Here is a 60,948-nt window from a genome sequence, read left to right as displayed (position 1 = left end):
GTACAAAATGCTGAAAGAGTCTTTCACATCTATAGAATGTTCGCTGCGGCGTTGCACAAAAGTGCATTTTCACCTATGTTTTTGTTTCAGCCCTACACATTGCTTAGTTTTAATTTTCTACATATAGTCACTCTCCCGCCGATTTAAAAGTATGTTTAACGAGAATTACGTTTTACTTTTTAAATCAGCGAAAGTAAAGTACATACAGGCAACAAAAGTAAGGTTAACAGCGGACCACAAGTGTAAAATAGATCTATGCTTGTCCAATAGTTACATTGTTATATATAGTCTTTAAAATGTGTATTTTATATAGGAAGCACTTCTTTTAGGCGTATTTAATTTGTTTTGTACTACAATTCGCAAGATGATCAAGCTGATTTTAGTTGCTGTTCTTGTTGCTGGTAGGTAAATTTTTAATTTTTTTGTTAATGTTGAAACGTACCTCGATAACAAAGAATATAACTGAGATTGGCGTATTGGTCAATTTTAATTCAACATCCATGTAGTTATGTTTGTTCACTATACGCTTCCTTTGGGACGTCAAAGGTGGGTCTCAATTGTCTATATTTGGTAAAGTAAGGGTAAAATTCTTCATTTTAAAGTTTTAATTGTAAACTACGGTATTGTATCCTGTTACCGAATTGTTATTTTTAGGCGTATGCAATGGAGCTGATTGGAGTTACGAAGGTGCTCAGGGTAAGTGCTGAAGGCTTTTCACTTTTCTATATCATCCCATTTACGTAGCCCCAATTTTTCTAAATTATAAGCAATAACGCGTAATTTATAGAGAAATGCAGCTTTAATACCAACTAAATTTAATTTTAAACTTTTTTCAATATTTTAAAGTTAAACACAGCTTGCATTCATTTGCTTTGCTATTGTTTTTTCTTGACTTCTGTTGAAATAAAGCTATTTTAGGTGTGCTCTAGTGATTCTTTTCCTTCAACGAGATGATTTGTATTACAATTTAACGATCAGAAAAACAATCCGCAAACGATTTATTTCAAAATACCTTTTTTGTTGGGTTAAAACTTTTAAATACCTTCCGACTTGCAACAAAATGATTTGAAATGTTTCGATTTTTGTTATCAAAGGCGAAATATACATTTTAATGTGTCAATAAATGTAGTCTAGTCTTAGACATGGCATGAATGCAACGTTTTCGTTCAGGGCCAGAGAACTGGGGTACCAACTATGAGGATTGCAACAAAGACTCTCAGTCTCCCATTCACATCAAGCACAACGAAACAGTCCTGGATGAAACCTTGGGAGCTTTTAAGCACTCCGACTTTCGTTTCCTTCCCACCTCCATGAACATCGTCAACAACGGACACGCATGTGAGAGTTTGTTTAATTGCGGTTATAACATGCAGTGCAGTAAAATTAACTTTTCTTTAGTTTATAACTTAGGACTGCATGTAGTTGTTATTATTGACTGTTTACCAGTTTTAAAATCTGGATACTTTAAAAACAGATTCGAAAACAAGTTTGTAATTGTACCTGAGTGAGTACATTAATTGTGCTAATCGAAAAACTGCTTCGGCATGAATAACGACTTTAATTGATTTAAAAAGACGAGTTTTTTCCTGAGTAACATATCCTGGTTTGTTGGGTCTCGCCTATAGATATTCAGGAAATATGCATTGTTTACTGACTTGAACAGCGCGAGTAAAGGAGGTGTTTTTAATGGCCTTGAAACAAAGGTTAACACATCACGCAATTTCGAACAAGTTTTTGCAAAAAGGGTCGTTAATAATAATTGGAAGAATTTTTAATGTCTTATGATATAAATCATTTCATTACAGTTTGCTGATAACTGTAATTTCAGTGGATTTGTATTATATAGTAATAATACTGATTATCTTATGTTCTAGTGCAAGTCAACATAGAAGGCGGTTATACAATCAGCGATACGTCTGTGTTGCCCGCCAACTACAAGGTTCGCTTCAGTTCAATTTATTTTTTGTCTAAATTTAGGATTGTGTGCAAACGTGGAGTCCTCTAAAAGCTTGTGTACTTTTCTTGTCCATTGCAAGACAGCCGTAACAGATTTGTATCGCCAAAAATAATAAATATGTATAGGTCCGCTACCTTTTCTGTATAGTTCCACGTACTCACGACCGAATAGTCTTACTCAAATAGCTTTCTGTAGTTTGTCTGTTTTTCGCAATCGACCGGTCGATAGCCACATTTCATCAATTATGTGTCCGATCTCCAAACACAGCGTATTCCAACGGTATTCATATGAATATTACGAAAAACATTCCATAAACTTGGATAAACTTAAGCATCACAAGTAGTGTAGTTTTAGTAGGTGTTAGTCAATATATTTTATCATACCGGTTACCCCACGAATTCGTTATTATAAAAAAATACTGGTCACGTCATTATAGTAACTGTCCACACATGCGAAACATTAAAACAGGGGTCGACAACCTTTCGTATACAGTGTGCCAGTTTATAAATCATTCCAAAATATCAGCAACTCGCGTGCCAAACATTTTTTTATGTTTGGTTTTGCATTGGCAACCAGGGCTGCGGAGTCGGTTGAAACAAGACTCCGGCCAAATGTACAATTTCATCGAGTCCCGAGTCTGGCTCAGACTTTACAGCCCGTATTTTACCGATTTACGTAACTAAAATAAGATGGATATTCAGCAATTCACTCATAAGGGTCATAGAAAATATGCCACCACATACTATTCCACCTTAAAAATTTACAGTTTGCTGCCTTATCAGTTTCAAAATTTGGTATTGCGCATGCGCACACGTCGGACTCGTGGTTTTATGTGGTCTTGCCCGAGTCCGACTCCGCAGCGCTGCTATGATCTGACATATATTTTACGCATCTTGGGAAACGCGTCATTAAACCTAATTTCAGAAGTTAAATTCTATAAAGACACCCTAACCCTGCTAAAAAAATGTCACGAACACAATACTGTGCCCGCTATTTTTGAATATACTCTGACGCTCCAGGAAGTGTTAACTATCAGTTTCACTTTTCGCTTGGTTTCCCAGTCGCACAAAAACACACGTGCTTACTTTTAATGTAGAATGCTCTACTTCAGGGGTCGGGAACCTATGGCTCGCGAGCCATATATGGCCCTTTTTGTGACACCATATGGCTCTTTTGATGAAAGAATCTAGCTTCCAGAAAAATCTAAGCTATCACATTTTTAGCATGATCGCAAATTAAACTGCACGCGGGGCTTTCCTAACTTTGTTTTTCCTTTTTTACCACACAATTCTTTTGGCGCTTCGAGCGAATCCTATTTGTTTTTCGAGACTGTTATCCCGTTTTATGGAATTTCCGAAAGGCCCTATTCTTTCGAGATAAATCCGTAACTAAAGTTACGCAAACTTGGTTAATTAATTTGTTGTGTATAGTATATGTTCTGTTCTTTATAAGAGAACTAAATAAACGGCCCTGCTCAATTTACTGTTTTTTGTCAACCCATAACTAGATGTTTAACAAGTATTATATGGCTCTCATGGAAATACAACCAAGAATATTTGGCTTATATGGCTCCCTTAGCTAAAAAGGTTCCCGACCCCTACCCTATTTTAACGCAGTAACAAACATCACGCCAATTTTAGGGTACTGTGACGTAATACGAACGATTAGTCAAAAACAAGTTTAACGCCCACAAAAAATAATATTAATACAACAGTTAAGACACTAAATTGTGACACAAACACTGCAGATCAAACTGCAATTGTGTGCAACCATTTAGTTAGCCCTAGTGTTAGTGATGTAATAATATTGTTAACAATGGGATAGTGGTGTAAAGGTTGCACTTTCTTAAGGTGATATAACGTGCGCGTTTAATCATTTGGCGTGCCCTGTAAAATCATCTCGCGTGCCACTTTTGGCACGCGTGCCAGGGGTTGCCGACCCCTGCATTTAAACGACCAGACAACAGCAGTTTGTCGTTATACAAGATAATAGGTTAATGAAGGAACATTATTTTTCTGTTTTTTTAGAAGCAATTTAACCTCTGATTGAAATTGCCGCTCACGACGTTTTATAAGTGGAATTGTGACGATTGTTTATGTGACTTTATTACTGAACTGGTCGATAGTGATTTTTTTAAATAATTCAGTCAAACGCAATCAAACATAAGTTGAATACACCTAATATAAGTAATCAATAAACCATTGCTCCAATGCCCCTGCTGGCGTGTGGCTGTAAACGCTAACGTCAGCGAATTTCTAACATTGCCGATGCGCGAAGGTATGTTTGGCCTGGTTTGTACACCTCTCTTACACGGATCGTTATAGCCTTCAAGGTAATGGTCGCCTTATTTTATTTCCACTCAGACTAAGCGCGGATTCAACCTTTCATTTAAATAATTAGATTTCAGTTTGACCTGCCTTACAACAACGTTAATATTGATTTAAAGTAAATATCGTAGCAATGCTACCTTGAGGCCGCAAGTACACCCTTCACGATAGGCGTCAAGTCAGCGACCTCGTCAAAGGGAATTTCCAGTGATATGTGTCAAACAAGTTGAAGCGCAGTGTAAACGAGTGTTTAATTAGATCCATTGAGATAAAATAAAGAACATTACGTTATGTTAAAGTGTCGCAGTCATTTTTTATATCATCGCCTATAACACGAGTCTTAAGCAAACTTACATGGGTATGGTACAGCATAATATGTAATAATTATTGAGAGGTCAAAGATTGATGGGTTTATAGTATATTGAACCATAAATGAGTCATGGATTTTCGAACGTCGAAGACGGTTTTTGTTAGCGCCTCTTTTAAACATACCTTAAAACGATTTGACACCGGGATTGCGATTTGTTTTAAATATCGTTGCGATCGATTAAATGCCGCTCTTCCTGTGAAGTGCAAAAAACATATCACATGTTATGAAATTTATACTTGTGTAACGTGTGCCACATAGTGCAGCGTAAAGTTCAGGTATACATTTTACTAATTATAATTATTCCTCTGATTGTAACTGTAAAGGTTGGTTCACACAGACGCGTCTAGCGTTAACGTAAAACGGTTTAAAAAAACGCTTTCGGTTGCGTAAAGTTGTAATAATTCAACCTTGACGCTTTCGGTTAGAAGCTAGGAAATTTTTCGTTAGGTGGTAGCAGCGTAAAGTTCAGGTATACATTTTACTAATTATAATTATTCCTCTGATTGTAACTGTAAAGGTTGGTTCACACAGACGCGTCTAGCGTTAACGTAAAACGGTTTACAAAAACGCTTTCCGTTGCGTAAAGTTGTAATAATTCAACCTTGACGCTTTCGGTTAGAAGCTAGGAAATTTGCCGTTAGGTGGTAACATACGTGGCAACGCGTTATGTGTGAACTGAACGACCCTAGCGTTTTGCGCCAGAAGCGAAACGTCTAGTGTGAACGACCTGATCTATACTTTTCGCCGGGACAGCGCCAGTAGTGGAGGGGAAGTTCGAGTGATCCACAAGGTTTTTCTATATGAATTTATACTGTCCATATTGCCATTGCTAAGCAGTCGCGAAATCCACGTTGTTATAACCAATGTAAACAGGGTCCATTACTTTCGTTGTAAGTTTACTAAAGGACCGGGACAGTTTTAATTTTGGCTTTTCGTAGGTAGCTCGGAGAATAGGCCATTTACTTATATATAAATCTCCTGGGTCCATATACAGTTAATGTAATGGACTTTGTTAACTGTGAACGAAAACGTGTCAAGAAAACCATGCGCTCTAAAATAAAAGATTTCCCATTACCCTGTCTTTTTTTTTTATTTGTAGGCAGCACAGTTTCATCTTCATTGGGCTGCTCAGGGTACAAGCGGCGGCGCCGAACATTGGTTGGACAACACTCAGCCTTTTGCCGAACTGCATATCGTCCATTACGACACAAAATATGCTTCCCTTACTGATGCCCTTAACCAGGATAGAGGACTCGCCGTTCTTGGCATATTTATAACGGTACGTGGAGTCCTCAAACAAACTGAATATAGTTTGTATGCTCTTGGTAGAAGCAAGAAGACAAGCTTTCAAAAAAAAAGTTGTTAACAAGTGATGATATTTACCTTTTAAACAGTGAGACGTGTACACTCCAATGAAAAGTATTGTATAATATTCAATCAAATATTATGTAAAGTGGACTTACTCGAATCACAATTGGAACATTATTATACGTTGTCTTGAATATTCGAAATACCACAATACCGTATTTTCACTTTGTGCCACACGATAAAAAACGGTGCTCTTCAAAGCTGGGCTTGTTGCAACAACTGAGTAAGATATTAAGTGCCATAAAATCATGCCCTCGGGCTGTTGCATAAAAAATATAATCTTCAATAAGACACTAAACATTTTTGGCGCGCCCAAACAACCTTAAACGACCCTCACTGTAAAATAAAATTTACATTCCACACATATAAAACACAGCTTTGCGTTTGATGCTCAAACACTGCCAACTAATTAGTTTTACCAAACTTACAACTTGTTTTTCACCTTTTCGCTGCTTCGTTTGGGTAATGAAGATTGACAGGACAAAACAATCTACCTAAACATGGGTTTGGGCTGCCTGCTTGTGTGGTCTTACGCGATCATCTTTTCGCGAATTGTCGAACTTACGCGCAGAAATCAAAATAGTTTACTGACTCCTGTCAAAGCTTTAATTACAAACGCATTTTTTACAATGTTTTTAGGCCGACGCAGCAGAAGATAACCTCGATTTTGGCCGCCTGCTGAGTCCAAACATAACCTTGCCTGGACAGAACGAAACTTACAGCACAAAGTTTTCCTGTGAAGTTCTCTTGCCAAATGACATCTCCTCTTACTACAGATACGAGTAAGCTCAACCACCGATCGAATGGTTAAGTTTTACTAGAAAGTGTCGCAAGTGATGTGTAACGTAGTGCTTGGCAAAATTCGTGGCAAATTGTGTCTTCGTGTTCTAAACATAATTTGCACACAACCCACATAATTGCACTTTTTCTTTTTATGAGGGCTTAGGAACCTGAGTGGTGAGCGGGTTTACCATTTTGCTACGGCCCTCCTTTGATTCGGGCTTATTATACTGCCCTCATTTATAATTATCGGGCTCATCATTTGTCCCCAAAATACCACTTCTATTTTTTTAAAGTAATTTATATTTCAACAGGGGCTCTCTCACCACTCCGCCTTGTGCCGAAAGCGTAGTCTGGACAGTTTTCTCCGATCCTATTCGCATTTCAGCCAATCAGGTTTGTTTGTATGTTGATTAATTTATATTTTACTTGACTTACAAAGTGGGAAAAAATGACATTAAAAAAGCAAATAAAAATGATATAATAGGCAACTAAAGTTATGGCGCTCTTTACGATATTGCTTTGAATTACGCCTGCATAACTCAAAATGGTATAAGGGCTGCTTTGAGCTCAAATCCAGTCTAATCATACAAAGAGCAAAAATTTACAACAAAAATGTGGCTTTTTGGTGTAATTTGGCTAAACTTTCAATTAAAAGGATACGCATAGGTTAACATATCAAAAACATAGGTTAACGCATCAAAGATATTTGCAGTCCAATTTAATACAAATCCTACTTTTTTGAGATTATAAGTGACGCGATGCAATATGCCATAATATGCACCCGATCCGTTAGAAATCAGTGCATTTCTAAGCAAAAAGGTCTACGACAATCAGGGCATCCAATGGCAGAAAAGTCTTGACTTTTAGACCTTGAGGTCCTGGCAATGCACTGATTTGGACCTTTAGGTAAACTCCCGGCGTAGATAAATTAAAAACATTCATTAAAAGTTCAGAAAAGATAACAAAAAATATGAGATAGGATTAATAACACTTGACCCACCTAAACCCTAACGCTAACCCGAATCCTAACCCAAATAATGTGCGTTATTTTAATAATTCTTTAAATGCTGGGGAAAAAGGTCCAAACTCGGATGGTCATAAGATGGTTTCTCGTCCATTGTATTTAAGATTATTACGTAACAAATTGAGGTATTGGTGCCTGAAGCGTTATAAGTATTGAATTATCGCACATTATTTGGGTTAGGGCGCTGGTTAGCGTTTGGGTTTGGTTGGGTCAAATATTGTTAAACTTAAACTTCTTATGCACATTTGTTAATGCAAATTAGTGCATTGTCCAAGACCTCAAAGTCTAAAAGTCGGACTTTTTGATCCTTTGAATGCACTGATTGTCGTAGACCTTTTTGCTTAGAACTGCACTGATTTCTGACGGATGGGGTGTAATATGCATAGCGCTTTTGTGCTTAATGTTTTTCCTTTAAAAGGGACAAAGCATTATAATAACGTATAGAAGTTTACAAAAATTGCATTTACATAATAAATTTAGCAAAAAAATAGTTAATATGTGAGCATTGTCTGGTTGCATTCTCGATACGCCTTAAGTGTTTTGCGAACTCGCTATGTTATAGACCTCACAACAAACCACTCCGCGTTCCGTAGCATGGCAAAAACTCTTGACACTCTACGTGTCTATTTATTAAACTATTGAACTTGTAATTCGTCCGCAAGCAAAATTGCTTAATCCTGAATTGTTTAATAACTACACTATTATATAGTCTGTCGATTCACCTGTTCGCTTTTAAACAGCAATTATGAGTAAACGCGCAATACACAAAAAATTACGAAATTTTAAAATATAAGTGGTAAACCGAATACTGCTATCAAGTGGTGATGTGCACGCGGGCCGCAACAAAAGTAAGCGCGAGGTTTAGGTTGTGCAGGCCTGTTGATGACATTTATAGTCTAAGATTATTTTATAAAAAACCTGATGAAACATATTTGTTCGTTTTTAATTTCTATGTTTTCGCAGAAAGCGGAGCTTCAACAGAAATTGCGAGAGACCACCACTGATGGATCCATAAAGTACATCGGCAACAACTTCCGTCCACTTCAACCGATCAATACTCGCGTTATTAACAGGTCCAAGGGATGTGGTTCTGCTGCGTCTTCCCTCTTACCTTCAGCTCATCTACTCGCCATTGTCGTCATGGGCTTGTTTATTTCGGCTTTTAACGCTTGATGATTTAACTTCCACCTTATGTATGCGACCAGAGTACTTAGGTTTAACATCAAATTTTGTCACGATATTAAATCTTTGTTTATTTTTCTTATTTTGCTTTGCAAGTAAACACCATGTCTCAACGATAATTTTGTTTCCAACATTTAATAAACGATTCAAATTATGTACAAATGCATTAATGTAACTTTTTATTTCTGTTTGTTACCCATTTTTTGTTCATATGACATTTGCTTTTCGTGCACTTTTTTCGACAGACGTACTAGTGTGTTTCATCCTGATTAACGATGTAAAGTTTGAATGCACGCATACAAGTAAAAAAATCCATACACGTCACTAACTTTTCAACTTTGTTATTTGCTTTAATCTGGTTTAAATAAAACGGTGTAGAATGTAGACAATATGATCGGTAACAGGCTTACATACATTGATTTGTTTGAACCGAATTCTTGGAAGCAAACTTCTTTAACACTATTTTAAATATGATGTTTATATTACGTGTTCTTGCGACATTAAACTACACAATAAACATTCAGAGCGTGTCGATTCTGTTAAACCTTAACCAGTGCGACACACCTAATTTGATGTTTTTTTTTATTTTCTTTCCAAATACACATTCAGAGTTATTAGTTTCAGAGTTGTTTTGGCAAAAACTTTGTGGAAGTCTCTACTAGCTGTAAAAATTTGTTATCCAACTTCAATTTCTTCCTTGAGCTGCAATAAATAACTTAAAATTGTGTTAAAAACATATGAAATAAAATCTTTAACACTTTTACATTTTTAATTTTTTAAACCAAAATTAAGACCCATTATAACATCTACGTACGAGTCAGATCCACATCGCAATACTATATGCGTTATTATAATTACCAAATTTAATCAAGCGTTACATTTTTTTCTTCGGCGCGACCCGATGTTGAAAGACCCTATTTAAAATTATCGTTTGTGTATTGTTTGTGTATTGTTTCGGTTATCTCAAGATGTATTGTTTCGGTTATCTCAAGATGTATTGTTTCGGTTATCTCAAGATTTATAAAATTCTAGTCTTTAATTGTGTTAATATTATAAAATATTGCGTTAATTTTATGTAAGATATTTAAATGTTTCAGCTTAATTTAAAAAACAGAATTATTTCAAGTTATTCTTGACCCGTGGTTTACCAATTAATCTTGCACTACTATGCCATCATAGACCAGTGCTCTTCAACCGGTGTGCAAAATATGCATGGGGTACACCAGTACTAAAACGTATAGAAGGGTGCGTCACAAACTTTTAATGAACCATTAATATTTGACATTAAATGCTGTTGTATGACATGCCGTTTTCCATTAACGGTAACGAAGCGCTGATCTAGTTGAAAAGACCGCATCAAAACGTAAACAAGCCGGACGTAGAAAGAATTCGCGCAAAGCGAGGAAATTTTTCAAACTTACGTACGGTAGTTAAAATAGTCAAAAAGTATTTGAAATGGACTCGTATCTAGTTTGTCAAAGAGGCGGCGGGCCGAATAAGTTACATTAGCGTGGCGCTTCCGGCCGGGGGGCTGTAGGTTGCCGACCCATGTTTTAAACTTTAGGTCTTACAATAGCAACAAATTGGGGCTTTCTGTCGCTGACTGATATCCTCAAACGCTCACATAGATTAGCATTTGGGAGTCTCGTTCTTATGCTTGATTTTTTACAAAATTCATTAACACTGACAATTTGTATTCACATGAAAACACTGTAGAAAGTTTATTTTTTCAAGGCTACATTAGAAGATCAGCACAAAACGCTGAAAAGATCCAGAACCGGATCGCGATCCGCCATTTGAACATGACCGCTATATATGTTTCGATCAATCGCCGGAAGTTAAATCTCAAGACAGTTAGAAACAACTCATCTATAGAAGTATAAATATACACCACATATTTTAAACTTTATGCCAAAATGGAATAGGAGATTATTATCCATACCGTCGGCATTTTGTGATTTGTAAATTAAATCCCTTTAATTACACGCGCCCGCACGAATGAAAGTCACGCACACACGAATGTATGTTGCATTATTTGGCAGATATAAAACCAATCCCCTTAAAGTTAAGTGTGAATTATCTTGGCTTTACTGCTCACAAAATCGTTGTTTTTTTGATCTGGCAGAGTGACTGGAATATTGCCGACTAACTACTCAGTTCGCATCGTCCTTTGCAACCCAACTTACACGCTTACGTAAATATATATGACAAAGTAGTAATTATTGCTGAAATACACAACACCCACCCTTCTTCCAACGACTTTCCTGAAGGTTATCCGATTTGAAATTGAGTTACTAACATTAAAATGTGCGCCTCAAACTAGATTTTAAACCATATGCAAATTTGGTAAGTAGTGCCATAGAAAACATTTAATAAAACCAAAAATGGAGCACTGCAAATGAAACTGTTGCACTTGACCGAAATACTCTATAATAAGCGTGCTATGCAACATAACCTAAACATTGCCTTAATATTGGCTCAAGTGCCTTTATTCCGCGTCTACATACTGTACAAAAATAAAACAATGTGGGAATTGGTGTCGTGTTCGTCAAGGATTGCTTTCTTTAACTTAATGATAGTGCAGCGCTGCTGTTACCTTGAAAGTGCGTGATTGATTGTGATCCGGTCAAGAGTTAGTATTATTTATGTGAAAGTTAAGACGGATAATCTGCAGTAAATGAACGTTCCGACTCTTCTTAACCAGACCCGGGGTACGTATTGTCGCCTTGAATTAAGAAATTGGCAGTCTACGGTTTTCTATTGATGCATTAACAGGGGGTTTGCTGCTTTTTGTGGGAAGAAAAATCGGTGAATGGAAACGATTTACACGTGTCACACGAATAACTGGTTGGATAAATTTGCTGTTTACCCGTGTTTGCCACACCCTAAGCTTTACAAACAGGGTATTCTAAACCATGGCAGGGACATGCGGTTTGTCCGCATAACCAGACTCACTAAGACGTTTTACTCATATGTTTACATTATAACTAATGTCCACAGGATCGAAAATCGGTTTTCTTGAACAATTGAAGGCAAACACATGCCACATACCTCTAGCTTACTGCTGTAGATAACCTGTCACCCATCCCGCTTGGGTTTGCTGGCCAACGCAGCTCATGCGAGAAAAATAGCGTCAATCGGGCGCAGAATTTTTCCAAGTCGTTCGCTGTCTTTGTAAGATGAAGCGTTCTACAAAGTCTACTTTGTCTCGTTTGATTTAACTACTTTAATTAGGCGTAACAGGAATGCCTTTGCGGAAAATTTACTGTCTTTGGACCGCAATCGACGAGTCATTTATTTATTTCAGGGGTAAAATTATAGAAGCTCTAATTTTTCTAATGCTATTTCGTTAAAATCCGATGTCTGCTGCTCCGCCAACCTGCGGGAACCTAATGTTAATGGCCTTTATGGGCTAGGACTTTTCAACAATTAATTATCTGTAACACCGAAATGTTTGATAACAATTATTATAATTAATAAAGAACGCCTATTGATTACCAATTATAGCAACAGGTTGTCGAGTACTTTACACCTTGACTAACTTGAAAATGTCTTTATTTTGAGTAATTTGTTCACTAAAATCGCATCGAAGGTGAAACCCGATGTCTGGGTGCAGCTGACTCAGTTAACCTGACGGTCTTCAGCTGGACCCTGGAACAACTTTGCTAATTTATTTGCGAACTTTTGTATTGTTTCGGAGGTGTTTGCAATTCCCTAGTAGACAAATCTTTCTAAAACATCTACATCACATCTCTAGTGGGTAGGCGCATTGGTTTGATACTTTTTCATTGTTTGCAATCCAAAGGAGGGCTTAACTACTTTAAAACGTAAATTTACATGAAATTTTAGATTGCAAATCGAAGTAAGCTTTCTAACAGTAAAGTTTTTAATAACCTGAAAGACATTAATAAGTCGGTTTTAGTTTTACTAAGGGTACACTAGTTTAGGCATAGAATTGTATGGTAGTTTTTTATGCTGTAAGTATCGGGTATCAGTATTGGAATAAAACACAAAACATCTAACTTCTCGCTAAATAACCTTAAAATTCTTAGAAGCGATGCTAAAAAAACAGTCCAAATATATTTTTTTATTAATATTTTATAGAAATTCCCCTTTAAAAAATGTGGTTTATGTGCCAGTAAAATATAACGGAGCTTTGCATTAAAACAATTTGTCGCAACTAAATAAAGATGTTCAAATACTTAAAAAATAAACACGCTGCTCGAAAAGTTGCCCTGTTCGTTTGCGTTGAACGGAAGGTATTTTTACTATGAATAACGACGGATATGACATTATTCAGCGTTATTTGAATGAAGTCAGTCCGTACTGCACATTTTTATTTGTCATATTAATATTTTAACATTACGCATTTTTGCTCTGACATAACTAGGAAAAGCATGTTTCCTTGAATAAATCCATTCTTAAAAGCATTAAACGACTTACGACTAGCTTTTGTTTCGTTTCCATTATGAGTGTTTAAGGTACTTTTGTAATGTATGAAGCGAAAGTAAGCAGGCGAGATCGCATAAAGACATATTTAATGGAAGCTCTTGCGCAGGACCGGATTAACCACTAGGCTAATAAGTCTATAGCCTTAGGCCCTGAGAAATTCGGCCCTCAGTTTTTTGTATTACATATTGGAATTCAATAGAGTTGTGGCGTAGCAATTTCTGCGAATTAGGTTTGGCAACGTGGCACAATTGTTGCATTTTCAATGAATTATTGTCATTTATTTTTTTTCTTTTACGAGATAATAGGCTACGGTATTATACGTCTTTATTAGCCTAGTTAGAATGACAATCGTTTTTGTGTTAGCTGCCAGAGTGCCAGGTTAGTTAGAAGTTGAGATCAGTGTTGTGTTTGTCAACCTTTTTGGAACTGTACATAGTTTTACGTTTATTGAAGAACTTGTACACCCCAGTCCATGCAATGCACTGAACTTATAGAAACATACACTACAAAAACAACTAAAAGCCGTTATGAACAACTAATGAGTACCCTACAATAACGGTATAAATTAAGAGCAATATTTGGTTAAGATGTCACAAATAGAATATAGTACTTTACAAGCTACGTACGCCTAAAAAAATGTAATGCCATGTATTTGTAGCCTACATTCCAGTTAGTCTGGCAATAAACCTGTATATTTATTATGATTCCTGACCATAAGCTTATTGTAATGCGGTATCTTGTACATATCCCCAGTACACCCTGGGAGGCACAATGCACCCGGTTGAAAAGTCCTGAGTTATATCAGTGGTTCTCAACCTTTTTAGCATACGGACCGGTAAAATTTTAAAACAAATTTACCGGACCGGTGGACCTTTAAAAATCAAAATCGACCCAAAATGTAATAACGACAAAAGTATGCAACTTTGTCGTAAAAGTAAAAGTAGTAGCCTTAATCCGGCCCTGCTCATGCGTATACCTTCTGGCCAGACATTAAAACGACATGGATAACCATCAATCTTATCGTTGCGATACGGCTCAGACAACTTTGCTTGTTTGCTTAGAAAAACACTTCTGTTGCATACATAAAGCCTGAAGGAAAATTTAGGTTAACTCGGTACAACTTTTTTAACCCTTTTTTCAAATTTGCATTTGCCGTGATTTAACAAGGCATCGGCGCTAAGTTCTGAAAAATCTAGTTTCCAGCTAATATAAATTTGAATTAATCCAACAGGTATTTATCTTCGAATTTACCAGGTCTTCTTTCACTTTACGCCACAATAGAGCAAGGCTTGTGGTTTTAAAACGAACTTCAACAAAGTTCGCTATCCCACTTCAAGGTTAGACAAAATTTTAAAATAAAAAAACTTGAAAGAGTGTCTGGAGGTTAAAACGCCTGCATCAGCAAACAATCACAAGAATGCACACAGGCTTGTCTCACGTTGCACAAAGCAGCAGCGTTGAACGATCGGTTTAACGTCAAATGTCTCTTCGAGAAAAAAGCGTAACCGGTCGAGGTTTACAGTTTGGTTGGTATTTCATTAGGTCAGACATCGTCAGCTTTAAGGAAGGTTACCTGGGTAGTAGACTAATCAAGGTTTCTTTTCGGGTATAGTTGCGTTGCTTTAATTTTAGAATTAAAAAATTTATTTAAAAAAAAAGAAAAAAATATATTAGTTATGAGTGATATTAGGGACAGAGGCATGGCTTAGAAAACAAGTAACTTTAAAAATAAAAGGCGGTTTGCATCTTAGACGTTCAAACATTTGCCTGAAAATGGATGCAACGCTTTTATCTAGTACAGGATAGTCATGTCTTTCTTTTCGAAAAGAGCTAGTATTCCAAAGCGTTTTGAAACACGAAAACGTAAATTGATTGCTCTAAGTGCGACAAAAGCTAGATGTGACCACTGACCAGGATAGAAAAAGAAAAACCTCAATGACCGCCTAAAAACTACAAATTAGCGTAATTTGAAATGAAACATGGTGTTTATTACAGTTTGTTTTGGCTAAAATATTTAAAGTGCTATTTAAAGAGGCGGCCAGGTTTCATTGCACACCCCTGCAGTTTTTTTTCAAATGAATGGATTTGTGCTTAAATTTTATTTCTGTGTCAAAAAAGCCTACTGTATAATTTCATTAGTGGTGTTATAGACATATAAACCATACCTTACTAACTTCGAATGGTCGCAGCTTTGGGGACACGGGCTTCGAAGATGTTTAAAGCAAGCGCTAAAAGCGGCTTGTCAGATTATTTTGATTAAAAATGACTCCAGCCTATATAAAAACAATATCCACGTCCGAATGAAACACAGTTAGGAATACGACCAAAATAGGATTAACCGTCTTAATTGGACAAGTCCAAAACCCGACAAAATAAGACCTGACCAGAATCAGACCAATAAAACCTTTTACATAACCCCAACCCCATCCCTAAGTACATTTCAAAATACCCTAATAATTCTAACCATATGCAAATTTCTAACCCCTGTAATTACCTCCAAATAAACTCAAACAGAGGCAAAATCGGTGAAAAAATAAAGGCGCTCTTACCGGTGCGGTCAAACTAGGGCGTCCAAACCTCGACACCAAACTGTTTTAAGCGTTCTTTTGGCCATTGAGGTCTTATTCTGATGAATTTAATTTCCGACAGGTTTAGTGCTTATTCAGACGATTTAGATCTCCTTCTGTCGTGAATATGACTGTGAATTTGACTTTACTATGTCGTTGGTCTTAATGCTGTGGTGTTATACGTTATTCTGAATTAAATATTGTTGCCTTGTAGGTTTTATTGTGTGTTCCCATTAAAACAATGCCTGACGGCAAATAGAATACATGTAAAATATACACTAAGCAAGAATGATTGGAGCTTTGTTACCATGCTTGCAATTCAAGACATAGATATTTTGCTTTGTGTGCTTCGGCGGTATAATAATTCTAAAACATTCCATGCCTTGATGGCCATTTGAAAATCATGGAAAATTTTCCAATCTTTTCCGTATTATAAAACAGTAAAATGAGGAAAGCCTGTGCTTTTTAGCGTCCTGATAATAATAAAACAATAATGTCAAACACCGTGCGATATAAATTTCGAGCATGGTGTGTTAAATCCATATTGTATTGTATTTTCCTTTTGAACGGCATACCCTTTGACTATTGTAGTCTTCACCAATATGCCTCACAGTTAAGCGTTTCGTATAGGCCGTTGTGTGAATTGTACTTATTGTATTACAACGGTTGTTTGCTTTCAACCAAAATTAAATAATATAGGCTATACGTACATTTCTTTGTGAGACAAACTTACTCCTGTCGCATTATAGGAAATTGGTTTGCTGCATTTCTGTATTTTAGAAGCATTATCTTTTAAAAAAAGTTAAAAGTTAGTTTGTTAATCAATTTTTAAGATGATCAAAGGTATTTTTGTTGCTGTTATCATTATAGGTAAGTAATGTCGATCAGATGTAAACCAAAAGAAGTAAATTGGACTATACGTCCAAGAAATGCTCTCAAGCATAAAATAGATCTCAGCAAGTAGATATATTGTAAAAAAATATTCGTATAAAAACAAGAGATTTTAATGCAACAATTTTCCTATAGATAAACTATTATAAGAAACGGTTATTGCATTTGTTTATGAGTAAAGTTATAATAAAGCTTATTTCAGGTATCATTAAAAAATCGATCGAGACATAGTTTTCTAGCCTGGGTCTTACGGTTAATTGCTTTAAAATTTTCAAGGTTGTAAGGGATAACGAAAACCGAAAGAAACAAAATTGCCGACAAATAGAAACTGCTCAAGCGTTAAGTTTTAAAACATGCTGCGATGTGGAAAGCCTTGCGTGCGAAGACGTGTTGTGTGTTTCCGAGTCATTTTTGCGTGACGTTAAAAAAGACGATCAAATCCCATCTAAGTCAACTCGTCACGCCCCTATGAAACGAAATAGCCGCGCTAGAATGGTTTTTGGTTTTAATACACAACTTTGCAGGCTACGGCAATTTTAACAACTGACGTTTTAATAATAGGCAACGAACAGCAATTTAGGACAGGATGGTCCGCAATTGTTCGATTTCATGTTGAAGCCGAAGTTAAATATCGCCACTATAGGATTCGATTCTTCGTATTTTCCCTTTCATCTTGGTGAAAATGTACGGACGCCTTATTTTGTATGAATTTACGTCATTAGAATAGCGCACTAAGAAATATTGAAAACAATTGAAAAGGGCGCTGGTTACGTTTTTCAAATATTGATTTACATTATAAACCTTAGTTACTGCCGATCGTTTAATGTTGTCTTCTTGAAATTTTACCTATATTTAAAGTAAAATTTTTTTGTTAAATCACCAACCTTTCTTGAATGGCTCATAGTCTTATTTTGAACGTTTCGAATAACTCTTTATTTATTTTTAACATATGTTGAAATTGAATGATAAACGCTTTTTGAGTATGTTAAACGGGAAAAGCATAGCGTGTTTATTGAAAGCTTTACCCTGTTACAAAACGTATAGAACTGTTTGCAAACATTTACTACCTAAATGAATATACCACCATATTTTATTGCCAACTTAAACACCATTTGGCGCTTCACACGGAGCCACTTCCCGACGCGAAGCAATCGTTTTTGTCACATTTCGACACTATTGTTCGATTTCAGCGATTTTCTAAAATAGGACGCTTGGACGATTAAGAATAGGCTCACTCTGTAATCCAATATACGAAGCACCTGGTTAACGATTCTGCATACCAGGGCTTTACAATATTTTTGGCAAAACTGAGTCGCAACCCTTCACGTATAAAAGTGATAAACAGATCATAAATATCTTTATTTGTTTCCTTACGATTTGTCAATGGAATTATACTTGTACATCGTTAAAAACTTTGATTATGTAACCATTTTCTGATGTAAGGTGACAAATTCAATGATAAAAAATGGACGACGTTGGCACACAGAACTCGCCTGCAACAATGTGGAAAATGTGTAAACCTCCTGGTTTGGGATTTTCTGTCAAACATATAAGCTGTACTTATAACCACTCTTGCATTTCCAAAGATGTAAACATTTTGTTCTTCAACTTTAATTTAGTTTTGAATTCAAGCAGTATCACACTTACTCGTTTCCGTTGAGGTCATCTGATCGTGAATGTAGTTTGCATTGATAGTTCGTCATGTTGCACGATGTATTGACACGCAACGCGGAATTCGTGATAAGATCTCTTTAAGTACGTAGTTTAAAGTTCCATACCCGTAATTTGTGGGTCAAATATCGAACAAAATCTTTTTGGTGCCATAAACATTAAAACTACAACATAAAAACTTTAAAACAATATTTTACAAGGAAATAAAAATGTCAGTTAGCTGTTGGGGTTTAAGAAACAAAACAAAATTATAAAATGTGTGAAGTGTTTTGTCGATTTTCAAAATAACAGTAAATTTGATAACTGTTTCAGCAGTTACCAAATCTATGCCAATTCCTTTGCTATTGTAAACAGTTTTCACTAAGTAGATGACACAATTGTCTAATTCTTTGATTAAAATGTTTTTTATTGTTTCAGGCGTGTGCAGTGCAGCTGATTGGGGTTATGAGGGTCCTAATGGTAAGACATAATTTGGAATGTAATAGACCTGTTCATATAACTAGAATGGATTTCGTATGCAGATATGCCAAGTCGGTTTGAAACAAGTCCGGGTGAATAAATTTGGCATTGTAAGCTTCTACTATGGGCGCTACGTTGCACCGCATTTAGCTTCAGGTTTACAACTTTTGTTGTACAACATTAGGGAGTACGTTTACCCAAGAAATAATTATTTAAACCTTTGCATATATCCCGCGTGGCATTGCTGTTAAAAAAAGCAGTGACTTTAACATATACTATGTCAAAAACTACCAAACGTGTTCTTCCAAATCGTTAGATATGTTGTGCTCAACTGTTAAGTAACGGTAAGATTTTAAACAAAATTAACGGCACAAGTTTTCGACGGATTGGATTATTGGGAATATTCCCTGGGCTCATAGCGACCGAAACGTGATTTGACAAGTTGGCTACTTTCCACAGGACCAGATCAGTGGGCTACCAACTACGAGGATTGCAACAATAATGCTCAATCTCCCATTCACATCAAACACAACGATACAGTCCTGGATGAAAAATTGGGAGCCTTTAAACACTCCATCTTTCGCGTTCTCCCTTCCTCCATGAACATCATTAACAACGGACACGCGCGTAAGAGTTTTTATTTGGTTGCCGATATTATTGTTTAAGTTTTAACCGCTAATTACGGTTGTTTTACGGGCAGATCGTTAGTTATTATTAAAGTCGCACACAACGCGCATATACATAGTTACATATCAATCAATAAACTTGACGGTCTAAGTCTCGGTACGCGCTCGCCGTCTAAAATCCATTAAACATAAAAACTATATAACACACTACTCGTTAATGTGTTTCCTATAAGATAGCGGACATTAATACTATATGTTCTATTTATTTATTTATTTTTTTTGCATATTAAAACGCCGCGAAGTGATTATTTTTGCTTATCGGACAAACGTTTTGGCGACCGTTGCCTTAAAGACATTTATTATTACAGTTCAAACATAGCAATTAAAAGCAAACTTGATATTTTGTTATAGCGCACCACATAACACTTTTTCAGGAAGAGTTCATATTTAAAACAAGTCATTTATTTTTTTCAACTACTTCAACAGCTAATAAACCTGTCGCATGAAACTATAACTTATACCTTGTATCAATTAAATTTATCTTTATAACGTTCTAGTGCAAGTCAACATGGAAGGCGGTTACACAATCACGGATCGGTCTTTGCTGCCTAACAACTACAAGGTTTACTTATGTGAATTAATGTAAATTTTCAACCAACTCTAATAGGTAACTCTTTTTTTACTTTTTTTTAATAGCGCCTTATATGCAGCCAAATTAGATTTGCCCAAATTTTCGAAAATTATTGACCGAGTTTAGAGTACTGATAGATCATTACAAAAGTGAATACAACTTTAGTTTCACTAAGTGGTTTTCAAAGTGGTGTCTCTGGACAATTTGTGGATCGTAAAATGCATTCAGGGGCTACCCGAAAAAAGTGGTTCTTTGTCGTAAAACAGTGCCACTCAATTCCGAGATTTAGAATTAGACAAATACGGCTACAAGCGCCGATATGGCAGTCGTCATACCTTGTTGACCACTCAACTACCTATACCAGGGGTCATCAAATGATTTCTGCCATGATCCAACACAGCCAAACCTGACAACATGATGATCCACGAAATAGGAATAGTAAACATATTGGACACGCTTTAATTTGTATGGTGCTTTATTTATGCAAACGCGATAACTTTAATATTTAATCTCGTTTAGTGTTTGTTAACCTTTCTAAGTGAGGGTGCACGGGGCAAGCGAAGCGAGCGCGATTTTTTTAGGTATACCTGCATTTCTTTTAAATTTCTTTCAAGTTTTTATTACATTGCCAGAAATACAAAATGTTAAAAAATATATATGTCCAATATTTTTGAATAAGTTTTCCATTAACGGTAACGAAGCGCTGATCTATAGTTCAAAAGACCGCATCAAAACGTAAACAAGCCGGGCGTAGAGAGATGATTCGCGCGAAGCTGGAAATTTTTTCGCACTTCCGTAGTTAAAATAGTCAAAAAGTATTTGAAATGGACTCGTATCTAGTTTGTCAAAGAGGCTGTGGTTCCAATGAATTCAATTGGTGGGGCGCATCCGGCCCGCGGGTCGTAGGTTGCCAACCCCTGTTTTAGACTTTAGGTCATACAATAGCATCGAATTTGGGTTTTCTGTCGCTGACTGATATCCTCAAACGCTTACAAAGATTACAAAATTCATTAACACTGACAATTGGTTTTCACATGAAAACACTGTAGAAAGTTTGTTTTTTAAGACTACATTAGAAGATCCGCACAAAACGCTGAAAAGATCCGGAACCGGATCGTGATCCACCATTTGAACATTAGCGACCTATACAATGCCTTATTAAGAAAAAGAAAAATTTGTGAAAAAATCGGATCATTATAGGCCAGTGCTTTACAACCGGTATCCCGCGGCAGACTGGTGTGGTTGTTTTAGGTTTATTTTTCTAGGTGTGCCGCCGAGAATTTTAATCCCTGTTGGTGTACCGCAAGTGAAAAAAGTTTGTGGAGGCAGTGCACTCCCGTTTCCGGTTGCTTTAACAGCACGCATCGCCTGACGTGGTTTCCTGATAGCCTCTTCTTATTCTTTTTAGGCAGCACAGTTTCATCTTCATTGGGCTGCTCAAGGTACAAGCGGCGGCGCCGAACATTGGTTAAACAACAATCACTATTTTGCCGAACTGCATATCGTCCATTACGACACAAAATACGCATCGCTTGGTGATTCTGTTCACGAGGATAGGGGGCTAGCTGTTCTTGGTATATTTATAATGGTACGTTGAGTCCTCGTATAACTTAATAGTCTATAAGCTCAGACACAAGAAAATCCACTTCAAAATTAATTAAGATTATCTAACAAGTGTTAGTATTACCATAAAGACAATGTGGAACGTACACTCGTTTAAGTATCTGCCATAATTAGGCAAACAATAGGTATAGTGAATGTCACCGATCCATGAAATATTATCACACATTGCAACAATGAATTTATGCTAAGCAATCATATAATGATCCACAGAGATTTTTTATCTTAGGCTTCCATGGTAAAAATAGGTGTATAAAACCAATTTTATTAACATTTTACAATCCGGTGCAACGTTTGTAGTGCGGTACGTTTTATTAAAAGCGGCCCAAAGATTTGCTACATGAAATCGTGTATTACTTTACTGTTCGCTTAAACCTGTTAGGAAACACATTAAGTAGGTTATGCCACAACCGCAGGTCTTAATGCTTGGCCGTCTGGCGCATATGATGGCAAAGCATGGCAGTTAATAACAGTCAGTGATGCGTTTTAATAAGATTTTTTGCAGGAATAACTTATATATGGTTTCGACATGCGCAAAACTACGCCCGCAAGCTACAAATTCATCCAAAATCGGAAAACCAATAATTACGGCAAGTAATGCTGTTGACTTGTTGCTGATAAGTCGCCTAAACGACTTCGTAAATCGGGTTGAAAAACAACGTTTCAGCTTAAACAAGATATTTTGCAGCTGATGCGTCTAAATATGAAATGAGTTTCAGTAATTCGAGCGTGTTTTTTACCTTTGCATTTTTGGCTGGTGTGCGCGCATCCCTTTTACAGCATTTGGCAATTTTAAAGCAGCAGTAGTGGTACCTAAATTACACATGCTCTTATCGAAGCTCATGTTTGCAAGGGAATGTTTGTCATTCTATAGGCCGACGCAGTTGAAGATAACCTCGAATTTGGCCGCCTGTTGAAGCCAAACATAACCCTGCCTGGACAGAATGAAACTTACAGCGAGAGGTTTTCCTGTGATGTTCTTTTGCCGAACGACCTTTCGTCCTATTACAGATACGAGTAAGCAGCGACACCGTGTGTTTAATATTTTAGTAATTTTGTACCAGTTGATGTTGTCAAGGTTTGTGTGTAACACAGTGTTGTATTGCGAGTTAACAATGTAAAATACATAAAAATGTGTATCTTTATGGAATCCAAAACCATTGCGGCAGGTTTCTGCTTTTCGACCACTGTTCCGCTCACGTGTATATTAACAATAAAACTCAAAGTTTGAAAACCCGAGTGTAAAGATCAGACATTTTTTTAAGGAATATTATTCGCTTACAATAGCAGTAAAGTAAAATACATATACATAGCAAAGTAAATATAAAATTAGGAAATATTAATAATTTATTTTTGCTGTGCTATGTATATGTATTTTACCTTACTTACAATAACCGACGAATACATTCCTTAAAAACTGTCTGATCCTGTGTTTCACTCGGGTTTATAAACTTCAGTTTTATTTTCAAAGTAAAATATTTTACGTCAAGACAGTTTGGCTGAAAATCTGAAAAATTTCAAAATTTGGAACTTTTATTTGCAAGCCTTATAGTTGATTGCTGGGTTAAATTAATAGGTTTTCGTGAAGTCGCGATATTTGAACACAATTGTTTTGCTGAAAGACCATAAGCGATCGAAAATGTTTTGTGGCAATTATTTTTTCACAAAGCTCATTTGACTCCACTGGTGTATCTAATAGGAACAATAGATTTGGTTATGTACTTTAATGAGAACGTTAAAATTTCATCATTGCAAAACAATGATAAATAATTTAATTCTTCACCAAGGCAATTTGCAAATTTGCCTAAAGCGGCGAAAAAAAGAGAACAGAAAAAATCAGATGATAATAGAAAACGACCGAAGATTTTAACTATTAAAATGTCATTTCCGATTAATTTTTAGTTATTTTGTCGTTTATCTTGATATTAATTTTATTAAAGATTGATGTTGAAAAGTCAATATCAGGGTTTTCAAGAGATTATACGTTAGATAGAATTTTCTAAATTAACCTGTTAGCAGTGTTGGTTAATTGTTTAATAAAACTCGATTTTTGGCTTGGTAAATACACCGTTTAATTTTGCGATAAAAATGTTTGTATTTTAACAGAGGCTCTCTCACCACTCCGCCTTGTGCCGAAAGCGTAGTCTGGACAGTTTTCTCCGATCCTATTCGCATTTCAGCCAATCAGGTTTGCTTGTTCATGGGTATTCATTTTTGACATAGCCATATGCAAAGAATAGTTCTGTTGAGAGGTATTGTTGATTCAATCTAACGAAGGCTATAAGTTAAAATGAAAATCAAAATGTTTTAAAAGGTTCTTTACGCAATTTAGTGCTTTATTACCGAAATATGATAGAATTCACCCTGCCCATATTTAACTTTGTTGCCTGTTGCGTGCAGAAAGCGGAGCTTCAACAGAAATTGCGAGAGACCACCACTGATGGATCAATAAAGTACATCGGCAACAACTTCCGTCCACTTCAACCGATCAATAATCGCGTTATTAACAGATCCAAGGGATGTGGTTCTGCTGCGTCTTCCCTCTTACGTTCTGCTCACCTACTCGCCATTGTCGTCGTGGGCTTTTTCATTTCGGTTTCCAACGCCTGATGATCTCACTTCCACCTTATGTATGCGTCCGGAGTAGTTAGATTTTTTAATCTTACGTAATGATGGCGCCCGCTAATAGGTAAACGATTATTATCACATTGAAAGTAAAGCTAGTCCTTTGTACATGTTCTTCCTCCCATTATTTAGCACATAAACACGATGTCTCACCGCGTTTGTTTTCTCTGTCAAAGTGAATGAAAGATCACTTAAAAAAAAACGGACGACACAGTCTACTGATGTAAGCTTTAGCTGTGCCTAATTTCTTCATTGACATACTTTCATGAGCCTTTTCTGATTTATGAGCTTCGTATACTAATGCCCTAACCCTGTTCTGATATTATAAAAAGCCTGTAGGCCAGATGTTCATAAATTGTGGATCACAAAGCCGTGGTGTGTGGTTTAGATTTTTGAAAGCGTCGCTCATTGATTACGTTTCGTAAACTCAATTGTGGCAATAAAATTGCTTGTGCACAGATGTTATTATCACCTGGCATGTGCATTTGCAACACAAAAACTTAGCTATTGATTTTGATTTACTTTCACAGACAAACAAATAAATAAAACTTAGTAAAAACTATCGCTTTTAAACTTTTCCGAAGAAACCGCAAAAAAAAATTGTGAAGCACTGGTCAAGGCGTAAATGGCATTGCACATCGTTGGCAATCGTAAAACAAACAAGGGGAGTGGGGTGTCACAACCTCTATTGAAAAATATTATTTATATATTATATTTTTATTATTACGTTTCAAGAATATGTTTATGCATTTTACAACCCGTTACAAGACGTGTCCTCATGGTTATGCATAATTTACACTCAAATATTTTTTAAATGTTTATTACACGTAGGCCTACTAACAATAAAGCATTAGATCATGTTAAGCTTGTGCTTACTTTAGAGTTTGTTTTATGTAGGCTAACTGTTTTTAGTACTGGACATTTTGTTTTGCATTGCAAGTAATTTGCAAAACTATTTGTTTTATAGGTATTGGTTGACTGCTGGGCTTACCCAAATTTCAGAAGTTTAAATCGTGTTTATGTAAACTGTTGCTACCAGGCATATTAATATAAATCAAAAAGCAGCTCCTCTGCTTTTTAAAAATTTTAATTTTTCCCAAAAATTTTAATTTTTTACCAACGTTTCAAATCGGGTTTTTTGAAGATTTGGCAAAGAATAGTTTTGTTTGAGTAGATATGAAAATGTTTACAAATAAAATGTAGTAACTTTCCTGGTTTGCCATTTTACCTGGTTTGCCATTTTAACTTGCCTGGTTTGCCATTTTAACTTGATAATGCGTTACGAAAATAATAACGTAATTTATATTTAGGTTATTATAATCAATTAGGACCCTAAAATTAGGACCCTCCAAAAGTTTCACGAACTACTTGGAAAACGTGCTTTCTTTGGTTTGTTGACAAAATATTGCTTTTAAATATTTATGAGTTTTAGGACAATGTCCCACCATTACAGATTAGACAAAATTTCTGAAAATTCAGTTCTTATAGTTGCTTCAGCAAAACTTCAATTCTTCGTAACGCAACTACCTGCTGTATTGGACTCACAAAAACATAAAACAAAAGTTTTGCATAATACTTTTACACATTTCTGCAAGATTTTAAGTCATCAAATGAAATAGACCCTCAACGGGTGGATAACTCCTATAAACGTATCTCGACTATGTTACTGTTACTAAGTAACCGCAACCCTAAACCAGTGCCTATTTTTTCTAAAAAACGATACTTTTGGCGAAAATCATCCAATTGTCTAATGACATTGTAATATGACAAATGCTATAACTTCGCAATATCTGAGGGTAAACATGCGATTTTTTTTAATTCAATTCATATAATTTTTCTGATTTAACCAAAGCTTTAACTTATTTTTTTTTTTATGTTTTTCTCTGAAACTGATAAGGCTATATACTTCTGTCCAATAATATAATGAATAGTTTGACCACGACTTTAATGGATATCAGCGACCTTTTAGGTAAAGCTAAACCGAACACGGTCTTCTTTTGAACGTTATAGCTAAAACAGTTCTCATTTTGTTTCAAAATGTATGTGAGAGGTTTTATTAGCTATTGAAATACATAGAACTTTTACATTATTTTAATTTGAAATAAAAAGAACACGGTGAAAAGTAAATCATATAATAATCCCTAGAAGGTCTAAATGTACAACAATTCTCCATTTATTTAACTTGTTTGGACGCAATATATTTGAAAAGCGTTTAAATTTATACATAAGTAGACAGCCAACAATATTCAACGATAAACACAACGTTGTTTCCAATTACGATATTGACTGACCAAACGCTAATTTTCCAACACCAAAAGAGCAATAATGCTCACAAGAAGCATAATTGCCGACACGTGAAGGCCAGATGCATGTCCTGTGAACGGCATGTAGACGGTCCTTCCGTTTAACGGCTGCACAGGGCGGAAGTTGTTGCCCATCAAGCCACCGGTGTCGTTGCGACGGAATGAGCTTTGCCAGGCGTACATCTAAATTTGTAGTTAAGTTTTTCAAAGCAGTATTTGTTAGGTCGATTAAAAACGACATGCGGTTGGCGTCATGTTAAACAACGTGAGTAAAAGCTACCAGGGCAGCTATATTTAGACTCACATGGAGTTACGTCTACACAACAATTGTACCATAATGGTAGTTATTTTACCTGCTTATCGGATATGACAATGGGTTGATGGAAAACGGTCCAGACCACAACTTGGAAGCAACCAGGGGTGGTGAATGATCCCCTGTACAACACAAACGTTGTCGTAGACCATTGATAATAATAATACAAGGATCTTACAGCAATCTACATTTGTTATAATGCATAAAGGTATTGCAGAAAATTAGACTTTGATATTTGACTTAATGACTTTTGTCTGTTTCACTTTTTGATTAGTAATATTTAACCCACATTTTTTCGGTACCTGTATCTGTAATAAGATTTCATGGTTCCTGGGAGAAGTAGTGTTATAGGAAAGCTTGGGATCTCCTTTGGGCCAATGTCGTATTTTGCTGACATCTTTTGATCTAATATTTTCTGAAATCCGGCATTGTCTTTCACAGCTCCGCCCTAAAAAAGTACGAAAGAAAGCTTGCTTCTCAATTGTGTATAATGTTTATGTTTATTAGGCCAATGTTTTCAAATATCCCCGTTTATTTTTGAAGGTGTTAATCCTCCCGTTCTTGCAACTTAAAAAATAAGTTCTCTACTCGTAGAGGGTTTATACGCATTAAAGTGTTTCTAACGAGTCCCGTTTTTTTGCACTAGACTTGATTAATTGTTTTTAGCAAATTGTTATATTTTATAACAGTATATAATTTATATTTTATACAAACGACTCGACTTGCAATGGAAAAGGCTTAAGCGTCATAATAAAGTGAGTTGTTTATAACATTGCTGCACACAACAATTACTTACCATAGGGGAGAGTTACCTTAATAAAGAAGGCCATGACAGCATATCCGTCAGTGGCGTTTGTTGGACTGGGTCGATGTTGCTCGTTGACGTAGACGACGTGCAGTTCACCGAAAAACTTCTTGCCGTTTAATTGATGCTCTGAACCATATGTGGAGTTCTGAAGTGCCCAGTGAAAGTGCATTTGCACAGCCTACCATAAAGTAAACACAAATAAGCGATAAATGGACTTGTTAACGTGGTGTAAAAACTTATTTAAATTTGTAACGTAACGGTCTAACTTTGTTTTAAGTTTATAAATTGACAATTTTAAAGAAAATTTACAAGCATAAATCCGCGGAGATTTTGGAGCGATAAAAATCGCAATTCTCTTTCGACGAAGCAATATATTAAACGCAGGCCTGCATTATTTATGGTTTTGTTAGAAGCTGTTTACGCATCACAGCAGCACGGGATTTTAATAATACACACAGGAAACAATAAATACAATAGAGGGTCTAGTTATTACATACCTTAATTTTTTGGGTTAGTTCTCTATAGCTATAAGGGTAATAGAGAGTTATTTTAGTTTTATCAAAGTTTTATTATTTAAACATACACTCTAACTAAGTGTTTTAAACTAAACATCAAACCACTACGAGAAAACATGGTCAGATGGCTGGTCTCCGTACGACTTCATCCTAATTATTCAACTACACAAAACTTGATTACCAACCAATCAACATACCTGGTATCGATCAGGTAGGAGGGCTTGATTATTGATTTGTGGCCCGTCTTTAAAATCGACTTTAACTTCAAAGCAAAACACGTTATTTTAGTATGATGGAAACGACCTAACATCACATATTTTGAAAAGCAATTATTGTATTTTTTTTTTGAAAAACAATATTGTAATTTAAACCAAACTCCAAAAACTGAACACCTAAAAAATACTTCTTTCCCTTACCACTATGTCCGGTGTTCAGCACAAGCATTTTACTTGGCGCTTTTGAAAAGAGCGAAGGAGTAAACATTCCGAGAGTTTTGTTTACTTTTGCATTGGCGGTTATAAGGTCAATGGGTGATTGCTTAGTTCCGTTACATGACGGTTGTACCCACACTGAAGAATCGACAGAAAATATAATGTCGGATTTAAATTCTTGAATATAAGTAGTAACAGTATTTATTGCTATAGAGTAGGGCTGTTCAAGTATTTTTCAGGGGGTACATGACAAACATAACATACTGCGAAGGGCCCGAATATAACCAACAAACTGAAACATATTATCATTTATTGATATTACTTTTCCTGCAAAAAGCATCGATTGCCCCCGAAAGGAATAATAATATATACATATATATATATATTTTAGTAAAACAATGAAAAACTGAGGATTCTTCACCAACATATTAATATATTTAGAAAAACAAGAAATAAAGATTTTTTGCGCTTACGTGAGTTAAAATTATATACTGTCATGTAAAAATGGGTGTTCATTAAAATTCGGAACTAATAAAAATAATCTGAATAATATTGTTGCACTGTATTTATATTTCATGTTTACCAGCCGGGTTGTTAGTGTTTTTGTAAATCCAACTTCCAGCATTTGCTAAAAATTTAAAATAAATAAATATGATATTGTAAAAATATATTGGTTTTATAGGCCTATTATATAAAATAATCTCTAACATTTAAACTACATAGAGTATTTCTGTATCTTAAGTTTGGTTTATAACACAAAAATTTATTTTATAAAATTAATATAAGTTTTTACCTTTCGTAGACTGGATCAAAAGCGCTAATAAAAAATATTTCACTGCCATCGTCAATCCTTCAACTAACAGTGTTCAACGTAGATTCGATGAAATTTACCACACAATTATTGGCCGACCCTAAAGCAAATAAATCTTGTGAACATTTTTTCTTCACTTTCCGATTAAAAATTTAAAGCAAGTCGAGTTGCAAAACCAGAAAGCCTAATGTCAAACTATACGTCGCGTTCTCTGAATTATGCATTTTCATATTTAGATAATACTTTTACACGAGAGATGGACGTTATTAAAAATGTATAATACACATTTGTGTTTTACGTTGTACAACTATCTGGCAGTGTATGGCATGCGCCTCCTATATATTGCAAACTGCAAGGTCAATTAATCAATATTTTCATTACTGATCACGATGACACTCCGAAAGTTAGGCACTTGCACACTATAATACTTCCCTGTTCAACCAGGGTACTTTTACAACATAATTGGCACCTTAGTTCCTTCTTCGCTTTATGCGTATGGTGACTATATTCGCTACATTATGATATATTCCAGTTCGCCGAACTGGCGTTCTTTGTATAAAAAGCCAAAATAGGCCGTTACTTTATTTATTTCTGTATTATATATCAACAATAAAAGTATATTTTTAAATCTGATTGAAACCAGATATATATTTTACTTTACGAATTGAAGATATAGGCGAAAGTACACTAGCGTATTTAGGAGCGGGAGGGAATCGTGCCTTGGCCCCCCTTTAAGAAATTTTGACCGGCTGTTCTAGCATTGAATCTTGCAATTCCAGACAAAACTATAAATAGCAATATGCGCTATTTTGTTTAAAACGCGATGCTCGTCACACATATCAATAAACAATGCATGCCAATCTAGGCCACTTGCGTTCCAACTGCGCGTATGTCGTTACAATGGATTTTATAATAGCTTTGTTATGTCACACTCATACAAGTGAAGATAATTTACGACAATCAACAGAACTACGTCTGCGCATAAAAAAATGGGATTGGCAACGTTTCCCAACAATCGAATTCGGCTTTCGAAACGCAGTGACAGAAAAAACAGAGAGGCTCTGAAGAAAATTAAACGAGCAGTGGAACATATCGGAAGACTGGGGTTGGCGTTCCGTGGCCACAGAGGCAGCGGCAAATTGGCACTTGACTCTGAAAACCTTTACTCTCAAGGAAACTTTCCACCTCTCCTTCAGCTTATGGTCCAATCTGGCGATACGGTTCTCGAACGCCATATAAATGAAGCTTCTCGCAATGCGCAGTATATTTCCCCCATTGCTCAAAATGAGCTGATTGAAGCCATCGATGTCACAATGCGCAAAGTTGTCGTGAGGGAGGTATGCGAGTCCAACTTGTTTGCAATTCTAGCAGACGAAACCACCGACTTCTCGAAGCAGGGCCAATTAACTGAGCTTGTGTCACCGCGTTCACCACTTCCGCATTTGCGAGAGATTCCTCTGTTTTGCCGTGGCACCAGATTTAACTGGAAAAGGATTAGCAAAACAGATTATTGGTATACTTCTATACTCCGGAGTGGACATATCATTTATGGTGACCCAGGGTTACTTATGACGGTGCAGCAGCTATGTCTGGAAACATAATGGCCTGCAAAACTATGTCCGAGACAAATGTCCAAATTCTGTTTACTTTCGTTGTGCGGCACACAACCTGAATCTCTGTCTGGCCAAAGCTTCAAATGTGCCAGCAATATCTGCGGCACTAGCCACTATTCAATCTACAGTAGCGTTATTTTATGATATTAATTAAACGATGGCCTCTCTGCAATCGTTTATAGTAATGCGATCTGTTTTTCCAGAAAGCGTTCACACAAGACTGCAGCAACACTGTCAGACACGATGAGTCGAGAAGCAGACTTTTGTTTTGATATTCAGAGAGATATTTACCCTGCTGTTGTCGCAGCGTTAGATTCTTTGACTTCGTGTCCTCGCAACGGATGAGAGCTATCAGTGAGCAATCATTGTTAGTTGCTCTTCAGGTTACTACAAGAGTATTGGAAGTAACTAACCCGTTAGCAATGCTCCTCCAAACTGTCTCTTTGGATTTGCATAAGGCTGCAGCATCTGTAAATAACTGCGTTGACACATTGAAGCAGATGCGAGAAGATGAGACATTTCCAATGTTATTTTCGAAGTCCGAGGCACGCCGGTCATATACCCCTTCCCCGAATTATTGGATGCCAAGTTCACTGAGTAGACGCACCGGCCGATTCTCCAGTGTCGTACTACAAGCGAAATATGTTTTACCAATCCGTTAATACTACCATATCACCGCTTCGTGAACGGTTTAATGAACACTCTGCCAAGGCACTGTCTATGCAGTTTCTTCTTTCGAAGTTCTGTGTAAACGAACCGTTCGGGAGGCTTGAAGCTGCTGTTACAGAGTTTGGTCGCTTCCTTCCAGGACCTGGAAGAAAAGATGCAATAGAAGTTGAGTTTTTGCGATGGCAAAACCACTGGAAGCGCAAAGAAGTCAAACCAACAAATATCATTGATGTGTTAAAAGCAGCAAGTAAAATGCTAACATTTTCCTGCATTTCGAAATTGCTACAAATATTTACTACTTTTCCAGTCACAACCGCATCAAGTGAGCGCTCATTCAGTACATTTAAATACATCAAAAATTACCTGCATTCTACTATGGTGAACCTCGATTGAATGGCCTTTCCTCTTTATTTATTCACCGCGGCATTAAATTAAATTACGAAGACGTAATTGTGGAATTTTCGAAAAAAATAGACGTATAGACTTCATGTAGATAGTATATAATTCCTGAGCGTTTTACGTAAGTGTATATTTTGTATTTCTTCCATTCTTCATTCGTTTTCATTAAAAAAACACACCAAGTGTTACATATACGATCAAATCGTGACTATAACGTTCGTTACATACAGCAACAGTAAGGGCTTTACAGGGCCTTAGGCTAACCAGCATTTAGTTAATAGTGGGAGTTTAGTAGGCACAACAGGTGCTAACAGAGAGGTATACACAGTCTACCGCCAGGTGGGTGATATCGTCTCCTTGGGGAGGTATCACCAAAAAAAACCTTGTTGAACCACAACTGAAAAGGCTATACTCACTAACGTGTGAGTCGCTGGCGCGGTTTTCTCACTAATTAAGTGAGATTGTTGTTCTTATCTATATGCATTGTAATCTCGACTGTTTCATGGCTCTATGGAATTTACAGTATAAGGTACCGCTGCGAGTGCTGGGTTAATGTCATCGTCTGTTGTCACCATTATGGCGGGATAACATACCAACAACAAAATTTCAAAATTTTTCACGTTTCGAACGACAGTTGCACCAATTTAAAACAATTATAGCGCGATGATGCCTCCTAAAGTTTCCAAGGCCATCATAGCTTTTTAAAGTCAAATACAGATGTTATATGAATTGTATTTGCCTTTTTCTACCCATCGAAGTTTTTCACCTTCATTCGATCTTATAGTTTGTCGAGAATCTAATAAAAGTTCCCATTACGTTTTGCCTTAGTCTACCCGTGTGCCTGACACGAAACTGAAAATTTCTTGTTAAATAGCATAAGCCTATAGTCCAGTGGTCGGTTTTTCTCGCGGCCTAAAGTCAAAGCAATTGAAGATGCACTACGTAAAACCAGTACGTGAAGTATTACACGGAACCTTGATGGCCAAAACACTGCGACGCCATAATGTACAAGGTATACTACAAAACAAAGAATATATGCGCGAAGCGCGAAAAAAATTGAGTTTACATATAACTAAAGTCGGCCAAAAATATGGTTCGACAGGTACTCAGGACCATATTTGGCACGTGGATCTGAACCACGCTAAGACAATATAAAATTTCTAAGCCACATGTACTTTCAAAACAATGTGTATTAATTGTACAGTTATCATCCGGCACACAACTACATGATAACACAAAGCTATTCAAAAGTGACTCGCGGCCCCCTAAAAATGGCTTTGTGGTCCACATTTAGGCCGCGGCCCACAGTTTGCCGACCACTGGCCTAGTCCATGAGAGTGTTTTTGCTTAACATTTTTGATACGCAGGCGCCATCTCGATGCTATCCACCCTTGCATAGAGTAGACACTAAACGTCGCTGCGTAGTCGTTCTAATTGTTTTAAAATATGAAACCAGCCTGATGGTAAACAAATTGGCTACGAAGTTTAGTTATTTTAGTTCTGAACTTTTATAACAAAAATGAATTGCTTTTTTAATACATGTATGATGGAGTTTTGGTGTTATGTCAAATTTACAAACCCTTATTTTGGGAAAATTTATTGGCGCCTTTAAGCTAAAAAGATTTCCTAAAAAGTCAAACATAATGAAAACTCAAATAAGGTTTCGCTTGAAGCGACAAAACAATTAATCTAACATAAGGGCTATTGCATCGTACTCAATTTAGAAAAGGGACGTCGGGTCGGATGATTTACACTGGCGATCTGGCCTGCGGGCCGTAGTTGCCGACCCCAGCTGATATATTCATATTTTCATGTCAAAAAAAAGATTCTTCGGTGAAAATTTTAGTTGTTTAAGACTTTCCGTTGGCAACTTCCACTCTAGTTTAGGGCAGGTTGTCTCAAGTTTTCAGTTCGCAATCCCTTAGAATTAGTTTTTCGCGACCCTTCCCGATTCAGTTTTATATAGCCTAAAACAGGGCTTCTCAAACTTTCTTGCTTTGCGACTCTTTTTTACATAAAAAATTTCTTCGTGACGCTTTATTTGATGTAATAGCCTATAAACACGTAAATAATTTTTCAACAATGAACCTCTATTAGAAGTATTATTTCAAATTTAAAGTGGCATTAATGGAATAATGAATATATATAGTAAAGCGAACAATCAATAACAAAAAACATACATTTTTATTTATAATATTTATAAAGCACGTCTAATCGGATGCTTATGATGAGCTTCTTGATTTTTACATAACACATAAGCCAGTGCTTCTCAACCTATGGGTTGCGACTCAAAATTGGTCGCTATTTGGTTTGGTTGGGACTGCAGTAATTCACATGTTTATATTAATTGAGATTGGTTCTTAGAAAGAAATGTGGAAAATTAAGGAAGCAATGGAAATAATGTCTTATAGTAATTTTTTAAATTCTAAATTCTTAATAATGCCTATTTTTTGTTCGCTTACAAGAAAAAAACAATTGGGTCGCCAAAGCTTAGTTGTCATGCTTACGTTTAATATTTGGGTCGCCGCGAAAAAGGTTGAGAAGCAATGACATAGGCCTATACCAGTGGTGTCCAACTCAAACATGCCGACGTGCCAATTTTATTTTATACTTCTTCCCGTGCCAAAGTTTAGCAACTATTTTTTTTTCTAATATTGAAAGCGCTTTTATACAAAAAATAAAAACAGTATGGTATTATAATATCACAAGTAATTCTTGTTGTCGTAATTGCTGGGATTGTTTTGTATTGTGAATTCACAATGACAATTCGCAGTATAACAAATTTATCTTTTTTGACAATTGGCTGTATTTCGTGCCTCCTATTTGGACACCACTGGACACATTCGTGGCTTGATACAAGACAATGTAGGACGGAAAACATCCTTTAACAGTTTCAAAGAGGTTCGGCTCTGACATTTGATGATCGTCAATCTTAAGAATGTGGCTACTGGCTACACATATAAATGTTGCGCAAAATTGCAATGGTTTATAAACTCTGACAAGTCCTGATTCCGACTCCGCATCGCCGATACCCAGAAGTGCTAACTTTCAGTTTCAGTTTCGCTTCAGCTTAGTTTCCCAATTGCACAAAAAACTCGTGTTTACCTCGTAGATTTTTTCTATTGAACACGCTGCTTTTAGTCGTCATTAGTCCGATTTATGCTGCAGCCAAAATTTTTGGCGGATTGCGAAGCGGAAAACATCTTGCAAAGGTTTAACAGCTGGTGCATGTTAACGACGTGTTTGTCTAAACCAGAGGTTCCCAACGAGGGCGGTACCGCCCCCTTGTGGGTGTTGCGAGTTACAAGGGGCGCTTTGGGTCTTTCTCTCATTTGGGGAGAGCTGAACGCACATAAGGGGGCGTTACACGAATGTACTTATGGCAAATTTTTATAAAAAGTTCACATAAAATAGTAACAAACAGCACTTTAGGTAACTTTTAACCTTAAATGGCAACTTCCGCACTGTAAACTTGTAGTAGTTTCTCCACCATTGTTACTTAATAATTGGCTTTCTTACGTAAAGTTGTTGGTTGCAATCAGGGGTCGCCAACCTACGGCCCACGGCCGGATTCGTCCCGCTGCCTCTTTGACAACTAGACACGAGTCCATTTCAAATACTTTTTCACTATTTTAACTTAGTACAGACAAACATTTTTCGCGCGAAAGTTTTTTCTATCTGCAGTTTGTTTCCGTTTTGATGCTGTCTTTGGACTAGATCTAGATCAGCGCTTTTTTACCGTTGCGCCGTGGAAGGCGGCCAAGTGCGTCGAAATATTAGACATATATTTCTTAATATTTATATATTAATTAAAAATCTATTAAGGTTGTCGCGTTTTCTCAAAGTACCTTACACTTTTAATTAGTAGTATGGATGAAAAAATCCGAGGCCCGCCTGATTAACAGCTGTCTTAACATTTGAATAACACAATTCTTAATAAATATAAATCGCTCTTCTGGTGTAAACGAAGTATAAACCGACGTTTCGGCAGCAGATACCAGCTGACCTCATCAGGGTTAATAATCAAAACGAGAGTGCGTTAGCCATCTCATATACTGAGAAGTAAAAAATTGAAAAAAACGTAGATTAAAATTAATAATTCTAGACGTCGCTGAAGTATGCGATAAGCTGTGACGCGCCGGAGTCATCCGGTGCAGAACTGCGCCGTCGGACAACGGGCGTTTATCAGCTATTGCAACGACGAGTAGATTGCCGGATACCATGAATCCTTTTTATTCATGGTGTTAGGAGATTTGTCAATCCGGAATGATTCAATGAACCGTCTTTTGTAATAGTGCGGTTCCCAGTCTAGAAGTTTACAGTTATCCCAATCAATTCCGTGTCGGAGTTCAACCGCATGCTCTGCCAGAGCTGACCGGGATGGCGTTTCGTGGCGGACGTCACGCATGTGTTCGAGTTTCCTGGTATGAAAGGAACGTTTAGTTTCCCCTATGTATGTTGCTGAACAACCTCCGCAGGGAGTCTCATAAACAGCCCCTTGACGTTTTTCTGGTTTGACTGGATCTTTAGTTGAAGGTAAAATGTTTTCAATTTTTCTGGCTGGTTTAAAAGCTGTAGAGATGTCGTGGCCCTTCAAAATGCGTTTTCATTTTTCTCCCAGACCTGGAATGTAGGGAATAATGGACCTTTAGATTCTGGTTTAGATGTTAAACGGTTGGTTTTGTTACGAGGTTTGAACAACCAGTCGGGGTATCCGTTTAACCTCATGGCCTTCTTAACATGTTTAATTTCGTTGCCTTCGTCCTGATAGTTACTGCAAAGTTTTGAAGCTCGGTGTAGTAGGTTTGTGTTGTAAAGGGTGGTCCGATCTGAAATTCAAGTAGCGATCTGAATGTGTTACTTTTCTAAATACCTTGGAAGATAATTTACCTGACCGGTTACGAGTGATTAATGAGTCCAAGAATGAAATTGAGCATTTGTTCTCTGTTTCCATAGTGAATTTAATGGTAGGTTCCAAGCTGTTTAAGTGGTCCAGGAACTGCTGTGTCAAGTTTGTTTTTATTATGACAAACGTATCATCCACGTATCTTCACCAAATTGGTGGGGGGGTATTGAATGAATTCATGGCCCGTTGTTCGATGTCCTCCATAACCAAGTTTGCCACAGTTACTGAAACCGGTGATCCCATAGCTGTTCCAAATATCTGTTTATAATGTTTTCCTTTGAATTTAAGGTATGTAGATTCTAGGCATATATGTTGCCTGGTGGAGCTAACTCTATTTTTAAGTTTAACACAATCCTTAGTTAACATTTTGTGCGGCCCGCAGAGACCTTTCAGAGTTTGGTTTGGGTCCGCGACTAGAAAAGGTTGCCAACCCCTGATTTAAAGTCTTGGTTCAGAAAGTTGAATTTTTCCTGGTAATATAACCTGGTGAAAATAATGTATCTATAAATTCCCATAGTGAATGTATGTTAGACAACCTAAAATATGGCTAACAGCTTATCGAAACGAAAGTGAAGACAATATGATGTTAGACAACGATTAATATATTACTTACTGTAAAGCAAGATGAGGTGGGGCGATATGAAATAATATTGAGCCCAGGGGGGCACTGCAATGTGAGGTAGGCCTAATACGAACGGTTAGTACACGTTTCCTAATATTGACAATTTGTCACGCATTTTCTATGTATGATGGCAACTTATTGTAGTAGAGCAGTGCTTCCTTTTTTCGCGGCGACCCAAATGTTAAGCGTAAGTATGACGACTAAGCTTTGGCGACCCATTTGTTTTTTCTTGGAAGCAAAATAAAAACTAGCTTCTTGTAGGCGAACAAACAAATATGCATTAGCATAAATAATTTCGATTTTAATAATTATTTTAAAACATCCTTAGTATTGCTTCCTTAACTTTCTTAATTGAGAAATTTTGCTCAGAATCAATCTCAATTAGTATAAAAATGTGAGCTAGCTGCAGTCGGCGACCCAACCAAATCGAACAACGACCAAATTTTGGGTCGCGACCGATAGGTTGAGAAGCACTGTAGTAGGGAGATCATTTTTAAAATGTAAGTTGATTAACTATCTGCGAAACACAATGGGGAAGGAGCGGCTACACTGTTTAACTCTTTTAAATATTGAAAATGACGTTCTGAAGTCACTGAACTCATCTGAAATAATTGCCAAATTGCATCAAATGCGACGAAAAGACCTTTGAACGTTATCTTAGTTACATAAATTGGCGGAATACAGGCTGTAGAGCAGTGATTCCCAAACTTTTTTTCTCGCGAACCATTTTGAGCTTTTGTACAGTGTTGATGTACCACCTAAGTAACACCTTACCAGAATATCTCAAACTTTAACTCAGTGGTTCTTAACCTTTTTTCAGCCGCGCCCCCCTTTGGTAATTTTCTCATGCCTTGCGCCCCCCTAATATTTCGACATTTTGCAATTAAATATCACTGAGAAAACAGGAAATAGTGAAGGAAGGGATTGTTGGTCGCGCGAAGCGCGAAAAATTTTGAGTTTTAGTTGGTCGAATTGGCTAAACTGCAACCGAAGAGGCGTTTCGCATTGGGCACGCAACAAATTGCGCGAGCTCGACACATTGATTTTATCGAGCTGATTTTGACAAACGTGTTGCGAGGGCATTTACTCCACAGTTGTAAAGCAAGATTCACACCAGACGCGGTTGGCGGCAAGTGGCGCGTTTTTGCGTTCGACGGCAAGCGACAGGGTATTCACACCAGACGGCGTGATTTTTTCGCTTGAAACGGCTGACGGCAAAGTTAAATCAGATTTAACTTTTCCGTCAGCCGCACTACTTGCAGACTGAAGAGCTGTGTGCAGAACCTTGTTGCAACGGGACAATTTCGTAGTTTTAAGTTGGTTTGCTTGAGGATAGAAGGTTTATGTAATATTTATTTATGGTAAGGGTACAGTTTGTCCTTCCCTAATATTTTTTTTTGAAAAAGTGTCGCAAGAAGAGTAAAAGACAGGATGAAAGGTGCAATAATGTTGGTTTGATTTAATTATTTTGGTGTTGTGTTGTAGACTTTTGTTAAGATAAAACTTTTGCTTAAAAAACAATGGAATTCAATGAAATGCTGATACAATTGGTTCAGGATTCTCCCTGTATATATGGTTCTGGTAGCAGCCAGTACAAGGATCAAAAGCGGAAAGAAAATGTGTGGAAACATATTGCCCAACAAACTGGCCAGACAAATAAGACTTGATACCCGGTAAATTATTTTAATTATGACACGATTATCAATGTTGCAGTTGAAACTTGCATGAAGCGCTGGTAGAGTTTGCGAGACCGCTTTGCTAAAGAAAAGAGGAAGAATGAAAATGCACAAAAAAGTGGTGCTGCTGCTGCAAATTTACAGGGAGCACTATGAGGCTCTTAAATTTTTGCAAGAGCATTTGAGGCATAAAGTGTGTGATTTTTAAAATTAATAGAAATTTTTTAAATGTGCTCTGTTAACAACTGTGATTTTTCATAGGACTGTTGGCAACTTTCGCCAAACCTCCAGTCCAATTATTAATTTCACACAAGATGAAGAGCTATACCAAAAGATGGTATTTTTATATTTGTTTGGTTTCAATCAATTCAATTTAACATATACTAATGTATAGTGTCTTGCACTTTTTGTATGCTTATGTGCACTTTTGTACAGTCTAGTTGTTTTCAATTTCATATGCTCCTGGTGTTTTGTTAGTGTATCTTGTATTTTTATATGCGTTTTTGTAATTTTTATATTCCAAGTGTTAATTGTGTGTACTCATGGTATTCTGTTACCTCATTATATTTTTTGTTCTGTATTATTAGCCAATGTTTATGCTGTTTCTGGCTTATCAAACATGAAAATGTGCAAAAGCTTTGTTTGCTTTAATATGTACAAAAACAAATTTAACAAAAAACAGTGAATGAAAAGAACGAGGTTCATATGTAGCAAAGGTAATGCAGATCCTTACTGGGCTTTAATAACAAATTGTTCACATTGCTAAGATATTTGTCTTAATAAATAAAAAACATGCATGACTATTTGATTCTTTACTGGGGTGGGGTTTAATATACTCCTTCTGTCAAGCACACTGACCCACTTTATTTGGCTATAAGCGTCCAAAAGCGCAAATAACCATGGACACATAAGTTATGAACCGTTACTTTTCGTGCCCTTTTGAATTTGGCAAAGCCTTTGTTCAGTACAAGATGATCCATTTCTATCCCGCTGTGTTTGCAAGACAAAAACACTTCGCCGCGTCGCCAAACGCATAGCTGGTGTGAACGCCGTTTTTGCGTCAAACGTCGCGCGGAAGAAACGCGATCAACCGTTGCCGCCGCTTATCGCCAGCCGTCACCGTCAACCGCGTCTGGTGTGCAGAGCCCTTAAGAGTTATTATGTCGAGCGCAAAAAATGTCAAGCGCAAATATTAAACATTGCGTTATCGTGTTTCAAAAGATGTAACGACACACAATACAACGGCAATATTGCAAAAACAATATAGTTTTGCGCAAAAAAGTTCGACTCCCCCTGTTGCTATAGCCTGTTATCATATATAAAATATGGATGAAAAATAGTCCGAAAGGGCGATAGCTTTTATCGTTTATCTATAAGTTAATTTAATAGGACGGTGATACCATGGATTTTCTAAAAGGGAACTATAAGATTCGCGCGCAGCGCGAAAATTTTTGCAGTTTTAATGTTAAAGTTGGCAAAAAACAGAGTTTGTATGTAGGAATTATGCCTAACCCAAACGAAACCATTAAAATCACTGCAAAAATTAAAAATATATAAAGTCGAGCTCGCGCCCCCCTTAGAATTCCTTGGCGCACCCCTAGGGGGGCGCGCCCCCCCGGTTAAGAACCGCGAACCGCTGCTTTAACTATTTTAGCATATTATACAAAATAAGTAAGCAGAATTAAACTTTACCAAACGCCATACCAGGAAGACAAAGAAGCCATAAATTAAACAAAACCCAAGGTTCAATGCGATAGTTGTTTTTTCTTCACCAGCTGGTCGATACATACTACAACTACACCGCTCACTATTAGTTTATTACTACATATATATTAAACCAGCTAACAATTAGCGTTTATTATCTTGAACAAGATAAGTGTTACGTCATAAACGTGCGAAACCTCAAGTTAAAGGTAACTAAAACGCAGCACGGCAAATTACCCAATCTGAAAGTTTAAAAAGTTGAACGTTTTCGAAATTTATACGTATGCCGAAGTTAGTCGCGTACCACCTGAAAGACTCTCGCGTACCACCGGTGGTACGCGTACCACAGTTTGGGAACCACTGCTGTAGAGTGAGCGTCGGACTCGGGACTCGACAAAATCGCACATTTGGCCGGAGTCGGACTTATTTTTAAGCGACTCCGCGGCCCTGGTAGAATGTACATCGAATCTATAAAATATTTAATTAGCTTCTTCCCGGCCATTATTTGTAAATCAAATTAATCTGTTACAGGCCCCGCACGTAGTTAATTCGGCACTGGCGCACGACTTAACTGCTTTTATCTGCCTACTGTGCGTACGAGCTCGCTCGAAACAACAGGTGTTTTAAAAGTTTATTTTAGTACGGTATGACATAATTTTTTGACAATTTTTTTTTAAAATTTGCATTCCAACCCCCAAAATCCCGGGATCCTGAATCCTCCCCTGTTTTTATAGTGGTTTTACGTAGTGGGAGAACGCCTTATTGTCCGATATCCCGGCGTACGCGATATTCCCGGCCCCCCTACCCTAATATATGAAATATTGGAACATATCAAGTTAAAAAACGTAAGGCCCATTTTTCCTTAGATATATTAACCCCAAATCGGAATGTAACGCGGTATAAAAAATCTGTTGTGTAGGCCTAAAGTTGATTAATAAATCGCGTTTAGGTTGCACGCACTCATTAGGCTGCTTTTTGCAAATTTTTTAACCCTGATTCTGAATAAAACCTGATGATTGCACAATGCACATGTTTTACCGCATTTTTTCTCATTGGTCGAATGAAGTGCGCAGAGCGGCGCACGTGTTGTTTGCCTTTTTCTTTTGCCAGAACGTTCGTAAGTGTTTTTTTACAAAATGGTCAGTGTTCAAAGAGGACGCTTCGTTTAAAGTGTACGCGTTTGCTGCGTAGGTTCGTAAACACGTTTATGGTACGTGCATATTACACGTTGACGTTACTTGGTTTTAGCGCCCGGCTACTCAACTGGTCAGTGGTAGACGATACAGTAGAATCTAGCATATTATGTGCACTAAAATTTGTTTTAATTATATATATAATATTTGAGACTGTTGGCGTTTTTTACTAGCTTAGTGAAAATTTAGATTTAGTGTAAAACATATATAGTGTTACACAGGTGTTAGTAAGAAGACATTCTATATGATTTGTACTCAATGTATACATTTGTTTCAGAGCCTGTCGCATTTAGAATCACTTAGGAAAATCATGACTTATCACATGCACAACCTTGTTGCAACCCAATTTGGTATTTCCTTGCTCTCAAGAACCTTTGAATTTCTCACTTGTCGCGACAAGTTGTAGTAATTGCAATTTGCTGAAAAGTATCAATCAAACTAGTTTTGACACAACATTTAATTTTGAACCCAAGCGACAAAGCAGCCATGACAGAATCTGTTAACAAACTTAAACAGGGCTCCCCAAAAACCTTTTCCAACGGTGTAGAAAGATTACCAAAAGGCAGTTTATTTGGCAATGAGAATGTTGCCAATGGTGATATTCGCATCGATAACCTTGAGTCAATTGACATGGAAGATGTCAACACCACATTTACTAATGGTAACATTGATGGCCAAGAAAGTGCAATTGACAAGAACGACCTAAGTTTTGACAGCTTAAGTTGTGTTTCCTCTGAAGATGTTGATTCCTTACCCCCAACAGGAGAGCTTCTCAGAAAATTGTCTTCACATGATAGTGAATTTGCACATGATAGTGATACAGAAAATGGCTTTGATTGTAAACCAAAAGGTAATATAATATTCTTTAAAGGTATATAACAACATTTATTATTAGGAAAATAACGGGCAGGTAAATAATATAGAGCAAACCTGCATGTTTTTTATGTTTTTTATATTTCAGCAAGAATAGCAAACGGAAAGCGGAGTTATGCTTGCAGTGTGTTGGAATGGCAGGATGAGGAGCACAATGGAGATATGGTTCACCGATTAAATGTTTTCCGAAAGAGTCGGCAGTTTTGTGATCTGATAATACAGGTTGATTAAGTGCTACAGTAACAAAATATCAAAAATTTAAAATAATTTATTAAATTACCTACGATGATGACATTTGTTTTAAAAACTATGCTATTTTAGTTTTTCCAGAATTATTAATTTTCTCAATAATTCACACCATATTGGAATTTCGAGTCTGTATCGTAGTTGTCAAATTATGCGTATATATATGTTACCTATAATTAAGTTAACATGATTAGTTAATAAAATGTTTATTGTTTTCACCTAATCTTGGAACTAAATGTATTTTTTAAATCAATAGTATAGGCGTTTTTAAAAAGTCTATGTACATAGTAGTTTTGGGAATAGACAGTTAGTCTAGCCTCCTGTATTGTCAATGTTGACATTGCCCTTGTATGATTGTTTCAAGACTTTTCACTTCACCATGTACTCCATTCATGTCAATGAAAGTTCATTGTTTGGCTTGCTTTGTCATTTTGTAAAGCCTCTTTTTGAACTAACTTTAGGACTACTTAAAATAGTTTCAAAAGCTGGTTTAAACAGGTCTTAAGTACCTTTTCCGGCTGAAGTATTCAGCCATCTGGCTGAAATAATATTTGTTTATAATTTTAACCAAGACATGATGACTTGCTTTTGTTTTGTAACAAAAAAGCAGGTGATAACATAAACTTAGTAATTATACTTTTTGTAGTTGAAAATTCATGAGATTTGTTAACTTAATTTTAGGTAGGTGGTCGGGAATTATACTGCCACCGAGTAATTGTGGGAGCTGCATCACGAGCAATATTCAATGAGCTCTGCAGAGGTGAACAGGAGTCTGGAGCTGTTGCTCGTATACCTCTTAACTCTGCAATGCACAATTGGGTTCCAGAAGCTGTTGAAATACTTATTGACTACATGTACACAGCAAAGTAATTATTTTAAGTTTTTGCATGCCATTCAATGTAGATAAAAACGGTTAAATGCACGCAATCACGTATTTGCTTGCAGCAAAAACCTCTTTTTTTCTAGGCTATCGATTCCGTCAAACCTGGTAACATCGGTTTACAAAGCATGTAGACAACTTGGAATAGAGAGGGTTACACCTGTTTGTACAAAGCATATTGTTTCAAACTTAGACATTGAAGAAGCTGTACAAATCCGAAGGTATTTTCATCTCAAAAAACATATAAAGCAATTACTGCCTCATCTTTTGGGTTTTTGTAATTATATATAAAAGTTGATCAATTAAATATTTTTATTTATTGTAATGTGTGTAGTTCTCGCTAAACAAATAAATAGTTTTTATTTAAATAGTGCATTGTGCACAGTAAATCTAAACTTTGGTGTAGGCTTGCATCAAGGGTGGGAGACACAGATCTGAAAGATTTGGTTGATGGATTTATTGATGACAATTTTGAAGCAGTGGTTAATTGTAGTGAGTTTCTAAACCTGCCAAGAATAAAGGTGTTTATAAGTTAGTAACATAGTTTAAAACAACCATTGGCATGGTAAATTTAGAGAAATGTGTGATATGTATCCATTCATAAAAAATAGATAGATAGTTAAAAGTATTGCAAACTGTATTTCCTCTCTTGTGTTTTTTAAAATATACTTTTATATACTTTACTGTTGAAAGATTTTTGACATTTTGTGAACCAAAAATAAAATTTAGAGCTATTAGTTAAAAATGAATAAAACATAAAGTATTATATGCATATAAAATCCATTTATTCATGCTTTGAATGTTATAAATAACTGCTTATTTTTATTGCTTTTGGCAACCTAACTTTTTATGTAAACCATTTAAAGCAAGGAATGGTATTGTTTGGTTTTAAGATGGAAATATCACCATCTCTGAACTCCGGTGACCTTAATTTGCTTTCACTTAATATGAGGGATGGGGCACTTTGCACAACTGCTCTTTCCTGGGTGTATGATGTGATTCAGCGGAAAGGGGGGCATTTCCTTGAAGAACTTACAGAACAGGTATAATTTTCCAAACACAGTAAGTGTGTTTTATTTTTGGGGCAATCAATATTTGATATTTATGGTTTAACTTTTATATAGGGCAAATCACTACGCTAGTAGTTTTTTTATAATCACTCTGGCTAAATTCTTGATTTATTTTTCATTGCTTTTGTAAATATTATGTATTTAGCTTTGATAGAACTTAAAGTACTACATTCTCGTGAAAGTAACATGTTATAACAAAATTGTGTCTTGCTCTTGAAGCTACGCACTATTTAAATCAAAATATGAATTTTTTAAACCCAGTTCTAATATACTATTGTTTATGTTTGTTTAATAACAGCCAGTGGTTCAAACTAAAATATCCAGATTAAATTTGCAGAATGGCACGGAAGATGTTAATTTAGTGGTTTATTTGATTGTAAGCAATGCTGTCAAAATTCATCTGAATTAGGGCTTTGTATTAAGGCAGCGCTTCTCAACCGGTGCGCCGCGGCGCACCTGGTAGCCTTCCACGGCGAGCAAAAAGAAGAAAATTAATATGTCTAACATATATATATATTTTTCTTTCCCATTAAGCTTAGCTCATTGATTTCACAGTACTTCCAGGTAGAAAACGTAACAAGACCTACAAAGTAGCAATATCTTAATTAGATAATCTATTACACCATAGTATTAAGACCACCGACATAATAACGCCAAATTCGCAGTAATCACGAGAGAATAAGATCTAAAATAGTCTAGATAAGGCCTAAACTGTCAAAATAAGACCAAAATTATTCTGAATAAGACTTAAATAGACAAAATAATGCTAGGACTGTAGGGAAAGGGTATGGGATGTTTGGGGGCCACTTGTTTGGCATTGGCCGTTTGTTGTCGCCATTTGGGCGCCGCTATTTTGGCCCCGGATTTTTTGCCCTGCTTTGGCTTCAATTGGGTTAGGGTTGAAAATATCAGGGAAATTAGTGATGGTTATGGGTGGGGTTTGGGGTTAGATAAAAGGTGGTATAGGCCTTATTTTTGCCATTTAGGTTTGATTCCGATTTCGTCATTATTACGACTATAAGGTATTAGTCCTATTTACGCCTTATTCCTAACTGTATTTTGTTCCAAAGTTCATGTTGTTCCAATTTTGGTCTCAAGGCTGGAGATCCTTTAAAGATTTGCAATTATAAAGCCTATAATGAAAATTGACACCGATTTAAAACAAATACCGGTACACCTCGAAAAGTTCGCCCTCGCTTCGCTCGTAAGGTGCGCCGCCAGGTTTTCATATGTCTCTACGTGCGCCCCCAAGTAAAAAAGGTTGAGAAACACTGTATTAAGGCATGACATTTATGACATTGTTGGCTTGTTTGTTAAGTTTAATGAAGAAGCTACTTAAGTAAAGGTAAATAAATGTTTGGTAGTCAATCAGAATTTTTAACAGCTTGTAAGAATTTGTAAGATGTTTTGTTCAATTAAGTTGTTTAGTACAACACTGTAATAACAGTGAATAATTTTGTTGGTATTGTGTGGTGTGGTTAAGGATTTGTATTGATAAAACTGGGAGTAAAAATGTTTGATTTAACTAGGTTCAGCGCGTGTCAGCTGATGAACTACACCTCATCAATTCTGCTCAATGTACAAACAAGAACATACGCAAGTTCTCTACTGACTTGGAACGTTGTCGCCTTGGTGATGGAAATGGTTGGCCTGATATTCGTTATGATTTTCCTTAATGTTTTTTAATCGTTTGTTAACTTTTGTTTAGTACAAAGGCATGTTTGATGTTGTGATATAGACTTTATTTTTTGTCAATTTCAGCACGACCGGTTACATTTGCTAGCACACGTCTTTCACGTTCTTCTTCCATGGACTCCCTAACATCATCGGACACAGAAGAGATTGAAAACCATGTGGAGAGTGTCATTGATGGAGAGTGGAAGATAATTGCCTCCAATCAAACTGGAGGTAAGATGTAACTTTGTTACCTACATTGCCTTCCTCTGCAATGTTTAAATAAAAATCAGTAAAAAACAAACGCCCTTTTTGTCCCATGTAACAAGTTGTTGTTGGTTTTATTTTTATATTTTGCTTTTTTGATTTCTGTAATTTTTTGTTGTATTATTATTTTGCAAACATACATATGTTTTACCTACTAACCAAAAAACTGCCGTCTGCCTGAACACCTAAAGTTGTTAAATCGCCGGTTCGAACGTTTTTTCAAACAATTGAAATGCGCACCTGTATGCTTAATCCTGTTGTACTTTTATCCCAATTGGCGCAATATCGTTTTAACTCAACCTATCGCCACACACTACCAACAACCTCCCTGTCGCCACAGCATACCAGCGTTCCGCGTCTATGAAGGTCACAGATTGAATACAAACGCGTCTCCCAAGGTTGCCGAGCGCCAACACAACATTAGATAGGATTTCGTTTAAGCTCCTACTTGTTGCCCCGTTTAAGTCTGTGAATAGGACTTACGTCAAATTAAGCGTTGTCCATGTAATGAAATGTTTTAGGACTACTCGACTTGTCTTAGCCAGGTCGCGGAATTTTCTCGCAATTTTACCGTAATTGTCTTCGGTTTGCACCACCAAAATGCTTTGCACCACCAAAATGTAGAAAAGCACGAATTACTAAACAAAATGGTAGATGTTTTAAATTCTCTAAATGTTTGCCGACATAGTTTCAGGATACACAATTTGTGCCAAACACAACGCCCTTACACGACACTTGCGCTCTAGGTGAAACTAAGCACGGTTCCACGAATCCATAAGATAAAAAGTGCTAGCGGAAACAAATGTTAGTTGGTTGACTGTTTTTATTTTTTAATCGTTTTGAAATGTTAATTTTTTGTCACTTACAACAATTGTAACCAAATACTTCACATCACTCACACTCTTAGGATCGCAAGTATTTAATAAGGACATGATTGACTATCTATACTTTTTTGGTCTACCTGTTTTTGGTTACATGCATAAAATAATTAATTCATTTACTAAATGAATCCAAAAGTATTTTTATATCAAGTGACCGTTTGTTCCATATACCCGTATCTTGCTTTATAACGGTTACGCTCGAGTTTATTTGGTGCACTGTCACCTTAACTAAACATCGCTCTTTTTCTGGAGCCTTTGCCCCCTCAGCCTCTGTCTTATGTGTACCTGTACAGATCGCGTGACTGCCTTGTGCTGCAGCGGTGACGTCATGTGTACCCTCACCATCCATCTGCCGTCGTTGGCCAATGGGGACCTGCCAAAGTGTGTAATTTTTGTGACAAGTTGTCCCTATCTCGTTTTTTTATGTAGCTATAGTGCCATATTTATTTTTTTCGTTTGATTTTAAACTTTAATATAATTCTATTTCAAGTGTCGCTTTAACATAACAACTGCGAACTGTAACCTACTTAGCAGTCTTGTATGTTAAGCTAAAACTAAACAGCTCCCATATTTTATTTTTTAATTTTCATTCCCCCAAAACAAAAGACTGCACAGCTTTATCAGCATTAGATCAAATCATGCTTTCTAAGTTAGTTAATTTTCGTTCTTGCGTTTAAGGCTGACTACGTATAGTTTAGATGTGTGCGCCGTTACTCTAATGAAGATGGCATAAGCGACTTATTCGTCTTTGGTGCCTTATAAACCAGCATAAAATGTATGTCAAACTGTTGCAACGAACTTGCCAATGCGACCGCTGCTTATCCCTTCTGTTTGCTACACAGCGGACACGACGGAAGCCAGAATCCAGCGAACGGCTCGGGATGGAGTTCCGCTTCCACGTCCTGCAGTTCCTCGTCTGTTGGCTCGGTGAGCCACTTGTGCCAGTTGAACCGAGCTAGATGCGCTGCGGGCATCGCCGCTCTGAATGGGAAACTATTCGCTACAGGTGAGTGCTTGGCGAAAGCATGTTTATTAGCTGTAAAGGGCCTTATGAACACGCGTGATGCAATTTACGCCTCTTCCGGAAATGTAGTACAACTATTATTCAATACTGATTTTTTATCTTAGAATTTTGACGATTTGAGATTTGTTTTTATCTGTACCTTTTTTAGTATTGTAGAAGGAAAATAGATTACATATTATTTTGGTGACGTTTGTATCCGTTAAACCTAGAAACAAAAATATTATATTACCCTTCAAAATTTTCGTCTGTTGTTATAGTCGGTACATATTTACTCAACATTTTCGTTCAATATTGTTAATTGCACTCCACTTCCCCAGTGTATACAGTCGCTATAAAAATGTTTGATAGTTGTATGTCGTGTGTTGTGTAAAAAATTAGTTATTTATGTGTCGTGTTGTTGTATAGGGAATACTTATTTTTTTAACCGAACGACGAACCCGAGTAGCATTTAACAACTCCAAGCCCGATATAACACATCCGTTTTCATTCGAACTCATCAGGAGGATTTAACCAATCGGAATGTTTGGATTCGGTCGAGTGCTTCGACCCAACAGCCAATCGGTGGAGCGTGGTTTGTCACATGAACGAACGGAGGGGTCGATTCTCAGTTGGAGTCGTCAACGGTTTGATCTATGCTGTAGGGGGCTCTTCTGGATCCCAAAACCACATGACAGTGGAGCGCTACGACCCAGTCAAGGATACGTGGACCTATGTGGGCCAACTCTTGTTCCACTGTTCCGAATCAGGGGTGAGTTTTGGTGCAGTTGAACCGATCTCACTACAAACCGTTTTTGCGAGACCATTGTTGCGTTGTATACCAAACCAACAGCATGTCCTGCCTAGAGGAATGCGACTGTCCGTTGGCGATTTCCCGATAAACGTATCTGCGCTCGCGTTGTTTATGAGCGCGATCTTGTCCATACCCGCAACATTCTTGATACGATCGCTAACTATTTACCTACGTATTAATTCGGCTTTAGTGACCAAATGAGGCCGGTACAATCCTTATCTGTGCTTTTTTATCCGATAAACTTGTGATGAGAATTTTGCAAGCCCTGGTTGGCTAGGTGCGCCAAAAAAGGTTATGGATTTTAGGGGTGCTTTACTAAAAAAATATTCAAAAGCCGCAAAACAGCTTAAGGTTGAAGTGGGAAAGTGAAATATACGTATATACCTTGGAAATCTCGTGTAATTATCGTACAGTAGCACTATTGTATAGCGATAGATAGCAGGTTTGTATGTGTTGAGCTTTTCTGTAATTAATAAAGCTTAAAAGAAAAAATACTGTTTTCTGTGTTTGCCTGTAGTTGTCATTTTAGCTAATAGTAAAACTGTCATAGAAATGGAACACATTCATCCCATATTCAATTAATTAAGTTTAAACAGCCTCTTACCTTATTGATTAAAACGTTTTAATCGTAGTTTTCGCGGCGTTTCAATTGTGTTTCCTAGATCAAAAATACAATTTATTTTAACTAAACCAAAAGTCAGCGACCGGTGATATGTGTTAGCTCACCTTTATCCCGCCTAAAACGTCATTGTACGAAACTAAACGAAACTGTACGCAAATATTCCTTTTCATGTAAGTTGGTGCACAACTTTATGAAGAGCTAAAACAAGATATTGAGAAATGTGTAGTAGTTTCTGGGTCATAGAGCTGTCAATATGACGCCGTATACTATACTCCACCGCTATAGCGTGGATTAACGTCAGCGACTGCGTAATGGAAGAGACAGCTGCTCATACGTTAACGTTTCAATAAATTGAAGCCTGCAAATGTGATCTATAATTGCATTATAAAGATGGCAATAGAGCAACTCACTTTCACGTTCGTTTGGAATGGAATAGCAAAGTACGCTACAGAACAGCATTGTACTTTAAAATATGTTCGCCCGCGATGATGTGCGCGTTCGTTACAGAAAATACATGCAATGATTTGTATAACATTAACTGTTCATGTTTGTTCAACAAGAATGTGCAGTCCGTAAAGCCTTGCATTGGTTTTCCATTGTAAAGCCTATCTTCTAAAATCACCTGTTAAACCGGGCCAGTTACAAATGACGTAAATGCCATTGCAGCACTGCTACATTACTCACTGTTGTCAATAACACAGGTGGCCGTGTTAAACGACCTGTTGTATTGCGTCGGAGGCGTGCAACAGAGCTCGGGCGTGGCTGGCTTGAAGCACTGCCAAGTGTACAACCCCGATAGAGACTCATGGGAATTGAGGAGCCAGATGCACACGGGTATGTCGGTTACTCTTTGCTACGTGATTGGTTGCTCGCTGCTGCTTGCGTCAAGTTGGCTTTATTGATTGCTGGAGGCCGCAACTACGGTTGCCAAGGTTACGCAGTTTGCTGCCACATGAAACACATAGTTAAACGCTCCTCTGTGACTTCAATGGCAACGGATCCCTGACTGTTTTTTATTGCTATATCGAAGATATTTGAACAGACAGGAGTCCCGAAACGCATAATTTTAAACTTATGATTTAATCTCGAGTTTAGACAGGCTTCGTTATGAATGATGGCATACTATAAGGAAGTTGGTACAACCCTTTTCGGTGCCAATATATGTTGTACTTTCTATAACGTCATTTCTGCGGACGAAGTGTTAATGATTTTTACTTAAGGAACACCTGCTATGTTGTTGACCTTCATTAGTAGTTTTCACATTACTATCATATTGACATGTGGCCGCGCAAATCAACTTTCGTTTGGTGTTTCTGTGTTGTTTTTGTTTTACCCTTTTTACTTGTCCCCAGGTCGCAGTAGTTTGGGTGCAGCCACACTTGGTGGCCACCTGTATGTTTCCGGCGGAAGTGACGGCTGGTCCTGCTTGGCCTCGTCGGAACGGTACGACCCTAAGACCGACCACTGGGCCCAGATGGCCAGCCTCAACGTTCCCAGAAGGGGCCTTGGAATGACGTCACACAACGGTAAGTTTATCTCGTAGATTTTTAAATCAAAATTCGAACAGCTTTGTAAAAGAAATGTAACGTTTGTTTCGCAAAACACTTTATGTGCGCGTTTTTGTTTCCATTTCTGATACAGTTTTCACGCATAGAAGATTCTTTTTGCAGCACAAGGTATTTATCGTGTTGTAAATGTAGCAGCATTTCAGTTCCCCGGACGTAAATATAGCTTATTGTCTTTACCATATGCGCTAACGGACGTTTTTTTTATTATATCCCCCTTCACGTTTAAGATAAATATATATGAAATATATTCTATATATATATTTAATGATGTAGGACTTGTCACGCCTGCTTAACTAAACTATAAGGCTTTTACGTAATTAAATTCGACTCTGAATCGGACTGACAGTAAACAAGTCGGACGCGGTCGTATAAAATCAATGCAAAGATCTGTATCGAATAAAGGCGCTTGTCAGGCCCTCGTTCTCCGCTACATACCGAAGTAATAAAACGCGTCCGTTGTTTAACTGACAGTGATTTGTAGACCCGTGCTGAGCGAGTTGCACTGTATATTGAACTGTTCTGTTTTGTTTTTGTTTGTGTTGTTAAAGGAAAATAGGGCTTGTAGCACTCTTACTTATTACTTTGAGGCTTAACTTATTTTGCGCTACACTGCAATATGATATTTGAATTAGCCAATCGCACCTTCAACCCTATCCAAACAAGCCAGGATTATATATGTATATGCAGTAGTCAAAGTCTCTTTTTTTCTAAATTTTGTCAACTTAAACGCAAGCTTACGTTTAATAAGAACACTAATTATTCACATGCTTTTTTTTTAAAAAAAATGCGATTTTAAGGCAAACAGAAATGCTCTGCTACTAATGTGTTGTACATTTCGTGCGCACGTTCCGCCACTGATAACCTTCCCATAACACCAAAAACAAAGCACCCACAACAATACAGAAGCGCATAAGCATAGCATAGCACGCCAAAGTAGAAACACAATCCTCGTTAATAATCCTATACAACGCCCTCCATCCAATGTGTTTACATTATGCGCAGGGGCGCTGTACTGTGCGGGCGGTTTTGACGGACACACCTTCCTCTCATCCGTTGAGCGCTACGCCCCAGACGACGGTGACGTATGGTGTCACGTGATCGCCACCCTTACCCTGCCTCGCAGTAACGTCGGACTTGCATCGGTAAGCAAACAAACTTGGGTATACTATACACTACAGTATACACACAAAAATGTTAACTTAAAACTAGTTAACATTAGGAGAAATGTGGTAAATAAGGACATATGACTTTATATTACCAGAAAAATATTTTGAGATTACGATTAGGTGGCCATTCTCAAAATAAACGTTAAAACTTATTTATTTAGGATTTTATACGCTGACCAATGAAGGCATGAAGCTATGACCTTCCTGAAACTTTAATATTTAAACAAAAAAACAATTTGCGCGATCATGCAACGCAATTAGAATAAGCCCAAAAACTGTATATACATTATACAAACATATATAGTAAAAAGTTGTTTGTTAGCCAAACAGCTATGTGGCAAACAATGATAGTTGAGCTGCTAACCCATAATAAAACTATATTACTCGTATCAAAATGGGACTTCTGTGAACATCTAGCTAGAGCAATCTGAAAAAGTACACAAATTGGCACAGTTACCCCGCCTTTAGCAAGGCTTGCCCGGGAAGTGCCGTTTTCGTCTTGTGTATCGATCACTTTAGGCACTTCCCTCGGCGAAGTGACTGCTGAAGTGCGGCGCGGGACAATGCAGCAGTCTATTTTCAGCCTCACTGAACCCGACAATCAATTTCGAGAGTCTTGTGCAGCAGTTGACACTTTCCGCGCCACTTTTTGCGATCTCGGAAGTCCTTTACCGGCAGTGCGCGATTTGTTCCTTTTAAAATTTTACCTAGAGCAGCTAAAAATGATTCAAATCTAGTTATTGAAAAAAAATGTAACATATATTCCACGTCACCACAGCGACTTAAATGCGAAACACAGAACAAATATAGCAAAGTCCCACTTAATACGATCCGCTTGTCACTGGTGAAAAGTATACCTAGCAAACTGGTTCTTGTTATGTATAAAATGTTGCATTTCATTACTTTCTTTTAAAAGCCGGTTTAGTTAAAGCATTTAGCTTGCGTTCTGGCAAAATGCAGGCAACTTTGCGACTCAATTCAGCCGGAGCATTAGTCAAAAAGCCGAAGAAATTGGTGCAAAAACAACAAAGAAACTTTAAAACATGTGCATTGTGTTGTCACATTTGTCTTTTTTTAAACATCGCAATAACTCTCGCACGAAGTACTATTGTTTGACTTATTTTATCGACTAAACATAGAAAGGTTCATTCATTCGTTCGGAGAACACAGCATTTAACGGAAAAAACGAAAAATTTAGACGGAAAATGCTCGCCTGAAGGTTGACAAGATTCTGCCAGCTTGGGAGTAGGTCACCATAGGTCGTTATCCTAAAACGGGTCTTCATTCTTTCGCCCTACTTACAAACATGGGTAGAGACTAGTTCGCTCGCTACGATTGTTTCTTTGAACAAACACCTAGACTAGTGGGATTTATTGCATTGTGAGTCCTCTTTTAACAACAATCAGTTTTTTTACGACTAACAATGGAATTTTCCACGCCAATATTTCAAAACATACCATGTCACGTAAGGATTGTTTTGATGTGTGTTGATAGCAGTAAGGGTGTCGTTTTCCTGACATGTTTTAAAGTACATACGAGTTTAGAGTTGTCTGATAAATTACAGTAATTTAATCGCATCGCAGAAGCGTCAGTCTGGCATCCGCGGTGTTCTGTGTCAATTGGTGAACCACGCCTCACGAGACTATATTGCGTGAATGCCTCGACTTCCTTTTGGAATTGAGGCAACTCAATCCATACACTATTTAAAGCCGTGTGCGTCAATCTAAAAGTCGTGTGGTGCCATGAGTAAGTCCCGCAATTCAAAGCGAAAACAACGAACAATACCCAACTGTAACTTATCCTGGTATTTTTTGATACTTTTATATTATTCGTACTTCAAAAAGAATACATCAACCATCCATTGTTTCCCCCTTTTACAAATGAATTCAGGTTTATATACAGTTTCCATCAGTGTTGTAATAACTTGATTTAGGGGAAATTTAAGTTGCTTTTTTTGAATAACTTCATTGGGAGTCTTTTTGACAAATGACTTTGGTTGAAATAAGGTGTTTTCATTGAGCAATTTGATTATAAAATTGGGTTATTCATCTTATTTTTTGCACATAAAACAAATTACTTGCTGTATGTTTCGTTTTGGTTATATTTTAGTAGAGTTATTGCTCGTAATCGGACGAGTTTGCTTATTTTCGTAGTTTAACGTTTTATTTTTGTAACCGCGTCTTAACTTGGAGTTGACTTTCTTTTAACTATAACATGACTTTTGCTTGGGTAAATAATGAATTTAACTTGGACTTGTTATTTATTTATTTAAAAAAGGCTTTCGTAGACTTAAGGTATTTTACGAATGACTTTACTTGGACTTGATTCATTTCACAATGACTTGTTTACAACGCTGGTACCCACTATTGATAAAACTTCAGTTTAAAGTATATACACTTCTTAGGTCGCATAGAATTATCAAAAAAATTGCGCTTAATTGACGAAACAAGCGGATTTCAGTTTACACACTTCAGGTCTCGAATATACCATTAATAAATAAGAGGAAATTATTTTTTGTTTATTTTTGATTGATAGATGAACGGAAGCCTTTTCGTTGTTGGCGGTTTCTCGGGACGCCACTTTCTGGCCTCTGTCGAGCTGTTGGATGAGTCCAACAACGAATGGACCAATCAGGAGCAGCAGAGTTCGGCGGGCGTTACATCAAACAGCGAATCAGAGCAAAGCAATGAATAAAGAGTTCGCTTTGCGTGTGTAGAAAAAACTTCTTTCTTTCTAAAGTTCACTCGACCAATTACTTAACCCAGTCACTTTTTTATTGATTTAATGAAACGACTTTGAAACTCAGATTTAATTTTTTTTTAAATATTTTATTGGCGTTTTCGTGGTAAATTGGTACGGGTCCTCTTAGATTTTATATGATTTTCAATTTTCGGCTTTTTGTTGCACACATTCGCTGATTTTGAAAAAAACAGTTTGCTTAAACCATGTTTTAATGTTGAATTTAACTATTTAGCATTTTTTATATTGGAAAAAGATGCTACCAAATAACGAAACACATCGATCTGAGGTGATGCATGAAACTTCCATGTTCTAGCGCGCTGCTGATTATCTTGTGAATATTCCGATTACTAGTGTTAACCTTTTCTTTATCTCAAACATTTTCGGTTAATCTCAAAACAAATTTGCCACTCAAGGTTAGCAAAGTAGTTTTCGGTTGATTCAATTTTGTTTCGAGATGAATATTTAGATTATCAAAAACAATTATAGGATCTATGCTTAATTTATTAGGTAAAGTCTCGTGCTGTTTTTCTGACACTAAACGCCGTCTAGCGTTACCAGGCGGTATTTTTGTTTGTCTACGAATTATGCTTTCGCTTTTAAAGATTGATTTGGATACTTGCTGATACAAAAAGCCCCCATTTGTAAGGAGCTCGAGGATCTCAATTGTGTTTGTGCAGCGTCAATTAGTTTTTAAACTGTGACTTTGTTTGATCTGAATCCCTTTTTTCGTTTATCCATCTCCTTTTGAAGCGGTTTGTTGGTGCTCAGCAGCTTGCGATTTTGCGAGGTAGTGCAGATTGTGAACAGTAGTGTTTCAGAGGCGTGGATGAGCTGTCAAATCTTGCCCAAAATAGACAGCAAACATATTACGAAAAAATCTCCCGAATTACATCCAGCCAATTTTCCGCATTATAAACAAAAAATTAAGTCGTCACTTGAAGACGTATAACACCGAGAACAAGCGTTTTTCCGGTAATTCTGCTTTTTTTAAACTGTTGAAATAATACTTTTTTTAATTGCACCACGTTTCCTTATAGTTGTTTCACGCTATTAGCGCCAGAAAGTAGTATAATTAATTTTCTAGAAAATGTAAATATTTAGTAAATGCTTTTCTAAACCACACCCAACAAAACTTCGAAAACCACTAAACCCCCACAGTACAGCTACTTTTAAAAATCCAAAATTTGCTTCTCGTTTTTGGATGTTTCAAATAACTGCGCGCTTCTTTTGCTATCTCTCTTGCTCTCCTGCCTATGGCCCTAAAGTAAACAAAATTTTTGCTTTAACAGTTCCAATCCAGCATTTATGCTCAAAATACGCCTATAATACGTCGTTAAACTTAAAATAGCATTTAAATGTATTTCAATATCCTGTTCTTGAAAAATAAAAAAACAAAGACTTGGCTATACAAAAAACAAGTCTTGACTATATGTTTCTGATCGCTTTATTTCGTCATCGACTATTTAGTTGAAAACTCAACTTTTCGATAGCTTCTCTGCAACTAAGGTTTTTTCTTCTTCCCATTTCTAATTGCCCTTTTCAGTTCTATTGGTAGCCTTTCTTTCGAAAAAACTTCCCACCTTTTTAAATTCGGTTACACTATATGTTTCGCCTAGTCCAGATTAAGACTAGGTTCTATCATGTTAAACTGTTCAATGTATACTATACCTGACCTGTGCTGTGAAGTATGTGTAATAAATCAATGCATATCGGCGGTAAATGGCGCATGTTCAAAATTAGGCCTCACTGTGAAACTCGACATGAGATTGCAACAGATTAAAGCTATCAAATAGTATCCTTTCGTTATGCCTGAATGTTGCAACTCCTAAAATTCGTGTGTGTTTTTTGTCATGTGTTGTCTGCCAAAGTCATGTGTTAGGTAGATGTGTGTTAGATTGCTTTTCACTGCGTGCTAGACGAGTAAGTATCGCTTTGTGTCTATGGTTATACTGCGCTGTTAAGGATGTGATTTCTCAGTGTTAAAATATGTTTTTCCAAATGGCGAAACTAAAAAGGGCATTAATTTATTGTGCTGTTCTCCAATTCGAAATACAAACCTTTTGCTTTAGTTATGGGTTTGTCATTAACTGAAAATCAGTATGCCTTTCGGAATATAAACATTTCAGAGTACTTTCAACGTACATTTTGAAACGAACTTAACCATAAAAAGTATTTTACCTACGCATCGATTCGTTTCGTATGTGGTTGAAACAAGTGCAGCGATTACTGTGATGTTCGCAATAAAAATTGCTTTGAAGGTTGTGATTTCTCTCCAATTTTATTTTTTGGGGATCCGTTATAAAAGCGATTTACTAATCAAAATGAATGAAAGATTACGTTTTATCCAATTATGTAAACTCAAAGTAAATATCAAGTGAAATTGTTGACAATATTAAGCAATAAAAGGTAATGAAACGTTTTTACAAAATTCTACAAAAACGTTGGGACAGACTTCAAGCTGTCATGAATTTGAGACTTATGTCGTTAAACTTTCATTTCCCAATCTGCATACTTGGACAACTAGAAAGTGCTTGGCTGAAATCTTGTTCCGACTGAGAAAATAAAAAATCCCATTAAACCAGCAGCGTTTTCGAAAATTTGGATATTCACTTTTTTGGCACTCTACCAATGTTTTAGGATACCAGATTTTGCTGTATTCTTGTAGCCAGTACGGTAAAATAGAACTGTTGATTTCATATTGATAAGCTTGATGTCTTAAGCGATATTAAAATCAACAATAAAAAAAATCTTATTTTTTATCGAAACAGTTAATTACCAAAATGGCTATGATTATTTATAATAGTTTAAGTTTATTTCCAATATTTCAGTGGGGAGTCATTTGCAGTGCTTTATAAAAATCAGTTTATTTTTTGTAAACTTTTATCCATTCGAAAAGCAAAGTTATGTGTTTGTAGCGCTTCCAAGCGGTCGGTTATATTGGGGCGAAACAGTTAATCAAGTTTAGTTTAGTAGTCTTGTCCTTTATTGTTCGTTTGTATAAATAGCTTTTAACGCTGGTAAAATATAGACTAGTCTAATAGCACGGTAAATGTGGATACCTTAAAGTTAAATGCTTGTTTTTTATTACGTTTGTCAAGCCTTGCTTAATTTCATTTGCTTCAATTCGAAGTTCGTAAACGAAACGTGTTTCATCAGAAACTATTTTCTTTCTAAAACTCCCATAAAATAACCGACTGAAAATTATCATAAAATAGAGTAGCCTGATTGTCTCTATATCAGTTAAATCACGATATTAAGATACTTTGTGTATTACAAGTTAATTTTAATTGCTTTAAGTATAGCGTTTTGTTAATCATGTAAAAGGGTTTAACAACTTCGGCAAACACTAAACTCATCAGTTTGAGATGCTACGCTAGCACATCAAATACGTGTCGTTTATAGTTAAGCGCGTTCGCAAATGTGTGGTAGCCATTTCCACGTTTCCGGTTGTGGATTGCATTATGCTTAAGTGCTTGCTATATTTGTTTTACGTAAAGCCTAAAGTATTGCGTCACCTTTATTTGGGTTAAAACTTCTGAGTTCTAAGGTAAACACGAAAATTTTACCAAATAAATAGGTCTAAGTTAGAAAAAAGTGACCTAGGCGTTGTAATACGGACTATATAGGAAATCCCATTTGTATAGATTATCCATATGATAAGTGATTACAATGATTATAGGCGATAATATCGTGTCTAGTATATGCACTTAACGTCCAAAGTGGGACTTGGTCCGTCATCAGTGAAATCGAAGTCAGAGACAAATACGTCGCATTATCGTTTGACAAGGGGCCTGGGGGCATCACTGCGCATAACATAGTGATGAAAAGTATAAATACTTACTTTGACATTTCTATAGGTTTGCAGTTGGTGTAGGCTTGTCAAAAACTGTCCTTCAAGCCGATAATATTCCGAAATTGATATTGACCGCAGATGATAGTACATTTATTTGTAAAGGGAGAAAATAGCATGCGCGTTATTTTCTAAACTAGCGTTTAAACTACCGAGACTGAGTCAGTCAGTTTAGTCAGTACGTAGTGAAACTCTTATATTTTACCGTTGTGGATTAGGATGTTGACTAACTGAGTAGGCCTATATTAGATACAATATTTAATTTAACAGTTGTGTTGCCAAATAGAGAATTCGGCTGTAGGTATGTACTACTCTGGAAAGTAGTGAAATTATTTTTTTTTAGCTTGGGCTCTTTAGAGATTATTGAGTATATACTATTGACGTAGATGCTTGGAGTTTAACATTTTAACATAGCTTAAAATGAATAATTTGTCTGGTCGCTATATTGCTATATTAATTTTCTATTGCCACGTTCTTCGCTTTCTCTCCGTTCTAGTAAAATCGTATGTCTGTTATAGTTAGGGGTTTAGCAGTTCTGACAGCAATTTTAAGTTTGCTTTACATTGCATCTGTTTACATGGCACAGATAACACTTATATGATTGGCAGAAATAACCACACCCCTGTCCAATGTCTAATTGAGTCATTTAGATAGTCAAACAATCAAAAAATATATAAAATTTACGAAATTTACGAATTCAAAAAGTAAATTCGTTAACTGTTTTACAGACATGTCGGAATTTTTTTTAGCGGTATAAAAGCCTATTTATATTTGGTTTA

The 60,948-nt window shown here is 36.7% G+C and overlaps 4 protein-coding genes and 1 pseudogene across 6 annotated transcripts; 4 read left to right on the top strand and 1 right to left on the bottom strand.

The window, feature by feature from the left end:
• Positions 1-321: 321 nt before the first annotated feature.
• On the top strand, positions 322-9,002 carry LOC146132894 (carbonic anhydrase 14-like). The gene is made up of 8 exons (XM_083397592.1): positions 322-401; positions 655-696; positions 1,171-1,338; positions 1,875-1,939; positions 5,754-5,933; positions 6,662-6,804; positions 7,117-7,198; positions 8,793-9,002. Exons 1-8 carry the CDS (start codon positions 365-367, stop codon positions 9,000-9,002), a joined length of 927 nt encoding a protein of 308 aa, XP_083253718.1. The 5' UTR covers positions 322-364.
• A 7,757-nt stretch (positions 9,003-16,759) lies between these two features.
• On the top strand, positions 16,760-25,397 carry LOC146132893 (carbonic anhydrase 14-like). Its single transcript, XM_083396784.1, has 8 exons — positions 16,760-16,900; positions 19,010-19,051; positions 19,511-19,678; positions 20,235-20,299; positions 21,717-21,896; positions 22,803-22,945; positions 24,035-24,116; positions 24,329-25,397. The coding sequence occupies exons 1-8, from the start codon at positions 16,864-16,866 to the stop codon at positions 24,536-24,538; spliced, it is 927 nt and encodes a 308-aa protein (XP_083252910.1). The 5' UTR covers positions 16,760-16,863; the 3' UTR covers positions 24,539-25,397.
• Positions 25,398-26,674: 1,277 nt separating this feature from the next.
• LOC146132892 (carbonic anhydrase 12-like) lies at positions 26,675-29,056 on the bottom strand. Its single transcript, XM_083397503.1, has 6 exons — positions 28,909-29,056; positions 28,690-28,754; positions 27,982-28,155; positions 27,472-27,617; positions 27,210-27,291; positions 26,675-27,039 (listed from the first exon to the last, which is right to left on the bottom strand). Exons 1-6 carry the CDS (start codon positions 28,973-28,975, stop codon positions 26,851-26,853), a joined length of 723 nt encoding a protein of 240 aa, XP_083253629.1. The 5' UTR covers positions 28,976-29,056; the 3' UTR covers positions 26,675-26,850.
• A 2,632-nt stretch (positions 29,057-31,688) lies between these two features.
• Positions 31,689-32,498, top strand: LOC146132891 (zinc finger MYM-type protein 1-like; annotated as a pseudogene).
• Positions 32,499-42,507: 10,009 nt separating this feature from the next.
• On the top strand, positions 42,508-58,584 carry LOC146132890 (influenza virus NS1A-binding protein-like). 3 transcript variants are annotated; one of them, XM_083396471.1, is made up of 16 exons: positions 42,508-42,589; positions 42,794-43,366; positions 43,478-43,611; positions 44,317-44,501; positions 44,602-44,736; positions 44,922-45,036; positions 45,409-45,558; positions 47,115-47,229; positions 47,347-47,493; positions 48,701-48,788; positions 49,250-49,413; positions 49,932-50,179; positions 51,545-51,677; positions 52,196-52,369; positions 53,414-53,553; positions 56,113-58,584. In XM_083396471.1, exons 2-16 carry the CDS (start codon positions 43,003-43,005, stop codon positions 56,269-56,271), a joined length of 2,451 nt encoding a protein of 816 aa, XP_083252597.1. In that variant the 5' UTR covers positions 42,508-42,589; positions 42,794-43,002; the 3' UTR covers positions 56,272-58,584. The 3 variants fall into 3 exon arrangements, with proteins under 3 accessions (XP_083252597.1, XP_083252598.1, XP_083252596.1); XM_083396470.1 differs by lacking the exon at positions 42,508-42,589 and having other exon boundaries at positions 42,640-43,366; XM_083396472.1 differs by lacking the exons at positions 42,508-42,589; positions 51,545-51,677; positions 56,113-58,584 and having other exon boundaries at positions 42,635-43,366.
• The last annotated feature ends 2,364 nt before the right edge of the window (positions 58,585-60,948 follow it).

The sequence above is a fragment of the Ascidiella aspersa genome, chromosome 9, assembly GCF_963924565.1.
Source record: "Ascidiella aspersa chromosome 9, kaAscAspe10.2, whole genome shotgun sequence".
Classification (NCBI taxonomy): domain Eukaryota; kingdom Metazoa; phylum Chordata; class Ascidiacea; order Phlebobranchia; family Ascidiidae; genus Ascidiella; species Ascidiella aspersa.
Note: the sequence above shows the minus strand (reverse complement) of the source record. Positions and strands in the feature narration are given on the sequence as shown.

Coding starts and splice junctions, on each gene's coding strand:
- LOC146132894 (XM_083397592.1), top strand. CDS start 365: ATGATCAAGCTGATTTTAGTTGCTGTTCTTGTTGCTG. Junction 402..654: donor AGTTGCTGTTCTTGTTGCTG/GTAGGTAAATTT, acceptor TGTTATTTTTAG/GCGTATGCAATGGAGCTGAT. Junction 5,934..6,661: donor TTCTTGGCATATTTATAACG/GTACGTGGAGTC, acceptor CAATGTTTTTAG/GCCGACGCAGCAGAAGATAA.
- LOC146132893 (XM_083396784.1), top strand. CDS start 16,864: ATGATCAAAGGTATTTTTGTTGCTGTTATCATTATAG. Junction 19,679..20,234: donor CATTAACAACGGACACGCGC/GTAAGAGTTTTT, acceptor ATAACGTTCTAG/TGCAAGTCAACATGGAAGGC. Junction 22,946..24,034: donor TCGTCCTATTACAGATACGA/GTAAGCAGCGAC, acceptor GTATTTTAACAG/AGGCTCTCTCACCACTCCGC.
- LOC146132890 (XM_083396471.1), top strand. CDS start 43,003: ATGACAGAATCTGTTAACAAACTTAAACAGGGCTCCCCAAAAACCTTT. Junction 44,502..44,601: donor GACTACATGTACACAGCAAA/GTAATTATTTTA, acceptor CTTTTTTTCTAG/GCTATCGATTCCGTCAAACC. Junction 47,230..47,346: donor TCGCCTTGGTGATGGAAATG/GTTGGCCTGATA, acceptor TGTCAATTTCAG/CACGACCGGTTACATTTGCT.
- LOC146132892 (XM_083397503.1), bottom strand. CDS start 28,975: ATGTTTACTCCTTCGCTCTTTTCAAAAGCGCCAAGTAAAATGCTTGTG. Junction 28,755..28,908: donor GCTGAACACCGGACATAGTG/GTAAGGGAAAGA, acceptor TTTGCTTTGAAG/TTAAAGTCGATTTTAAAGAC. Junction 28,156..28,689: donor TCCTACCTGATCGATACCAG/GTATGTTGATTG, acceptor ACTTTATGGTAG/GCTGTGCAAATGCACTTTCA.